Source organism: Benincasa hispida, chromosome 9 (genome assembly GCF_009727055.1).
Source record: "Benincasa hispida cultivar B227 chromosome 9, ASM972705v1, whole genome shotgun sequence".
Taxonomy (NCBI): Eukaryota; Viridiplantae; Streptophyta; class Magnoliopsida; order Cucurbitales; family Cucurbitaceae; genus Benincasa; species Benincasa hispida.
Genome location: NC_052357.1, coordinates 13,613,406 through 13,671,822, shown reverse-complemented (window position 1 = coordinate 13,671,822; position 58,417 = coordinate 13,613,406). Strand labels below are relative to the sequence as shown.

The 58,417-nt window shown below is 35.4% G+C and overlaps 2 protein-coding genes across 2 annotated transcripts; both read right to left on the bottom strand.

Moving 5' to 3' along the window:
* Positions 1-32,288: 32,288 nt before the first annotated feature.
* LOC120084550 (transcription factor MYB83) lies at positions 32,289-36,077 on the bottom strand (the record flags this gene model as incomplete). Its single annotated transcript, XM_039040348.1, has 2 exons — positions 32,289-33,366; positions 35,806-36,077. Coding segments are annotated over 2 exons (819 nt in total), but the record flags the coding sequence as incomplete, so codon positions are not given.
* Positions 36,078-46,598: 10,521 nt separating this feature from the next.
* LOC120084579 (ATP synthase subunit O, mitochondrial-like) lies at positions 46,599-51,026 on the bottom strand. The gene is made up of 7 exons (XM_039040381.1): positions 51,009-51,026; positions 50,633-50,926; positions 48,467-48,517; positions 48,036-48,279; positions 47,808-47,920; positions 47,083-47,169; positions 46,599-47,004 (listed from the first exon to the last, which is right to left on the bottom strand). The coding sequence occupies exons 1-7, from the start codon at positions 51,009-51,011 to the stop codon at positions 46,876-46,878; spliced, it is 921 nt and encodes a 306-aa protein (XP_038896309.1). The 5' UTR covers positions 51,012-51,026; the 3' UTR covers positions 46,599-46,875.
* Between the last annotated feature and the right edge of the window lie 7,391 nt (positions 51,027-58,417).

The following is a 58,417-nucleotide window of genomic DNA, read 5'->3' as shown; positions in this document are numbered from 1 at the left end:
GCATATATATCATTAAACAAAAATCTAAATAAAAAATTCTCCTTATTTGTATAAGAAACACACACACACATATCACAGTATATATATGTACATTTATTAATTGGTTCGTGTGTGCAAAACACTCCTCATTTTCATCTTTTATTATTTGCCCTAGATCTGCCACCACTATTGTCCACCGCCACCTTGCTTGTCACTGTCACCTTATCTATCATTGTTGACGGTCACGTCGTGCACTACAGTCGACGGAATCCTAGCCATTTTTCAGAACCCCGTGCCACTCAAATCCACTGCGGCTCGCGCCGTCAATTGCCCTACAACCGATCTATTCGCCCCACACCAGATTTGTTTGCCCCATGCTGGATCTATTCAATGATTGTCCAATCATCGTCCGACGTCCATTTCTCGTCGCCAGCCGCCTGCAACTCACATCGTCAAAAAGTAGAAAAAGAGAGGAAGGAGGAAGAAATGATTCAATTAGAAGAAAGAAGGAGAACAAATATAGGATTCCAATGTTTTTTTTTTCTTTTTTAAAAAGGAACATCAATGGACATATAACCCTAAGCTATGCATAGGGAGAGATACACAAAATTCTTATTTTTTTTCCAATTTTTTATTTAATAAAAATCATGGATGAGGCCTTAATGGTAAATACACACCAACGATATTGAAAATTGGGAAAAAAAAAAAAAACCTTTTTGGTCCCTGAGTTTTGAGGAATAAGTGCATTTAGTCCCTTATGTTTTAAATTGGTCAATTTAGTCCCTAAGTTTTTAAGAATGAGTTTAAAAGATCCATCTATTAAAAAAAATCATTAAATTTAAACAAAAATTCGACTAAATGTGAAGTGGCAAGCCAAGTTGGAAAAAAAAGGAGTTTTTAATGTTTCTCCCATGAATATCTCTTCTTTCTCTCTCAACCTCTTTGTCCTCCATTTTCTCTCTCTCATTATCTCCTGACTTATTCTCTCGTCTCTCTCCATTGCTAAATGTCTAGAAAAATTGAAGCAAAAAAGAAGGAAAAAAAAAGAAAAAAAATCAGAAATGTGTTCAATAATATAAATTCACTAAATATATACTATAAGGAGATGTTTAATATAAACAAAATATATACATACTCCAATAGAAACAAACTACAAAACAAATGATCATCCCCAAATTTCTTTATCTACGATTTTTCTAGTAATGGCAGTGGTAAGGGCTCTAGTGAAATTGTAGTCTCTGATAAAAGGAGTGACCATTTGTTAAACTGAAGCTTATAGGTTGAAGAAGCTGAAGCTGAGGGTGTGTAAGTTAGTGCTTGGTTGGGAATTGGTTAAAGTAATCAAAGGTGTTGGTGAAAATTGAGTTTTTAAGGAAAATGACTTTAAAGAATCCCACATTGGTTAAGTTGAGGAATTAACTCTATTTCTTATACTCCCATGTTGGACCTTGGATTTGGGCCCCATGGGGTACCCATGTTTTGGCAGGAGTGAGAAGATAGACCAATGTGGGTACGGTGGAAATCCTATGTGCTGCTGTCCGTCCGATCGGACGTAACGAGGCGCGTGTGTGACTATTTTTTTTAATAATTATTATTTTATTTTATTTTTTTTGTTATAATAATTATTTTTATTATTAAAAAATCCTTAAATGGAGTTGGTCTTCAGCCATTGCCACATCGCCCGCGTAGTTTTGCGTCGCCCGCATCATTTCACGTGCACGTTCGGTGGCTGGTCGCACTCCCCTCTCGGACAGTTGGGTTTTGAGCCTTATAAAAGGTGCAACCCTTTAAGTGTTCCAGACACATTTTTTTTTTTCATTCTTCCAATGCTCTCAATCACTCACTCTTTTCTATTTTTTCGAGCAATCCAGTCTAAAGGTGTGAGTTTTCGATCGGTGATGGTGCATTTTTGACCGAGACCATTTTTTTGGGGCTATTTTATCTTTGGGACAACGTGGCAGTATTAGTGACTTACTTACGCACTTAGGCAGAGTCGCGAAATGTCTTAAAGAGAGCAAGATCCACGACTCAGCTTGTAATGAGCTTATGTTTTTACAGGTTTCTTTCCTTACCCGACCACTGTTTCTTGATCGGTCGCCTGTTCGTTGCTATCCTGTTCATCGTCTGAGGGTTCCTGTTTCCAACAATTTTAAGACGACTTCCATCTGCCAATTCTGTAATGGCCCTCATAAGCAACAACGAAATTATGACATCAGACTTCAATCGTCCATTTCGGTTTGAAAAAGCGAACTTCAAATGGTGGAAGCAGATGATGTTATTTTTTCTTACCGTAAAAAAGGTTGCCAACGCTTGTACCACAAATAAGCCAACCGTCCCGATAGAAGATTTAACTGAACAACAGATAAAAGAAGCTACTGACTGGGAGGAGAAAGATTTTTTACGTAAGATTTTTATATTAAATGGTTTGACTGATGATCTGTATGACTAATATAGCACAATGAAGACCGTAAAGGAAGTCTGGGATGCCGTGCAAAAGAAGTATGACACCGAGAAGGCTAGGTCGAAGAAATATGCTGTCAGCCATTACCTCATGTTCTAGATGATGGATGATAAATCTGTGGAGGCCTAGTCCCATGAACTGCAGAAGATAGCCCATGAGATAATTACTGAAGGTATGCCTCTAGACAAATAATTTCAAGTTGCTGTTATTATTGATAAACTTCCCCCTTTTTGGAAGGATTTTAAGAATACATTGAGGCATAAAACCAAGGAGTTTTCTTTAGAGAGTCTTATCACTTGGTTAAGGATTGTCGAGGAAGCTCGAAAGCAGGACAAAAGGAAGGAGGTGAATGTCGTACCTGGGAGATCCGCCTCTGTCGTGGTAAAACCTGACAAAAAAATAAAAGATGACAAAGAGGAAAGGTCAAAACCGTGGTTCTAGCACTAGAACCCAGGAGAAACATATAGTTCATTTGCTTTAATTGTAATAAACCTAGATACATGGCTAGGAACTCTAGGAATTGGCATCGTCCTGCTGGTCAGGTGAACCTGACAGAAGAACTGTTAGTTGCCATGATCACAGAAGTAATTGTGATCAGTGGTTATAAGGGGTGGTAGATAGATACTGGCGCTATGCGCCATGTCTGTCACGACCTTAATCTCTTTAAAACCTGTACTAAAACTAAGGATAAGAATATTCTGTTGGGGGATCACCACTCTACGAAAGTTGCTGGAATCGGCGAGGTGGAGCTGAAGTTTACCTTCGGGAAGACCCTCACGTTGAAGGATGCCCTGCACATTTGAGAGATAAGAAAGAACTTAGTCTCGGGCTATCTTCTCAATAAGGCCAGATTTACTCAAATCATAAGTGCAGACTTATATACCTTCACTAAGAATAATGTATTCATAGGGAAGAGTTATGCAACCGAGAGAATGTTCAAATTAAATTTAGACCTTAATAAAATGAAATCTTCTGTGTATATGCCGTGTTCTTTGAATGTTTGGCATGCTAGACTCTATCATGTTAATAAGAAACTAATTAGTAACATGATTAGGCTAGAAATGATACCTAAGTTATCCTTAAATGAATTTGATAAATGCGAGTACTGTAGTCAGGCTAAAATTACTAAAACTCTGCATAAATATGTGATAACTTGTAGAAATACAAGTTATTTATGCCACCTTATCTTGATATTGCGGCCAAAATTTAGTAAATATGCACCTATTGTATGAAAATTAGGCTAGTATTACAATAATTATAAATGTTTGCAATTACGCCCACTAACACCATAAAGATGGAAGACAAGCTGAATTTTACTTTATTTTGCAGGAGACCAAGTCACCGCTTGCGCTAAAGGCTCACGGGGAACTGATCAACGCATCTCTGTCAAAATGCACCCGTCAATCAACAATGAAGAGACGATTACCGTAATGATGGCGCAATGTGACAGTCGATCCAAAGCTGTGCAACCGCATGCGGTAATAAAAACAACACCGCATGCGAATCCATGATCGAAAGATGCAGTTGAGCAACGCAAAAGCGGAGGATTGAGACACATGTACAACTAACGGTTGTGCAGAATTGACGATCTGATTGCATAACAGAAGGAATAATATCCCTCCATCTTCGTAATTTTCATAACAATCAGTGGGGACCACAAGGCTGGAGTCAGAGATCTGTACCTATAAATACCCCATTGATTTCAGAAAAAAGGTATGCTACTTGATATGGGGCTAAGTGCTGCTAGATTATAGAGAAAAGGCTGAGCTGAGTGCTTAAGAGAAGAAATCCGGGAAGAAGACGAGATAAGGCCGAGAGGCGAATCTCAGATCTAATCTGCCAAACACCCAATTGGAAGCTCTGTGCAAAGATCCCTGCTATCGGTGGAGCAAGCCTGAGAGTGAAGCTCTTCCTACCATCAAATCCATCTTATCCGGCAAACAGATCTCCATCGAATCAGTGCCAAGACATTGGCACTTGTTTGTATCTGTTCTATCTCTTTCATCATTGTATTTTGCTGTTTCTTTACCTCTGCATTCACACCATATATCAAACACTTAATAGAGATGTTAAATGTTTCGATAGATTCCATTTACCATTTTCCGTCTATTTCTATTCACCTGTCAATCACTTTCTTCATGATATCTTCTTAATTCCTTGATAAGCAATGTGAATTAACCAAGTACTTAATCTGTGTTAATGCTAGACGACATCTTCACCTGTGAGAGCAGAAGTGAAAATGCCATTCTGATCTATCGAGAGAGGGTTAGAAGAATGCGTTAACTAAAGCGAGTAGTACTTCTAGACATGGAAGCAACCTTGCGTTCATTACGTTAGTCTTTGTTTCACCACAGACATGTGGGAGCGCGGCCGATCACTGAGAGATGTACGCCAAGAGAAGAGCGGAACAGTATTTGTAGCTTCAATGCAATTAAGAACTTACGTTGTTTATATTATTTGTCTTTCTCTTTCTATTCTATTCATAAGACTTGCCGCTGCATCCCACGTCTTTGCACAACTTTCATAGCCAGCCTTGACCCCAGCATCTTGTACATGAAGCTTGTATCTTGTATCATCTAGCTTAGGTTTACTGTATTTTTTATGTTATTATCGCATCTTTACTGTTTTCCTTTATTTTATTGCAATTTATATAACTGCACAAACACACACTTTTAAAGATTGACAACCTGGTCGCATATATCATAAACGTACCACAATAACCTAAACCAGTCCCCATGTTCGACCTCGGATCACACCGAGAAAATTGCGGTGGAATTACACTTGGTTCCATCGTAAGGAAACTTGTGACAGCACATGACATACTACATGAACATCTATAATTAACGCATATTTAGAAGTTGTATCGCATCATCATGAGCATAGAACATCATACATCTTTAACATCCAAAGAAAAGAAAGTCAACAAGTTTATGGCGCCGTTGCCGGGGAACTGGTAACGGGGACATAGACTTGAACCTTGCGTGCATCATTGTTATAGTTTCTGAATACAATATGTACTTAGTGTTGGTTTTATATCCTAAAACTCGCAGTTTGTAAAAATTAAACATATTCTATTATCAATAAAAGATGTTATTCAACATTTCTTCAATAAAGGTATTGAGTCTATTAATTGCATTCATAGAGACTAAATCCAATAAACTAAGATCCATTGCTATTACATGAATACTTGAACTTTATGAAGAGACATAAATATGGATCATGTTCAAGTAAATAGCCAAAACGGTCTATAGTACATGATTAAGGTTGGGTACCTTATTCTGGTAACACTATTAGATGCGGCCTAATCTGTAGCTGTTACAAGTTGTTGTAAAGATACTACAAACGAAGTGATCCAGATTCGTTCATGTAATGACATGAGGAGAGGGGGTGTCCTATGTAATGAGTTTGCATAAGATTGGACCAAGAAATAAGTCACTCTTACTTTATAACGCCGTTTATCGTTTAAGACTGACTATTTCACTTAGATGATCTAGGTGACTCGATCTTAATCCTGAGCTAACTATGAAATCCTATTTATTTGAAATTATCCTTAGATTTGCATAGATGAGGGTTGACTCAACAGCGTTGGCTCAATAAACCTCCCATTTCAGGGGTAAGACTGAAGGATCTCTTACCAAAGAGTTTCATGAGCGCGTTCGGATCACTCCAATTTCATAGTGACCGAAATACAACAATATACATTCAAACGTACAATTATACAAATTAATAGTCAATTAAAGGCATGCTTTGAACAAGAAATAAACGAGGGAGAGAGTTGCCATACCATTGAAGACGTTATTCAAACTTCGGAACTCAATGCAGCGGAAACCTCTACCCGATCAACCAACGGCCGAATAGATGCATCGATTGCAGCAGCACGAACAACCGTGAACTCACGAATGCAACAGGGATGACACCACCAGAAAAGAGCCCCAGATATTCTCGGAGTGAGAACCTAAAGTGTGGTCTTTGGTGAATTTGGTAGAGGAAAGAGGAAGACCAGATCGTGTAGGCGATATGCAAGTGGGAGGGAAAAAGGCGCTATCGTATAACACGATGCTTATCGTTAGGAGAAACTACACGATCGTGTAGGTTTTACAGAACGATCGTTTAGGAAACTACACTAGCAAATTTACGATTATCTAGGGAAGTTATCCGATTGTGTAAGAACTAGCATGCGATCGTTTAGGCGCGAGGTGGACGATCGTTTAGGCAGAGAGTGATTATCGTATAGGCTCTCGAAATACTTAAGCGATCGATTACTTTTCACCAGAGCGATCTTTTTTTCTTTTTGGACGAGCGATTCAAAATGAAAACCATTTTCACTTTAATTCATCGGTTACAATAACCGACGCTGCCCCGCTAAACCACGTCCGAACGTGAAAAATTGGCTTAATTATCATATAATTAATCAATTAATTAATAATAAATATAATCATATTTATATTTTATCCTATAGTTTGATATCACATATCTACTATAGTATTTTCTCCTCTACTTGATATAAATCATATTGATATCTAATTTCTTCCAAAATAATTTATCTCATATATTTAGCCAATTATATCATATATAATTAACCAATCCAATTATATTATATATAATCGAACTTCCTCTTTGTCAATTTTAACATTTCAAATTAACCTAAACATTGGTTCTCGACTTTATCCAAGCTACCCAGAGGACCTAATGGACTTGTGGCTTTAAGCTCCAAACGGTCGTGAATAGCTGACTAAACTCTTTAGCCACGAGAATCCACCAATTCCATTAACTGTCAGACATTCCACTAAAGACCAACAGCTGAACTCTTCTTACCATATATATATTTCTATGTTCATCGGATATAAACCAATCATGAGTACGATGACCCTTCACAGATGCTCGTAAGTACAGTTGGCCAAATTACCATTTTGCCCCTATAGTTACATCTCACTTCTTATAGTAACACTGATTTCTGTATGAATAATACAACATAGTCCAACTATGTGTGAACATTAAGGGTGTGTGGCGCCACATCATTCAAGCCCTGGAATCAGCCCTTAAGGGAACTATCTATTTACTTATCCCTGCCTCGGGGAAGAAGTGAATTCCATCTTGTGTAGCGAGTTCCAACTCACCCAAAATCAGAAACGAATCCCTAAAAAATGGGTTAGGTTTTGAATCGGCGATCTGACGTAGCACTTTCGAACACTAACCATAACAAATTCAAAAGAACCGCCTCAATGGCAGAGTGTCCCAAACTTATTTCAGGATTTGAGGTAACGTCTACACTTATATGGTTCATCCTAGGAAGGTGAAGTCTCTATCATGAACGATGTTAATATAACGAAGAAGTTAATACTTCATGGTCAGGTCTTATACAAACTCTTTGTATAGGATGCCCCCGCTCGCATGTCCCCTACATGAATAATCAGGATCAGACCATCTGTGACAAATCACAACACTTGTGATCATTCAACAAAGTGGACTGCAACTGTAGCATTACCAGGATAAGGTTTTCCTCCTATATCCATATACTATAGATCATTTTGGTTATCACTCAAGACATGATCCACTTGTATGTCACCACATACATGCTTGAGTCACATACAAATAACCAGGGATTTTATGTTTATTGATTTGTGGTAAAGCAAATAAAACAAGCAACTGAGTAAAATACTATATGTGAAGTAAATATCATATATTATACAACACAAGCGTTTGTACAAACTATTTACAAACTACAAAACACGAGACTTTAGGGCATCAACCCCAACAAAGACCGAATAGATAGTTGCAGACATAGGGTGCAAGACGGAATTCATGCCTACCCGATTTAGGGATAGGAGAAAGGTTGTTCTCTTAAGTACTGTATCTAGGTCTTGAACTTTGGCTCCACCCTCTCACTGGCTCGAGTTATGATCAAACCAACATGTCCAATATTTTTTAAAAAGACTAAACCAGATCATTAAACAAGCCCACTTTCTTATATATATCGGAAAATGAAATTATAGGTGGAGATAAAAAAAAGTCAATAAAGTTGGGGAAAAATGAAATAACACCAGCATATTTGGGTCGTAATAGAGATGTCCACGAGGTGGGGCGGGATCGGGGATGCCATTCCCCATCCCCGTCCCCGCTCCTCATTTCATTCCCCATCCTCGTGAAAATTCCCCATGGGGATCAGGTTTCCCGTGGAAAATTTTTCCCCATTACTTTTTTTTTGGTGTAAAAATTCAATTAATTTAAATCACTAATGTGAGCAAATTTTAATTAAATAATTAATTTTATCACTAATTTTTTTTTATTATGGTTAGTTTTACATGAAAATTTGAATTTAAAGATAAATTACTCAAATTTTGACATAAAAAAGCTAATTAATTTTTTTAGTAGAAATAAATAAATATAAATCAACTTATTCACATATATAATCTAAATTTAAATATTCTATTTAAACATATTTATTATCTTTTGCAATTACTAATCAAATTTGAAATTTAAATGTAATAATAATAATAATAATAATAATAATAATAATAATATATGAGATAATTATACTAAATAAATATGTAAAAACTAATCGAGACGGAGAAGGAGACAGGATAAAGGCGGGGCCTGCGGGACTCGTTCCTGTTAGGAAATTGAACATCTCTAGGTAGTAATACTATGTCTTAATACCAACTTTAGTTATTTCTTTTAAAGAAAAAAACAAAACCAACTTTAGAATTAGACGTGATGTGGCAAGTGCACTTTCATGTGGAGGACACGAGGTTGCCACAAAAACACTTTTTTTTTTTATTAATAAAATAAATAAATAAATTATAAAAAAATAAAAGGAAAACACGTGGATTGCATTTTCGTGTGGACGCCACGATGCTTTTCGGGTCCAAATTGGGTTTGAAAATTAAAAACGAGAATTAACCTTCCACTCATCTCATTTCTTTTTTTCTTTTTTTTTTTTATTAATTAATTGGTTGTTTTTCAATTCTTTTCATTTTTCTAATTGCCAAGTGCTTTTATGGAAAAAAAATATTGCAACTTAAAATTTCAATTAACATTTTTTAAATATAAATGTTAAAGTTTACTCCCACTTAATTTCAAATTAAAAACTACGTAAAATGATAAACTTTTATTATGGAATGATTGATTTAGTAGTTGTATATGTATAACACTCTTGATATACATGCTTTTCCCCCTTTCATGTAACTACTTTTATAAAAATAATAATAAATAAAAAATAGAAAGAGTTTTTAAATTCTCTTTAAATATAAATTTAAAGTATTAAAGTTCTTTAGTATTTTATTTTTAAGACTATTTTCAAATATAAGAAAATGAGTCAACTTATTTATAAATATAGAAAAATATCATTGGTAGACATCGATAGATATCTATCACTGTCTATTAATGTTACCATTGATAGATATTGACATTCTACCACATTTAAAAATATTTCAAACATTTTTACTATTTAAAAAGATTACCCTTATTTTTAACCCTCCAACTTTTATCTTGCCTTTTATGCTCAACTATTTTAATTCATCCAAACATACAAGAATAACAATTTAATTGACAAAATTTAGAGTACAACATACTTTTTGGCCTTAAACTTTGAATTTAATATGATTAAAAAAACATTTTAAACAATAAACTTCACAAAAAAGTTCTAAAATGGTTTTCTAGTGATAGTCGACCTAAATTTTAAATTCCTTAAGGTATATTATTTTTGTGTCCAAATAAAGTTTTCACTTTAAATTTTAGTCTAAATAATATATTTATATTTAATAAATAATTAAAATTAACAATGATGAGTTTTAAAGTCTCATAGATCTAAAAAATGAAATCATATAAAACAAATAAAGATATTAAATGTCGGATAGAAAATGGATGACAGAACCTAAACTATAAAATATCGGATGAAAAACGAATTGACATAACCTAAGAACAAGTCTTAGAGTGCCGAAATTCCTTATAGCAATTAGCAAGCCATAATTTCTCCATAAGTTCTTTGAAGCATATGGACTCATTTTATGCATATTAAGAACACACATGATTGAATTGACATTCTTTTCAATCTTGCTTAGCAAAAGTATATTCATTTCTTCTTGTCCAATATGCCAATAAGCCCATCACGATCACATTTAACAACTCTTCATTGCATTCTTATTATAATCTTATACCATAAATCAATGGAGAAAATTTAGAGTATATAGCTGAATTTGGATTGTAGTTTTAAAAAATATAGCAAATCGCGATCTCATTTAATGAAAAATTGTCACTCACGATTTTGTAGGACCTTTCAAAGCATCTTTTATTTCGTTTACATCTTTAACGCATCATCCACATAAACTATTTGATTTTCTCTTAATTTTCTCATTTGGAGCATTTGGTTGATTAGTTAGGTTCTAGCTTTGAACTTTGAAGCCCTAATAATTTTTAACCATTTTAAAACGACCATAATGTTAGGGTTAATGCCCTAAAGTCTCGTGTCCTGTAGTTTGTAAACAGTATATACGAACACTTGCGATTGTTAATATATGATATTTACTTCACATCTTGTTGTTTTGCTCATTTACTTGTTTTATTTGCTTTACCACAAACCAATAAACATAAAATCCCTGGTTATCTGTATGTGACTCAAACATGTATGTGGTGACATATAAGTGGATCATGTCTTGAGTGATAACCAAAATGGTCTGTGGTATATGGATATAGGAGGGAAACCTTATCCTGGAAATGCTCTATGGACGCGGCTCACTTTGTGGAATGGTTACAAGTGTTGTGACTTGCCACAGATGATCTGATCCTAATCATTCGTGCTGGGGACATGCTAGCGGGGGCGTTCTATACAAAGAGTATGTATAAAACCTGACCACAAAGTGTTAATGTCTCGTTATATAATACTGTTCATGACAGAGACTTCACTTCACTAGGATGACCATAGGTAACATGACCTCAATCCTGCGTGAGTTGAGAACTCCTGCCATTGAGGGCGGTCCTTTGATTTGTATGGGTGCGAGTGGCCAAGTCGACGATTCAAACCTACTATTTTGGGGATTCATCTGATTTGAGAGCTGGGAACTCAACTATACAAGATGGAATTCACTCCTTCCCTAAGGCAAGGGTAAGTAGATAGATGGCTCCCTTAAGGGCTGAGTCCGGGGCTTGAACGATGTGACGCCACACATTTTCTTTTGGCCCGAGAGGTGTTCACACATAGTTGGACTATGTTGTATTGTTCATTAGAGGAATCAATGGTACTTAAGGAGTGAGATGTAAATACAGGGGCAAAACGGTAAATTGGCCCAGCTGTACTTACGAGCATCTGTGAAGGGTCATCGTACTCATGATTCGTTATATCCAATGGACACAGAAATATATCTGTGGTAAGAAGAGTTCAGCTGTTGGTCTTTAGTGGAATCACTGACAGTTAATGGATGGTGAATCTCGTGGCTAAAGAGTTTAGTCAACTATTCACGTATCGTTGGAGCTTCGAGCCACAGGTCCATTAGGTCACCTAGGTAACTTGGATAAAGTCGAGAACCAGTGTTTGGGTTAATTTGAAAATATTCAAATTGACAAGAGGAAGGTTACAATCTATATATGTATAATTGGACTTGTCGCTAATTATATATGAATATAATTGGCTAAATGTATGAGATACATTATTTTGGAGGAAATTAGATATAGAATATGATTTTATATCAAGTAGAGGAAAATTTACTATAGTAGAATATATTGATATCAAATCTTAGGATATAAAATATAATTATAATATATTTATAATTATAAATTAATATTATTAATTAATGAATCAATAACCATTAATTCACGTTTGAACGTGGAGAAGGGGCCACGAAGTTAATGGTAAACCGCGGAGTTAAAGTTTGAAACATTTTCATTTGTAGATATAATTCAGTCGTGCATATTTGATCACCTGCGCCAAAAAGAACCGTGGAAAGAGCGATCGCGAGAGCCATACGATAGAATTCTCATTCGTCTAAAATGTCGTTAATACCTCTTCTCTAATACGATCGCCCATTTTTTCCTAATGATCGTTGTAGCTCTAAATATACGATAAGCGTCTTCCGCTATACGATAGCAAAGTTCTTCTCGCCTGCGCTTATCATCTACACGAGTCTTCTACTGCTCGTTCCTCCTACCAATTCACCATGAGCCCACTGATGACATGCAGAAATAATGTCATCTTAGTCTTTTTCTTAGATTATGAAAAAGTTGTTAGCAAGAATTGCATTGGATCTACTAGGAATTTCATGAGAAAAATAGTTTGCGTCGATCAAGCATGATCGAATCTTAGCTAACCATTACTTTGCATTAATTATGCGTTCAAGTGTTCTATTTTTGTAGCCAATGCAGGAATGGAACGCAAAAGCAGAATCGGACCATGCAATAGATTGAACCGCATGTGTGAGAAACTTCCATCGCAAGAAAACGCATTGATCAACACGCTGGATGTTGCAATAATTAAGCCGTATACGTCCAATTCACAATGGAATTGCAGCTCGTCAAGTTGATTGCGGTCAATCAATGTAGAGTTGGCGTGTTTAAGTGAATGCGGCCATTGAATGACTGCGGCTACGTGACAACGCATTCTAATGGATCAACCGCAAAGTTGTGGAATGAACGCATCATGCATCTACCTCGAGAAAATCCAAAGCTGATGCTGACATTTCACCTACCACGCTGTTGGTGGCAGAGGTTTAGAAAGGACTAACGCGCCGAACGCCAGACTCAGAGCAGTCCAATTAATGCTGTCGGCGATCCAAACTCTATAAATAGAAGCCAATGAGCTCAAATTCATTTTATCCAAGGTTTTCACCTGAGGTTCGCCTATGACGGATCCTTGTGATCTAGACAAATTGCGTGAGAAGACGTTGAAAGTTCTTCATCTCTTTCATCCATTCTGAGTGACGACCGGAGCTAGATCTCAGGAGAGTCAACTCTTCCACCTATCCATGGAATCACCGACAGCCTTGACGCACATTCGCTGGAAGCAAATCTTTGCTTCCAGCCGGTCATTTCTTTTTCCTTTCTTTTCCTATATTGTATTGTATGACATTTTGAATAAAGTAATTAATACAATGTGTTTTCAATGCATTTCTCTTTTCCTTCGACTTCATCTCCATCTTTTTACTTAGCATCTTTACTTTCAATGCAATACTTAGTGTTATCGCTTAGGTATTGCATACTTAGTCATGTGGATTGAGGATATGAAGCATGTAGCAACCCATCGAGAGGTGTGCGTTGTGCGAGTATGTGAGTAATCTTATTTGCTTAAAGTGAAGCTGTTGCAATGCTTGTCTATGGGCTAATGCATTGCTTGTCTATGAGTGAAGTCAGCAACAATCAACTGCCCGAGAGGGTAAGTGGTTGGACGCATTAAGCAATGTATGTGTTGTTCACTAGGGATAGTAACAACCTTGCGTCAACCCAACTCATGCATTTGTCTTGTCTTATGTTGTGCCCAACACCCCTTTAGAGCTACTCGAGAGAGAGTCTAAAGAAAGAACCTAATGACTCGAGAGAGCTAGGTTAGAATCTAGACTCGAGAGAGTGAGATTAGATCGACATAAATGAGAGATAGGGACTTAGGGATAAGCTCTGTTTGTCAACACTGCATCGCATGCACCCTAGAAATAGGAATGGTGATATGTGGTCACCTTGTTTGTGTATCATCGCATAGACAAGAATTGGAGGCTTATGTGTAGGCCCTGTAAACACCTCTGCACATACATCGCATGCGTTTTAGCATTAGAAGCCATAGCATTCGCACCGAGAGGTGGTTTACTATTGTATAAGTGTTGCATGGTCGCATTAGTTTGCGGTGACTAAGGTTCCCTTGCAGTCACTCTTAAGGGTTGCAATGAAAACATCTCTGCATTTTATCCATTTTCCCATTCATTTATTTCATGTCAAGGTTTGTCGCATCTCTACCTTTCATGCATATTCTCATTGCGTCGTCTGTTAGATAGGAGTAGAAGTAGGATTAATGTAGCATTACCCCTCCCTTCTTTTATTTAACCACTGCATGCAAAATCCCTGCAAACATATAATTACAAGTCCCTGTGTTCGACCTCAGATTACCCGAGAAACTTGCGTTCATGTTATACTTGGCGTGAACGCAAGAAAAATTGTGGTAGGACGCATGGTCATCGCATACATTGTTGGCGCATTTTCATTCCAATGAATGACCATTGGCGCATGGCTATCAACGCATATTTTATGAACATGCATCACATAATGCATCTAAGGGAAGTTGGTTGTCGAGTAAAATTGACTTCTAATTTCCGCCCATCACCCCCAAACTTAAAATGATGCTTGTCCTCAAGCATGCGTTATACTCAAGAAATTCTAACTCACCTTCATGCTTTCTTTTGTGATGACCAGCTTCTCAGACTATAATTTACACGCACCTTTGATCATCATTGTAATGCTCTCCTCCACTTTGGCCGCTTCTTCAAAAAGATCTTGTCTAAGTTAAATTCGACAAGCCTTTGCTAAAAAAAAATTTATTCATTCACCGCAATTTTGTGTTTACTGTAACAGTAAAAATTGCTTATTTATTAATGATGCATGCGTTAATGGACTCAATTCACGCAATACTACTTCTAGATATGCGTTATTAATGGATGCTGTTGTAGTATGCTGTGCGTTGTCACAAGTTTCCTTGCGTTGGAACCAAGTATAATTCCACCGCAAGTTTCTCGGTGTGATCCGAGGTCGAACACAGGGACTATTTGAGGTTATTGCGTTATGTTTATGATACATGCGACCAGGTTTTTTCAATTTAATAAAAGTATTTGTGTACAAGTATATAAAGTTGTGATGAAGTAAAGGAAAGCAGTAAAAATACGATAATAAAATAAAATGCAGTAACCTAAGCTAAGATGGCACAAGATACAGGCGACATGATCTAAAATATTTAGGGCAAGGCTGGCTGTGAAGATTATACACAGATCATGTGATGCGATGTCAAGTCTTATGTATGAAGCAGGAAGAGGAAGATAACTAATATAAACATCGCAAGTTCCTTAATTGCATTAAAGTTATAAGTACAGTTCCGTTTTTCCCTTAGCATACACCTTTCAGTGATCAACCGCGTTCCCACATGTCTGTGGTGAAACAGAGACGAACGTAATGAACGCAAGGTTGCTTCCATTCCTGAAAGTACTGATCGCTCTAATTAACGCATTCTTCTGACCTTTTCTCGATAGATCAGAATGACATCCTCACTTTTGCTCTTACAGGTGAAAATGCTGTCTAGCATGCCTTAGCTAAATGCATTTATCTCTCTAACACAGATGAAGTACTCGTTTAATTCATATTGACTACTCGGGGATTAAGAACACTTCATAAAGAAAATGATAAACGGAGGAACGAAAATAGACAGAGAAGTGGTAATGAAAATGATCGAGACATTCAATATATCTATTTAGTGTCTGATACATGGGGTGTGAATGAAGAGATAAAGAAGATGAGATACAATGGTTAAAAGAGATAGAAACAAATACAAACAACTGCCAACGTCTCGGCACCGATTTGGATGGAGATTTGCTTGCCAGAATGGATGGATCGTGTGGAAGGATGAGCTTCCCTCTCAGGCTTGCTCAACTGGTAGCAGGGATCTATGCATAGAGCTTCGTGGCGGGGATATGGTAGATTAACACTGAGACTCACCTCTTGGCCTTGTTTATTCTTCTTCCCGGATTTCTTTAGTTTAACACTCAACTCAACCTTTTTCTCAATATAATAGTAGGAATTAGCCCCATATCGAGTAACCTCCTTTTCTGTGAATTATATGGGGTATTTATAGGTGAAGATCTTTGACTCTGGCCTTGTGGCTGTCTCTTATACACATCTAGATGTGTATAAGAGACAGGGTATTTATAGGTGAAGATCTTTGACTCTGGCCTTGTGGTCCCCACTTGTTGTTATGGAAATTTCGAAGATGGAGGGATATTATTCCTTCTGTTATGCAATCAGACCGTCAAATCTACACAACCGTTAGGCGTACATGTTGCACAATCCTCCCATTTGCGTTGCTCAGCTGCATCCTTCGATCGAGTGTTCGTATGCGGTGTTGTTTTTATTATCGCATGTGGTTGAAAGTCAGCTCTGGATCGACTGTCGTATTGCGCCGTCATTGCGTTAATCGTCTTTTCATTGTTGATTGATGGGCGCAATGTGTCAAAGATGTGTTGGTCAGTTTGTCTTGAGCTTTAATCATAAGCGGTGACTTGGTTTCCTGCAAAACAGAGTAGAAATCTCCTCTTCTTCCATCTTAATGATGTTAGTGGGTGTAATTGTGATAATTCAGAATTATTGTATTTCTAAGCCAATTTTCATACAATTGGCGCATATCTATTCTCTTTTGGCCATAATATCTAGATAAGGCAGTATAAATAACTTATATTTCTACAAGTTATCACACCCCCAAATTTAGATATATGCTTGTCGTTAAGCATATCTTTTACTAAGGCAATAAAGCTCAATTCCTATCCTATATTTCTGCATCAATTGGTTGCTCCGAATGTTATACTTAGGCACATTCCTTGACATCGCAATTTCTTCCTATCCTTGCTAATTCTTAATAAGCCCTACTTTATTCTTCTATATAACAAAATTCTGCTCAAAGATGCTTTTCTAGTTTTTTTTTTTTTTTTTCAAAATAGAATGTTTATCTCTTCTTGTCAAAACACTTGATATATTTACATACAGGGGTCAAAACTTTTGCGTCATTTACTAGAGAAAGTTGGTATGGTTACACTCTTTGTTTTGGCCTGTCCCCACGGGTGTCATGCGAACATCCAACTGCGGATGTGTGCCAATCTCAACTTTAACTCATGATATTCAGAGAAGTTGTCTCTTGCATTTATATGTTTTTTTTTATACTGCGTTGATCTTGGAAACCCACATTCGTTTTGGCTTACTCCTACGAGTGTCATACGAACATCCAACTACGAGCAGGCTCCTTTCACAACTAGACTCTTATCAGGTTGGGAACATTTTTTCCCTAGCGCTGACATTGGAGTTTTGCATAAAAAGTTTTTTTTTTCAAAATAGAAAATGAACGCGTTTTCTTAAATACTACATATTCTTGATCTTATCTGCTCAGATCTTCCCTACCCCAAAATTTAAAGATGAACAAGGTCCTCATTGCGTTGTTTGGATAGACTAGACAAACACTTAGAAGAAAAATTCCAAAAAGAAGGTTTGAGCAGAACTTTGAAAGATAAAGAGGTAAAGTACTGCTAAACTAAGAATTAACTAAGTGTTAGTCAGAATTTACAAAATATGGGAAATGTTTCTAAGTATAAATATATATTACATCATAGCAACGCAATGAAGAACACAAAAGTAAAAGATTTAGAACATTGCAAATATTGACAAAGGATGATAAGGAGAAAGGCACAGGCAAAAAGTGGAGTGAATATGTACTCATTGTATTGAATATTAACAAAGTATACAAATAATTACAAATTAACGCAATATAAAATTGTGTGCCTGTACAAGAATCAAAGAATTGATTAACTCATAAAAGAATAAATGAATTGAAAAGAATACATAATGGTTGCATAGATGAAAGAAAAAATTATGGGAGGATTATTGCTGAGGGGCTGACGGGTCTGGAGGAGGATTTTGAGGTGGTGCTGGAGGAGCTTCTTCAAAATTTAAGTGCTGCCGGAGATGTGGAAGTACCATTGGACCATGAAGATATACGGTGAGAAAGTTGAAGTACTCTTGATTACGCTCCGCAATCAGTCTCTGGTGCATATGAACCTTATAAATGTTGTGCTGCATGTTGATCAGCTCCTCTCTTGATGTGGTAGCATTGCGTTGAATATCATTAATATGCTCCATTACCACTTCAAATCTTTGGTTGAAGAAGTGTTGTTGTTGAGAGAAAAGTTGTTGTTGTTGAGAGAAAAGGGATCTCATTTTTGGTAACTCAACAGCCATGGAGGTGATGGAGGGTTATACCTTCGATGTCTCGCTAGCATCATTTTGGGGTTGGGCAGAGGTGCCTTCACCCAAATCGTGTGGGTCATAAAATTGAGGCGGTGGAATGGGGGGTTGCAGTGATGATGCTATTGGTGAAGGTGAGGCTGTTGGGTAAACAGTTGAAGAGGTTAGGATAAGGAGGAGATTGGTAAAATGTTTGTGTAGTGGAGAAAAAGGTTATGTGGGTGAGCTAGGAGGACTTGGAGGGCGAATGACTAAGGGAAGAGGGTCCGCAGGTTCTGGATCTTGTGTTGGCGACTCTTGAACCCTTTCTTTTCCCTTATCTTCTCTGCGTCGTCTTTTTAGCCAGGGTTCTTGCGGCGCATTCAAATCGATCACGGGCCTCTTTACTGGCATCTCGAGGCAGTGTAGGGAGTCTTTGAGGAGCAGACTCAAGATTTTGATGTTGATGAGGCCGTGGACTTCTGGCATGGGCTCCTCATCAATGCCTATGCCCATAGATAGACACAGACTTGAAACGATCCACGAGAAGAAGTACGGCCCTAGGATATGCCTCACCAATGATCTAATCTGCCTTGCGATCAACTGCCCTACGTCGATAGGAATACTGCGTGCAATGCAGTATGTGACCATGATCCGATCCCTTGATATAGTTCTGTCATGCGTTGTTGGGATCAGCCGATTTTTGACCAGGTAAACCCTAAGAGCCTTCCCTCTAGAAGCAAGGACTTGGACTCCAGGGTTGCGGATGCTTTTGAGCGAAACCGACCACTTCGTGCCCGGTAATGTTATCCCGCTGCACATCTTCCATCTGTTGCTCCGTGGGATCATCAATAATCTTGTTCCTAGTGCATCAGGGTTTCCTTCATCTGATATATTTTCGTTGATGTCCTTGCGTGAAGGATACTGTTTCTCTTTTAAAGGTCATCGCATCCCTATTTCCATGTAGACGCCTGGGATAGAAATCCCACACCACCTGAGGCACAATGATGAATGGGCACTAGCAGAATGTGTCCCACCCATGTTCCATAATTACACTCGTGATGAGGCCAGGTAGTGTCGGTGCAGGATAGAAGCCTATCTCAAATCAAATGTCATCATTCTCCTCTCTAGCTAGTTTAATTCGATTAATTAACATTTTATTATATCATATATAATATTTTTAATCTTTAATTCGAATTTGAACGTTTCAAATTTTCTCAACATACTATTCCAAGATTTAGTCTGATATGAGCTAGCAGGGGACCTAATCGACCTACACATCATGAGCTCCAACAATTCGAGATTAATCGATTAAATTCTTTAAACCAAATTAACCAATATTCGTTAACTACGGGGACACTGCACTAAAGCCCAGTAGCTGCACTCTTCTCACTTTAGATATATTTTTGTCCACTTGATTTAACCATGATTAATAAGTCAATCCTTCATCAATTGTTCGTATTTACAATCGGGTCAAAATTACCGTTTTACCCCTATAATACATCTTCCTCCTTAAGTCTTGACTGATATACTAATGAACAATTGGTTTATGGTCCTACCAATAAACCAAGTCCCTCTCAATCATAGAAAAGGCGGAGCCCCCTTGTTCAAGACTTGGAGTTAGTACTTAAGGGAACAACCTATCTACTAACCTTGAGATCAGATAGGGGTGAATTCCATATTGCTAGACTATGTCCCAAGTTATCTACTCGATCTTACCCCTAAATAGTAGGTTTCGAGCAGCGATGTTAAGCACCTCCCACCTATTCAGATTAAAGGACAATTCCGAATAAACAGGAGTTCATAGTTAGCTCAGGTTTGAGATTTGTTGGGTTGAATGTCCTAAAACTAGCAGTTTGCAATGATAAACGTATTCTATTATCAATAAAGATGTTATTGATGTTTATTCAATAAAACTATTATTGAATATGTGAATTGCACTTGTAAATCTAAATCCAATAAACTAAAAGATCCATCGCTATTATATCAATACATGAACTTTATGTGGAGACATAAGAGTAGATCAAGTTTAGTAAATAGCCAAAATGGTCTATAGTATACAAATAAGATTGGGTGCTTTATTCTGGTAACACTATCAGATGCGGCCCACTCTGTAGTTGTTACAATTTATTGTAAAGTGCTACAAACGAAGTGATTCTGATTCGTTCAGTCATTAGTATGAGGAGTGAGAGCGTCCTATGTAATTAGTTTGTATAAGATCAAACCAAGAATTAAGTCACTTTTACTTTATAACATTATTTACTGTTTAAGACTGACTATTTCAAAGCGATGACCTACGTAACTTTACCTTAATCCTGAGCTAACTCAATAAGCTGACTCAATGACCTAGGTAACATGTAGAAAGGTTGTTTCCTTAAGTGCTGACTTCAAGTCTTGAACAAGGAGCCCCACCCTCTCATTGGCTCGAGAGGGACTCGGTTTAGTGATTGGATTGCAAACCAATTGTTTATTAGAGGATCAGTGGGACTTAAGGAGCTAGATGTAATCTTGGGGGTAAAACAACTTTTGACCCAGCCGTTATTACAAACAACTTGCGAAGGGTTAACTTACTAATTATGGTTATATCGAGTGGACATAACATATCTACAGTGAGGGGAGTGTAACTATTGGGCTTTAGTGGAGTGACTCGGTAATTAACGAATAGTGGCTAATTAGGTTAAAGAGTTTAGTCGGTTAATCGCAGATCGTTGGAGCCCATGATCTATAGGCCCATGAGGTCTTCCTACTAGCTCATATCAGACTAAACCTTAGAATAGTATGACGAATGAATTTGAAATGTTCAAATTTAGCTTTTTGAGCAAAGCGTTAAATATATACGATATATTTAATCTATTGTTTAACTGTGAATTAAACATAGAGAGAGAGAAAATAAGAGATATTCTTTAAATATCAAGATTATGAATAGAGATTCATAAAAATTGGGATTAGTGTTGGATTTAATATTAAATTAAATTAATTAAATTGTTTAATTAATTATTTAATATTACTTTAATTTGCTGACTAGGTAAAAAAATGCAATGGAAATCAAATTGTTGACTTTTGATTTTTGAAAGTCAAAAAGTCAAATTTGTTGACTTTGGACTTTGGGAGTCAAACGTTGACCAAGTTAGTGGAAAGATCCAACATTTGTGAGTGAGAAATGCAAACTTTTGTATGGCTAAGTGTTGTCTTCATTTGAAGACACTTGTCCCACTAAATCCCACTTTTTAGTGGATCTTTTAGTGTCAAATTTTCATCTAATTCAAAGTTGCATGTTTGCATGTAATGGTCTTTAAAAGGAAGTGTTTAATGCTTTTGACTCTTGGCCATAGTGGGTTTTGATGAGATTAGGTGATAATCTCATCCATTTTTTCTCTCAAAGCTTTAGTTTTTTTTCTCTCAAAATTAGTCACTCACCGGATTCCATCATCCTATTCTTAGGTCAGATAATAGTCGGAAAGACTCTCATGGTGGACTACGAACCATTCGTGAGGAGATTGGAGCTGATTTGGAGAAGATTCAAAGACTACAAAGGTCGTATTATTTTCCCCTTTTTTCTTGTTTTATTGCATGCATGTTTATCTCTGTAATTAATCTAATTAGAGTACTTTAAATCCGTTTTTCTTCCGTTGTGCATGTGTTCGCTCCATCAAGATCGAGTTACCTTAGGTTATCGAGTTGAAACAATTAGTTTTAACAATGAACGGCGTTATAAAGAAAAGTGACTATTACGTGGTTCGGTCTTATGTAAACATCTTTTCCATGGGATGCCCCCACTCGCATGTCTCCACATGAACGATTTTGGGATCACTTCGTTTATATCAATATAGAAAGTAGCATCTATAGTGACCCTAGGATAAGGTACCCAATCTTATCCTTATACTTATAGACCATTTATGCTATATATTCAAATCTGATAATTTTTTATGTCTTTACATAAAGTTCAAGTATTCAAACTATACTGTTACACTCCCTCTCGAGTTCACCTCTTGAACCCAAAAGGAGGCATGAGGATTAAGGGTGTGCAGAAACCAACCAAAACTGAGGAACTGGACCGAATTGACTTGTTTGGTCTGATTTTTTTTTTTTTAAATAACTATTGGTTCACTTAGTAGCTGAACTGACTGGTTCGGTTCGGTAAACGATTCTCTATCCTGAAATATCGAAGAACTGGATCGAGTCGAACCGACCCTATATATTAATATTTATTAATATAAATAATATTTATTAAATACTATATTAAGTAAAAGTATTATTAAATATTAACTAATACTGATCAGTTCATAAGCCCAGCCCATAACATAAGCCCATAAGCCCACAAGCCCAATTTTTTTGTCTAATTAAAAAAAAACCAATTCAGGTTGGTTTGGTTTAGGAACCGAAACCGATGAAAATCGGTTTCCACGGTTCTGTTTACTTGAGAATCGTGGACCTTGGTTTGGCCCATAACCGGATCGAACCGAACCGTTCACACCCCTAATGAGGACAATAGATACCACCCTTGTGTGATATCTACTGCCCAACTCTCTAGGTTTTCTTAAAACAATAAACTCACAGTGGTATTTAAGAAAACAACTGAAAGCATAACTCATTTGAAAATCAGTTTATACAAGTTTGACAAGTTTTTACAACATTAGCTCCGTCCTGCTATAAATATACTAATGACATTCTAGCTTGTGGTAGACCTCGATTTCTCATAGCAACCTGGACTCTTCTGCTACCTGCAAGGAAAACATAAAAGAAAAGCATGAGCTTAAAGCTTAGTGAGTGGCAACAACTTAAAGAGTCTCTTTTAACTCAAACAAATAAAACCATATCATATTGATAACGGGTAGAAATGCACGTTATTATATGCCAAAGTTATAAAACAATGAAGGATTGCGATGGTAAAAATATATAAAATTGCGTCCAAAAGCATTAAGTTTATAACATTGTGATTGCATGCGTCCATTGCATTAAAAATAGCTAACTTATATATTTTGTGCAGAAAATGCGTTGGCGCAAGGTGGAAATGTGATCCAAAGAAATTAGCATCCGAGCGCATTAAGAGATTGCGGCTACAAGGCTATGCGATGGTTTGCATTCGCAAAAATTTGCTCAAGAAAGTGGCCGCATAGAGCTGGCGCATAAAGGTGAAACCTTAATAAATCACGATGGGACATAAAGTTGATGACAGACGATTCTGAATTAAGTTGACAAGCCGTTAATGACATACTATAGCAAGTACACTCAACTTTTCAGTGAGAAATATTCGGCGCATCAGACAGAGAATTAATGACATCCCATCAGTGCAATCATTCGAGAGAAAAAGCTCTTCACCCTGAAGCTCTATAAATACTGAAGGTCACCTTCGTTGAAGGAGTTCGCTCAGTTCGGAGAGTTCACCGTATAGAAGATAGTTAGCCTTGTTCATAGTTTTCTCATACTTAGAAGGCGGAAGTGAGAGAAGGGAAAAGACGCTGAAAGATTGTCCTGGTCAACTCGAGAGAGTGCCAGGGAGCGTGGAAAACAAAGAGAGGGCTGACTCTTGCGAGAGTAAGAATATCTTTTGAGTAGAGTAGAGAAGAAGAGTGTAAAAGTCTTGAGAAGTAAGAAATTGCTACCAGACTCTTTATCTTTATTTCACATTGTCATCCACATTTCGATTTCATATATAGAATGAAACTTGCATTTCTACATCTGTTCACTCTCTTTACAATACGCATGAGTAATAAACTTTCGAATGGGTTGAGAAGTACTTAGCAAGCATGACCTAGGATCTTTATTGCATGCGATCATCTTGTCTTATGTTGCATCCATCACCCCTTTAGAGCTACTCGAGAAAGAGTCTAAAGAAAGAACCTAAGACTTGAGAGAGCTAGGTTAGAATCTAGACTTGAGAAAGCAAGATTAGATCTGCATAAGCAAGAGATAGAGACTTAAAGATAATCTCTGTTTGCAAACATGCATTGCATGCACCCTAGAGATAGGTTATGGTAGTATGCGGTCGCCTTGTGTATGTGTGTGCCATTCGTCATCGCATAGACAAGAATAGAGGCTTAGATGTAAGTCTTATAGACATCATCACATACATCGCATGCATTCTAAAACTAGAAGCCGTAGGATTTGCATTGAGAGATGACTTGCTGTTGTATGTATGTAGCATGATTGCATACTCATCGCATCTTTCGTATTATTAACTCTTTCCTCAACTCTGCCGCATAAACTTTATACTTCAAACAACATACCAACCAACGCATTATTTTATTTGTTACCGCAAAGTAATAAAAAATTACCATCGCATACTATTTCCTTAGTCCCTGTGTTCAACCCTGGGCTTACCAGGCAACTCAGTAGGATTTATACTTGGATCTTGCTGAGAAAACTTGCATGCACAATGCATATTCTACCATCGTATTCTACAGTAGTATTTCATCACGTTAACAACATGTATCACATATTACAAGGTTAATACTCAAACCTCAACCCTCGAATAAGTCCTTTCTTTGCCCTACCTACACACACGGTAGATAGTTAAAGCTAGCACTTATCATATTCACTCTATCTCCTATGTGCACATAGATTCTCCTCTTATGGGCTCAGAAGCTAGGCTCGTCAGCCCTCTGACCATCTCATACGAGGTTTCTCTCACAGGCTCAGGAACTAGGCTTCATGGTCCCCTGACCATCTTGTGAGTTTCTGCTGTAGCTCAGGAACTAGGTCCGTTGACCCCCTGACCATCCTGATCACATATTCTCATTCTCATTATGAGTACTCATTCACAATATTAGCATATAATATAAAATATATACTTAAGACCTTAAAAAAATACCACTCATAGTTTGTTTGTAGGAATCCTCATTTCCTCACGAGTTCCCTGGTTCCTCCTGGCTCCCTCTTCGAACTCTAATTTCCAAATTCAAATTTAAGCTTAGGTTACTTATTTTTCCAGTCATTATTTTGGGAAATTTTCTCTTACGAACTTATTTAGAAATTCCTTAACTTTCTTACCCTAAAATTTGAGCTTCAAATTTCAATTTAAGAGCTCAGAATCTCAAGATTACTCCATCTTGCTCGACTGTCATAGATTCTATGAACACTTCTTAGTTTCCTTCAATTTTGCCAACTCTTGTCTTAGAATTTTATCACAGCAACCGTCATACATAAACTAAACTGAATTTATGAGAGTTTGGCTTAATGATCACCTTATTTGCATGAGTAGTTTGAGAGAACTCCTCGTTTGAAATTGGTGCAACCGTACTGGATGATCTCAATGCCCAGACAGCTTCCTCGACACAAGGTTGCACCTTCTAGACCCCTGGAACACCTAATTAATGCATCATTATGCGGATTAATGCATGCTCTCCTTAATCAATGTAACCCCCTTATGGTTAACGTAAGGCCTTCCCCCAAAACCCTAAATCTTGCCTTCAATCACTCCTTTTAAGTCTTCTTTGAAGGAAGATCGTGTTGTGAGCTCAAATGAGCCTCGTTGGGGGTATTTATAAGCCTTAGGAGGGAGCTTAGTCATTGACCACAAGCCTTCAACGCATGCCACATAGAGCGCATGGAAATCCTAAGTGTCAGTTATTGTACTGGGCGCGTGTTATGCCCTAGTTGATTATATGTGTACTTTGTATTTTGATTATATTGTACACCCCACTATCTTTAGGTCAAGTGGGATATTGTTGGGGTTGATACCCTAGATCTCGTAGGGTCCTATAGTTTGTAAATATTGTTGAAAAAATTTATTATGTATTTAATAAAATATATGATATTTTATTCATTGTCTATAAAATATTTGATATATTAGTTGCATTAATAACAAACCAATAAACTAACATTCGAGGTTATCTTTATAACTTAAACATGTATGTAGAGACATACGGGTGGATCATGTTTAAGTGATAACTTAAATGGTCTGTAGTAGATGGATAAGGCTAGGTACATTATCCTTGTGATATTACGAGTATGGCCCGCTTTGTAGATGTTACAATTTTTGTAAAGTGGTACAAATGAACTGATCCTGATCATTCATGTATGGACATATGAGCAGGGATATTCTATACAAAGGAGTTTGTATAAGACCAGACCACAAAATGTTTAGTCTCATTATATAACGTCGTTCATAATAGAGACTTACATTTCACTAGGATGACCATAGGTAATATGACTTGAATCCTGAGTGAGTTGTGAACTCCTGTCTATAAGGGTGGTCATTTGATTTGTATGGGTGAGAGTTGCCAGGTCACCGACTCAACAAGCCTACCATTTTGAGGATTTTTCTGATTGGGGAGCTGGGAACACAACTACACAAAATGAATTTCACTCCTTCCCCAAGGCAGGAGTAAGTAGATAAATTGCTCCCTTAATGGTTGATTTCGAGTCTTGAACAATGTGGCACCAGATCCTTTCTTGGCCTGAGAGAATTTTAGTCATAGTTAGACTATGATCTATTGTTCATTAGGGGATCAGTGGTACTTAAGGAGTTAGATGTAACTATAGGGGGAAAACGATATTTTAGCCTAGCTGTACTTACGAGCAATTTATGAAGGGTCATCGTACTGTTGATTGGTTATATCAAATGGATACATAAATATATCTACAGTGCAAAGAGTATAGTTGTTGGTCTTTAGTAGAATATCGGACAGTTAACGGATGGTGAATAATGTAATTAAAGAGTTTAATTAATTATTCATATACCGTTGGAGCTTCGAGCTACAGGTCCATGAGGTCCCCTTGGTAGCTCACTAGGATTTAGTTAAGAATCAGTTTTTGGATTAATCTGAATTTTTCAAATTAATAGAGGAATTTAATTATATATGATATAATTAAGTTGTTTCAATTATATGTGATATAATTGTCACAATGTTTTTGATACATTATAGCTTAATGGGAGGAAATAAATATTTGAATGAGATTTAAATACATTTTCTATGAATGGGATTCATAGTTGTTAAATTTAATATAAATATGATTTATATTAAATGCCATATAAAAAAGAGAAGAAACTATAATTTATATTGTATGTGATACAATATTAAGACTACAGGTTATATGTTATATTTGATATAACATATAATTTAATATATATATAATATGATAAGTTAGTTATCATATTCATATTTATATTACTATTATTATTTTAATAATAAGGAAGGGAGTTACAACTCTCTTCCCATTCTTTTCTCTCCACCCATGTAAGTGGGTGATGGTTAATTTTGGCAAGGAGAATAAAAGAAAATATTTTCTTCTTCTTCTTCTAAGAGTGTTTGACGATTGAGATAGTGGAAAAAAAATACAAAAGAGTGTTGTGTTTTGTCTTGAGTTTTGAGAGTTCTCAATCTTTCCTCTTACACATTAAGTTTTCCCTCTTAACCAAAATAGTCAGAGCCCACCACTCATGGGTTCTCACCCTGAGAATACCAAGGTAATTTTTGTGGTAGTATCCGGTTTTGTTCGAGGCTAATCTTGAAAAAGGTCTTCAAGGAGTTCATGATTTGTTCGAGAGAAATGTGAAGAAAAGTTCTTCAAAGGTGAGGTTTCTTGAAACCCTTAATTATTTCTAAAGCATATTGTAATTTAGAAACAAATGCATATCTTGTTTAATTGTTTACTATAAACTTTGTATTCAATGAAAATGGAATTTGGTCAATTCGCTTCTGCTCAAGGTTCTCTCCCTGTTAGAGTTCCTTCAATAGCACCATGCAATGTCCAACACAAGGGTCCATGACACCTCCTACTTGCATGAACTTGAGGTGTCTTCTTCATACATTGTCCAATGCATGGACCTCTCTTGCATGCCCTAATATGTGTCCACCTTCTCCTAGGGTCATCCCATGCTTCATTTGGTTGACCCACATACTCTATTTTTCTGTCAACTCATCCTTGTCCTCCAAGATAACTTCTATTGGCACATTTAACTTAGGTTGGGCACATGGTTGCTCAAACAACCAACCTCATGCGTCTATTCTTGCCTTCAATGCACCCATGATGGAGTTCTTCAACACATGCCCTCTTAGTTTGGTGATTTGGCTCTTCAACTTGACCTAAGCTCTCCTCAAATCTTCCCTTTGAGTTCAACCTTCAAACTTGCGGCCATCAAGGACCTAGCATGCGCCATGCTTCATTTCATGCACTAATCTTGTCCCCTATGCGCCCATCTTGGGTTTTAGGCTCTCCTTGGTGTGACTTCCTTCTCAAGGTTCATTTTATGCTTCCATCTTGCTCCTCCACGAGTCCTGATAGAAATCTTGGATCCTCCATGCGCCAACCATAGCTTCCTATGTGCCAATCATGCTTCTATGCGCCAATCCCTTGTTTCTCCCTTGGTCTTTGTTTCCTCTTTCCATGCATAGTCTATCTTCTACACTCATGGACTTAGCCATAAGCTCTCCTTTCCCTACTTTCCTTCATGGCATGCACCCATGTATGTGCCCATGAGAGGGTGGGGGCCCTTGTTCAAGTCCCGAAGTCAGTATTTAAGGGAACAACCTCTCTACTATCCCTAAAAATAGGTAGGAGCGAATTCCATCTTGCACCCTATGTCTCCAACTATCTACTGGTCTTGAAATTGGAGGTTTATTGAGCTAGCACTGTTGAGTCAACCCTCACCCATGCAAATCTAAGGATAATGTCGAATAAATAAGAGTTCATCGTTAGCTCAGGATTAATGTCAAGTTACTTAGGTCATCGCTTTGAAATAGTCAGTCTTAAACAATAAACAACGTTATAAAGTAAAAGTGACTTATTTGTTGGTCTGATCTTATGTAAACTCAATGCATAGGATGCCCTCACTCCTCATATCAATACATAAACGAATCAAGATCACTTCGTTTGTAGTATTTTACAACAAATTGTAATAACTACAGAGTGGGTCGCATCTAATAGTGTTACCAGAATAAGGTACTCAGCCTTATTCGTATACTATAGACCATTTTGGCTATTTACTGAACTTGATCCACTCTTATGTCTCCACATAAAGTTCATGTATTCATATAATAGCCATGGATCTTTAGTTCATTGGATTTAGTCTTTACAAGTGCAATTCACATATTCAACAACAATTTTATTGAATAAATGTCAATAACATCTTTATTGATAATAGAATATATTTAACATTACAAACTACGAGTTTTAGGACATACAACCCAACAGGATGACCCTCCACTTTGTCAGTCCACTCGTGTTTGTAAGTCTACTAAACTACAGACTTTGTTTATTCTTCTTATTCTGGTTCCTTTACCTCATTTTTTTTCTATTCATCATCTCTATGAACCTTTATCCTTTAGAGAAGTTGTATGTGATCCTTTGTGCCAGGATGCTACGGCTGAGGAACTTGCTGCTCTACATTAGACTCATACATGGGATTTAGTATCATTACCATCTGGGAAACGCCCCATTGGCTCTCGTTTGGTTTACAAGATTAAAACTAAATTAGATGGATCCGTTGAACGATACTCGACTCGAATGTTGCTAAAGGTTACTCCCAAAAGTATGGTATGGGTTACGAAGAAACCTTTGCCCTTGTTGCAAAAATGACAACTGTCCACACTATTATTACAGTGGCTTCAGTTTGTTGATGGAAAATATCTCAAATGGATGTCAAGAACGCCTTCTTGAATGGTGATCTACATGAACAAGTTTATATGATTCCTCCTACTGGTATTGTTGACCAACCTGGTGAAGTTTGTAGGTTTCGCAAAGCACTTTATGGTATTAAACAGGCACCTCATGCTTGGTTTGAAACACTTTGCTTGGTTTTCTTCCTAGTAATCACTGTACTATTTGTGAAACATACAAGTGCAGGCCATATTTTACTATAGTTATATGTTGATGACATGTTTATTATTGGTGATGATTGTGTTGGAATATAATATTTGAAATCAGAGTTTTCTCGTTGTTTTGCAATGAAAGACTAGGGGCACTATGTTACTTTCTGGGCATTGAGGTCACATGTTTTTCAAAAGGTTATCTCTTATCTCAGTCAAAGTATATAGTTGATCTATTTGACTGTGCATGTCTCACTGACAAAAAGATTGTGGATACTCTTCTTGAGACCAATGCTCGATATTCTCCATCAGATGAGCTTCCTTTACCTGATCCTAGTTTATATTGTACTATTGTTGGAAGCTTGGTTTATCTCACAATGACTTGTTCAGATACTGTGCATGTTGTTCATGTTGTTAGTTCAGTTTGTCACTGCATCTACCTTAGTTCATTGGGTTGTTGTTCTTTATATTCTCAGGTATCTTCGAGGCACTCAGTTTTAGAGTCTTTTGTTTCCTTCCACATCATCTTTAGAATTGCGTTCTTACTTTGATGCTGATTGGGCTAGTGATCCTATCGATCGCAAGTCAACACTGGATTCTACATTTTTCTTAGTGATTCTTTTATTTCGTGGAAGAGTAAGAAATAAAGTGTTATTTCTCGATCTTTTACAGAAGTCAAGTATCGTGCTATGGCCTTGACTACATGTGAGATTGTTTGATTACGTTGGTTGCTAGCAGATATGGATGTTTATCTTTGTCGTCCTACTCCATTATATTGTGATAGCCAGAGTGCCATGTAGATAAGCATGTAATTCGATTTTTCATGAGAGAACGAAACATAGAGATTGATTGTCATGTCACTCGTCATCGTCTTCAAGTTGGTGTCATTTCATTGTCGTTTGTTCCCTTCTCTTTGCAGATTGCTGATATGTTTACTAAAGCACACTCCACTTCGCACTTCTGTTTTTTTACTGACAAAATCTCAATGCTTATCATTGTAGCATCGTGAGTTTGCGGGGATGTTAACGTATATTATTATTTATTTACTTATTATGGTAGATTAGTCTTTTACTTTTTATTTTTTTTTATTTTCCCTACCTATATAAACCTCATTAGTGTGTATGTCTTTGTTAACTTTTGGTAAAATAAGAAACCCTACATTTTTTTTCTATTTTCATAGCATTTATCTACTTTTAATTACGTTAAAATATAGACTAAATTGAGAAGGGACAATATAAAAAGAATACCACAAAATTAGCATTAAAGTTGAAAATTAAACAAGAAATCATAGTAATCAAGTAAAATCAAGTTGTCTAACAATGTTGTGAGATAGTTGATTTATGCATGGCAGGTTAACTAAAGACATTATTTAAATGAAAAAGAAAAAAAACTTTATTCCCTTGAAAAAGCACATCTAGTCATACTTTCGAAATCTAATATACGTTTAGCTACTTTTCGAGTTAAACTACTTTAGTCATTTATCTTGTTGACTCTTAAAAATAACTGTGATTGGACGACTTATTGAGGTTGAATTACTATACATATTGAAATAATAATTCATAAATGATACAAAAGTTTTAGATAATGAAAAACTTTATTTGTTTTCTATAGAAGACACATATGCTAAAAAAAAATCTGTCTGTCTCACTCCTTAAGGTTGTGGATTTTTTTTTTTTTTTTTTAAATACTGTGGTTTAAAATTTCCAATTTAATTTTTTGGGTATTGACATTTTTTTAATTTAGCTTTTTATTGTTAGTAAATGTTCATCGAGATTGGTAGTTGCGATAAACTTACATGCATGAGGTGAATTTACGTAAATTTGAGAAGGTAAAAAATAGTCTTCTAAAATAAGAAAACTCAGAACTTCTATCAATTTGTTATTAATTCTCTTTTAGATGAACTATTTTTCTCCTTCAAATTTGTGTTAATTTATTTACGTCATATAAATTTATCGTAAACCAATTTCAATATTTATCAATGATGAGAGACTAAATTAAATGTTACAACTTTTTTGAATAATGTGGAACTATTTTGTTTATTATACCTTTGGGACCTAATATTGGAAATAAAATGAGGAAAATACATCAACTATTCACATTTAATTTCAAGCAAATAACAATTATAAAATTTTGCTTCTCATTTCCTTAAAAAAAAATACAACTCTAACAATAATCCATTTCTTTTGAAATTTTTCACAAGATCTGTAACTAATTTTAACATGAATTTATAGTACAAAGTAAACCGTCATTATTCTCACATATCTCTTTTGAGGAAAATTATCAATTCCTTGACGATCATCAAGACGGTGCCGTTTTAGAGGAGGAAACGGGCAAAAATGATCAAATTATTCTTTTTCTTTTTTCTTTTTGGACAAAAGTAAGTTTGATTATTAAAACTAATTTAAATCTTTTTTTCTTAATTTTTGAAACTTTTTATTTAGATTTCTAAAGTATTCTTACAAGGATAGAAAAAAAAAATTATTGGTGACAATTTTTTGAATTTTTTTTTAAAAATAAACTATAAACAAAACATTTATCAAACAAGATCAAAACATAATTTTTCTTAAGTATTAGGACATATACATTCTTTCTCTTTATATAGATAGAAAGAATTTATGCATCTCTAAAAATAAACAATAGTATTAAAATTCAGTACAAAAACTTTATTTTTTAAAAAAAAAAGTTAATTAATCAATTTGGAAATCAAGGATGAAAGGGTCAAAATCCCAAGCTCCAATTTTAAAATTATCTTGAAGTTGGTTTTGACAATTATTTCCAAACATATCCTCAACCTTAAAACTCATTTCATTATTAAATTGATGGTTGTTTTCTTGTATGTTTATGGATGATACCTTAATCTCTTCAATAATAATGTCTGCATTTCCAAGTGGAGGAAGGTGTGAAAAGTCATAAAAGTCCCTCACAAATTCCGCAGGCTCTAATATTGTTGTGGTGAAATCCCCAGAATAACCCTCTTCCATTGCACCACCACCACCAAACGTGTTGTATAGTGATTGGTTGTTGTCCAATAATGTTGGAAATAATGATGGTTCGGATGAACTTAGCTGCTCTCCGAAGCTGCTACTAGTTCTAGGTTCGGATGATTGGCTTAGGTTTGGAGAAGGGTTAATATTGTAATTACGATTCTTCATTCTCTTTTTCAACGTGGAGTTCCAGAAATTCTTTATTTCATTATCCGTACGTCCCGGAAGACGAGCTGCTATTTGAGACCACCTGATAAAATATCAAATTTTAATTTCATTAAAATATTGATTAAATTAAATTTTAAAATACCATTAAATTTTGTCCAAGAATACTCCAGTTTTTAAACTTCCAATAATACTTTTAAATATTTAGGTTTGGGGATTTGATTTTTGAAAATTGTGTTTATATTTTTAACCGTTTTTTAATCAAGATTTCTTATTTTCTATTTAAATATTCGAATTCTTAGCCAAATTTTAAAACAAAAATAAGTTCTTAAAATCTACTTTTTAGGTTTTTTTGATAACGTACTATATTCGATTTTTTATTTTTGAAAATTATGTTTGTTTTCTTACCATTACTTTATCATGTTTCTCATCTTTCCTAATTAAATATTTCAATTCTAAACCAAATTTCAAAATTCAAAAGCAAGCTTTTGAAAACTACATTTTTTAGTTTTTTAAATTTTGGATTGATTATTTTAAACACTATCAAAGGCAAAAAGTAAATATTAAAACAAACAAATCAAAAGATAGAAGTAATATTTATAAGTTTAATTTTTAAAAACCAAAAATCAAATAATTGAATCGTGTTTGATAACAATTTTGTTTGATTTTTGGTTTTTGAAAATTAAGCATGTTTCCTTCTCATTTCTTACAAGGATTTGCATCTTTCTTAAATATAATGGTTGAATTCTTAGTCACATTCCAAAAACAAAAGTAAGTTCTTAAAATCTACTTCTTTTTTTTTCAAATTTCGGCTTGGTTTTTTAAACTATTGGAAAAAAGTAGATAACAAAGGAAGAAATTTGTAAATGGAGATAGTGTCTATAGGTTTAATTTCTAAAAAGAAAAATAAAAAACCAAATAGTTACTAAATGGGCCCTTCAATAAGACCTTAGTTTTCACAATTTAGCTTGGATTTTAAATGCACTCTTAAAATGCAGACTACAAAACATAACAACAAATAGATGAAAGTGTTGTTGATAGATTCAATTTTTAAAAAAATTAATTAATTAATTAATTAAAAACCAAATGAGTTACACCAAACAAGAACTTTGTTATTTATTTTCAATTTTTGAACATTATGTTTGTTTTCTTTCTACTTCTCTTTATCACAATTTTCATTTTTTCTAACTAAAGACATGAATTCTTTAACCAAATTTCAAAATAAATACCAATTTTCAAAACTTAACTTCATTTTTTAAAACACTCCTCGAAAATAGGTAACAAAACAAAAACATTAATAGGTAAAAAAAAAATAGTAGTATTTATAAGTTTACCCTTTTAAAAACTAAAAATTCAAGTAAAGAAAACCATTTACTACCTCAATTCGTAAATTCTAATCAATAGAAAATAATGTATCCAACAACTAAATGATTAATTGACTTCAATGAAATGAATTTTTCTTTTTTCTTTTTTCTTTTTTTTTTTCCATCTAATGATGGAGTGATGTGGATTCATTGTATTAATTATTTTGCACTCAATGATATACTAAAACCTATTAACCACAAATATGGCCTACATTTTGACTTTGATCATAATCAATATCTTCTCTATAGACCTACACAAGCTTTTGTAATATTTGGCCCGTTTTATATTAAAGCTGAAATAGAAGCATAACACTATATGCAATTTCTCCTTATTGTTACCTTGATTCATAAGATGCATATGAAATAACATGCAAAAATGTTGTATGATATTCATTATATATAGTGGAAGAAGATATATTAAACAGAATGAAACAAAGTAGAGGAAGATAATTTTATTTATATTATGAGAAAATAGAAAATGGTAGAGAGAATAGCTCTATTTGTATATATTTTGTGAGGTTGTAGAAAAATACCTACAATTTTCTTTAGATAAAAAGAAATTGAAGACCACACCAACAACCAAACTCATGATAACTTAACCAAAATTCAAGGACTCTAATGAAGTAAATTAATATGTCATAGATAAAAAAAAAAATATAGGAACCAAAAATAGAAGTATATATAAGAATTAGATTAAAAAACTATTTTGGTGTCTCTTACTTTGAATAAGAGCAACGATTAATCATAGTCTAATTTATGTTTCCTTTAATTTTACACACAAAAAAGAAAATTCAAAAAAATATTTGTCACGTGACAATTTTTTATTAGATAATTGTCAAAATTGTATAAAGATAGGTGTGGTTCAGACAAGACTTAAAATTTTCTCATTCAATAAATTTTAAATTTAAATTTTCTTTAAATGAAAATTGGTTAAATAATAGTTATAATTTTCATGTAAAAAAATACCATAGGTAAACATATTTCTGAAATATATAATGAAAGCTTTTTTTTCCTTAAAAAAACAACCAACAATAGATTAATTACATATGAGAAAAATTTAAGAAATAACACATATTGTAGTAGAGGTGAAAATGGTATATTTTAGTTTAAGATTTAAGAGTAATAGATGGTGTGAATGAGGGTTAGAATTAATCTGTTACCTATTGCCAAGAAGAGAATGCAAATGTAGAATGAGTTGCTCCTCTTGAGGAGAGAAAGCTCCACGTTTAAGGTCAGGGCGGAGATAGTTAATCCAGCGGAGGCGGCAGCTCTTGCCGCAGCGGAGGAGGCCGGCGTTTCGGGCAATGTCGGTCCAGCAGCCTTGGCCGTTGGAGATCATATATCTCATCAACTTCTCGTCCTCCTCCGGCGACCAAAGGCCTTTCCTCAGCCGGATGTTGGCGGCGGTGGAATCACCTGGCTTCCTCGATATATATATAATTATATATATTATATATATATATTAATTTATACTATAATATATAATATATATCTTTTCTATATATATGTTGTTGGAAGAGAAATAACAGTAATGTTTGATATTCAGGTGGGTGTGTGTGATAATAATAATGTGTATGATCTCTCTTAGACTATATATATGTTATATGGTGTGTTTGATTTTGTAGTTGAAGTGAAATAATATTGTTTATAAATAATATATATATATATATATATAGAGAGAGAGAGAGAGAGAGAGAGAGGAAGGGAAGGGAAGGGAAGGGGGAAGGCTTGATGTTGTGGTAACGGTGATGATGATGGCGATGTGGTTGTGGGGTTGCTTAGAATGTCAATCTATGACTAAATGTCTATGGGGGAGAGAGAGAGAGAATATTTTGTTGGTTGGTTTTTGATATAGGCTAGGGTGGAGTGGACAAAACGGATTGGAGGGGGACCTAGAGAGAGAAAGAGAAAATATCCTATATATGTGACATCGAGAGAGTAAAAATATCGGTTGATATGTCGATATATCTATAAATCAGAAGATTCAACACTGGGAGAGACTTGAAATATCTGTTGATCTATTGATATATATATATGAATCAAAAAGATTTGATATCAAGAGAGAGTTTTGAAATACCATTGATACGTCGGTATATCGTAGATTAGAAGATTCGACATCAAGAGAGAGTTATAATATTTGTTGATATATTGATATATATCTGTAGATCAGAAGATTCAACATCGAGAGAGAGTTGAAATATTTGTTTATACGTTGATATATCTATAAATCAGAAGATTTGCATTGATATTAAGGATTGATTGTTATCTCTATAAATACACATAGAAATAACAAATTATATATCATTGATTTATTATATCAATCTGAATATGAATACTAATAATAAGATTGTATAAGTTTAGAAGTAAAAAAAATTTGATTATCAATTTAAATAACTTTTATAAATTTCTATATTTATCCAAATATTCATTGAATGTTGATATTTTAATCATTGAGAGGAGAGCTCATTACAATCAACATTCAAAACCCTCCTGAAAATGTATGGAGGAGCCATAATAATAATAATAATAATAATAATAATAATAATAATAATAATAATCTAAGTTTGATATTGAGCCGAGATCCAATTGAGCTATGCTCACTTTGGTGAATCGTGATTAGTTGGTTAAATTACAAATAAGAAAGTTTGAATTTAGTCCCTATGATTTATAATTAAAAATGTAGTCTCTATAGTTTGATAAATTTCTCATAAAAATTACTACGATAAGGACTATTTATGAGGTTTTATTGAATTATAAGAACTAAATCTTGACTTTTAATTAGATCATAGAAACTAAATTTTAATATTTTCCAAATTACTATAGAAACCAAAATTGTAATTTAATCTATCTATATCTAATAATATAAAACCGCCAGTCACATTATTTTACCCAACAATAAACAATTTCGAGAGGGCTCTAATTAAGTAACTCTTTTTATGCATTGTTAATTGTTAGATGATATATAATTAAATTCATCTTCAACCATCAGCTTAAGCTTTTGGATCAATCGGTAATTTAAGATTATATTAGTGCAGATGGTCAAAGGAGGTTCTGTGTTCAAGAGGATCCATGGAAGAGCCTAAGAGAGCTTGGAGAGAGCTCAAGGGATCCATGAGGTAAGCTTAGTGGAGCTCAAATGAACTCATGGGAGAGCCTAAGAGAGCTTTTAGAGAGCTCAGTAGGACCCATGAGGTGAGCTTAGAGGAGTCTAAGAAAGTTTAAGGAAGCTCAAGCATGAGAAACCGAAGCCTAGAGCAGCCTAGAAGAGCTCAGTTGAGCGATTGAAGTCGAAGTCATCCATATTCATAACGAACAAGCATTTAATAAGGCGTTGAGAATTTGACTGGTACATTAGTTGCAGTAATAATGGTGTAACCGATCAAATAGTTAACTTGACGGTTTCAAGGATTAAAGAGAAGCATTATGACCCTTAACATGGTTACATTTTACTACCTTATAAAATCGATCAAGACCATTGGTTGAAAGTATGTCAAAATATCCTACAATTTTTCTATTGTCTTGTTACTCAGAAACACTAGACTATCTTGAGCGTCGAAGTGTGTGTAGCTAGACACCACATCAATATTCATTTACTTCTGTCTTGCAGGCACTCGAATGAATCTCTCCAAAAAAAAAAAAAAAAAAAAAATCACGGTCGATCCATTTTTTAGCATCAGCAGGTTAAAAAAGATATTCTTAATGGCTTAACATATTTTTGGGTCCACGAAATGAATGTTTAATTTGTTTACACACTACTCATATTAGGACTCTCACAAACTTCTTAATCGTGCATAGTGTTATTTTTTTGTGGCTAAAACTTGTTTGTAAAATCTAAAGTTCTGTTTGGTAACCATTTGGTTTTTGTTTTTTAAAAATTAAGTCTATATTATCCACATTTTTTACAATGATTGCATCTTTCTTATGCACAATGGTTAAATTTTTAGCTAAACTCACAAAAAAAAAAAAAAAAAAAAAAAAAAAAAAAAAAAAAAAACTACTTTTTGAAAGCAACTTTTTTAGTTCTCAAAATTTGGCTTAGTTTTTTAAACCATTAGTGAAAAGTAGAGAAGAAAGGAAGAAATTTGGTGGTGGAAGTAGTGTCCATAGGCTTTGTAAACTTTTACTATATTTTTATATTTCTCTTCACATAATGGGAAAGTATAGGGGTAAATATACATGTGTGAGTACCTAAAAATAGGCACTAATTCCTAACCAAATACATAAAAAAACAAATATAAATTTACACAAATAATATAACGTTAACATCCCTCTTCAAACTCAAGGTGGTGGTAGAGTAGAAACCAACTTAAGTTTGCCATGTAACTGGCTAAAGCGTGTAGAAGAGAGTGCCTTGGTAAAAATATCGGTTGGTTGCTCGACTGTAGAGATGGCTTGAAGGTGCAGGGTGGAACTTTGAAGATGTGGCGGATAAAATAACAATCATTCTCAATGTGCTTTGTCCATTCATGGAAAACATCATTATGCGTAATCTGAATAGCACTACGGTTGTCATAATGGAGAATAGTGGCAAAGTCTTAGGGTGCCCCCATGTTTGCGAGGAGCCAATGAAGTCATGACTCCTTTGAAGTAGCATCGACAAGCGCACCATATTTAGATTTTGTGCTGTAACGAGAAACAACTGTTTGTTTCTTAATATACCAGGAAATGAGGGAATCACCCAAATAAAAATAGTAACCCGTGGTGGATTGTCTATCATTAGGATCGTCAGCCCAATCAGCATTAGAATATCCTGAGAGAATCGGGGAAGACTTAGAGGAGAACTGAAGACCCTGCCCTAGTGTGACTTTTACATAGCGCAGAATACAAATCACGACAATGAAATGAATAGTACGAGGAGCTGACATAAATTGACTGACAACATGGATCGCATAGGCAATGTATGGACGTATCACTATTAAGTAGATAAGGCTGCTAACCAATTTCCTATACAGGGTTGGATCCTCGAGGAGAACACTATCAAAAGATGTCAAGGCGACATTTGAATCTAATGGTATCCGCGAAGTGACAAAATCAGTGATACCCGAGCGAGCCAAAAGATTAGACACATATTTAGCTTGGGATAGGTAGTAATCATCAGGACAAGATGAGACCTGAAGACCAAGAAAATAATTGAGTGGTTCTAGGTCTTTCGTCTCAAAATGTTCACCTAGGCAGCGTTATAGATATGATATGGCCTGAGAATCATCACCAGTAGTAATCATGTCATCCACATACAAAAGAAAGAGAACAATGCCATGAGAAGTCTTATGAGTAAAGAGAGTTGAGTCATGAGAGCTAGAGGTAGACCCAAGTTGAGTGATAGTAGAACTGAAAGTTGCAAACCAAGCATGGGGAGCTTGTTTTAACCCATATAGTGCATGATGAAGAAGGAAGACTGCCTGAGGTGGAGGAAAGATACAAGGTCGTTGCTTTATATACTTCATCTGAAGAAGAGGCCAATGGCAGCTGCTACCACCAAAAGAATCCGAATAGATATCATTTGGGCAACTGGAGCAAAAGTTTCCTCATGATCAATACCATACTCCCAAGAATACCCTTTGGCCATCAAACTAACTTTATAGCGCTCAACTGATCCATAAGAGCGGGTCTTGATTTTATAGATCCACTTGCACCCGATAAATTTCTTGCCATGAAGTAACTCAACATAATCCCAGGTATGAATCTTTTCAAAGGCCTAAAGTTTCATATTCATTACTTGCTACTAGAGAGGGTTAGTATAGGCCTCATGATAAGATGAAGATTCAACCAAAGACGTGACAGTGGAATATAGTGATAGTCTCGGAGATGGTGAGGAGTTTCTCTTACCCAAGAGGATCGGCGAACGGGTGTAGGGTCAAGTTCTGCATCGAGAGCAGACGGTAGATCCGAGAGTGCAATGGTAAGCGAAGACTGAACAAGCTCTGAGATAGGTAGCGTGGAAGATTTAGAGTCAGACAGAGGACAGGCAGGAAATAGATCAGCAGAGGGATCAGTGAAAAATGGGTGGGGACTAGTTAGGGGAGCATGAAACAAAGAAAGACTAGAAAATAGACAATGTTCCCAAAAAGTGACATGATGAGAGATACGTAACTGGTTAGAAATGGGATCCCAACATCAAAATCCTTTTGTTCAGTTCCATAACTAAGAAAACAACATAAACGAGCCCGGGATTCAAGTTTGGTATGTTCATGAGGATGCAACAGAACAAAACATGCACACCCAAAGATTTTAAGATGAGAATAAGAGGGCAAAGTATCATACAACCATTCAAAAGGAGACAAGTTGTGGACAACAGCAGAAGAAAGACAATTGATAGTTCGAGAAAATTGAGTATGCACCATTTTAGGAAACTAAATGTAGATATGAGGTAAGGAAGAACGACTTCGAAGAAAATATATCCATGTGAAATAAGAGTAATCATCAGCAAATAACACAAAATATCGATAACCATTTACTGTAGAAGTAGGAGCAGGACCCCAAATATCAGAATGGATCAAAATAAATGGTATATCACATAATGACTCTGAAGTAGAAAAAGATGAAGTAGGCTGCTTTGCAAGTTTGCAATGTAAACAGTCAAAAGAACTAAATTGAGAAACATTATTCAAAGTACCAACAAAAATTAAATTAAGAAGTTTGTCGGAAAATAAATGACCAAGACGAAGCTGCCATTAATATATATTAGTGGTATTAATAATGGCAGTAAAGATAGATGGAAGAACGGATGGCTGAAAGAACATGAGCTCAAATAATCTTCCCACCTTGTAACCCGTACCAACCATCTGACTCGTCCATGGATCCTAAACCTAGAAACCCTGAGGAGAAAACGAAACAGAAATCCGAGGTCACAAATGACCAACAGAGGCAAGGTTAAAGGTCAATTTAGGGACATGATAAGTATCAGAAAGATTTATGGTCGACATATTAACAATGTCAATATGAGAAATAGTCAAGGGGCTACCATCAACTGGGGGAAGAGATTTGACAGGGGTGGAAAAAGACAACAATGATATACTCAAGGTCATATGCTTGCAACATGCTGAATCAAAGAGCCAAAAAGTACCTGATGTGATAGCCAAAGCAGGAGAATTGGAAGAGAGCGCCTGTTTGAGTAAATCCTAAAGGTCACTCATATAGAGACTCAGAGGAATAAAGGACATTGTATCAGATGAGGTGGTAGCAGCAACAATAGATGAAATACCAATTTTAAAAGAACTCTTGGATTTAGTAGTCTATCCTGGGGGATAAGATGGTCGAGTAGGACAATTGTCCAAAATATGATCATGTTTGTGGCAATACTTGCACTCAATGGTAGGGCAATTAGCAAACTTATAACCATGCAGTTTACAATTTTTTTAGGAAAAGGACTCAGTTGGAGAGCGTGAATGAGGAGTAGCGAAAGCAACATCAGGCGACAGAGAGAAGACCAGTCTAAGATTTTCTCTTTAAAGAGAATTTTCTGGATTATAGCATCGAGAAATGGCAAATGATTGCGATGTAATAAAGTAGCACGAACATATTCATATTCTGGATGGAAACCCATAAGAACCTTGATGAAATGCAAATGATCTAGATTGATCCTAACTGAGTCAAAATGGGCTGGAGAATAGCAAGATACTCGTTCACAGATTGTCCGGCTTCTTGATTGGTGCTAACCAGATAGTAGTGTGCGAGCCCAATAGTTAGGAATCGTGTATATAGAAAGTCCCAAATTTTTTTAGCAGTATTGAATGCATCAAACTGGGAATGTATAACACGAATGGAAGTGTTATCCAAACAAGTGACTATCTGATGATTTTTTCTATCCCAATCCTCTGGTCTCTCAACAAATTTACTATCTTCTTCAGCAGCTCCTTTTGACAGGTTGGGCAATATCTCCTGTAACAATGCTCCATATTTGCGATCAATCAAAAAACTTTTCATTTAATATGTCCAAGTGATGTAATTGGAGCCATCGAGCATAGTGCTAATAGGAGAAATACATCAATTTTTTTCCATTGATGGATACTCGGAACAGAAGGCGGTGCGATCATCGACTGACTAGTAGATGATGGCGAACAGATGATTACCACAGGTTGGATCCTGATTTGACCAGACGGAAGCATACTGGAGAGATGGTTAGGACCAACAACACTGCATCGAGCGAATGAGTGGACTGTGGAGTGGACACCATTAACGGAGCAAACCAAAGCTTGAGACCTGAAGACAAAACGGTGATCTATGAGAAGACGAACACGGAGTGAAAATCAAAGAACTGAGACTTGAAGAGACGTATACGAATGGGCGATTGGATTTGAAGATGCACGAACGCGAATGGAGCGATTGGATTTGAAGATGGGGGCCACTGATAGAGGATCGGATGACCATATCTAAAGAATCTAAATCTGAAGATGGCCATTGATGGAACAGATGTGCGGCACAAGGAGATGCGCATGGATGATCAGATCTGAAGATGCACGGATGGAGCTGTGGACTAACGGAACGAGCGTGCAAAGTTGCTGACTGACAAAACGGAGATACGCACAAACGGAGTTGCTAACTAACGAAAAGAACGTGTGACCTTGCTGATTGACAAAATAGACCTGATGAGAAGAACGAGACGGAATGGGACGGGACCAACCTTGCTAACAGAACGGAACGAACTGACAGAAAGCTTCTAATGGGAAGTTGTTGATGTCCGAGACGGGACCAACCTTGCTAACAGAACGGAACGAACTGACGGAAAGCTTCTGATGGGAAGTTGTTGATGTCCGACCTTGGTGAACAGACTTGCGGCCACTGATGAGAAGCACGACACGATTCTCAAAGTTTACTGACGGCGCATGAATCACGATGTAAAACCCTAATTCTAGGCTCTGATACCATGTAAACTTTTACTATATTTTTATATTTCTCTCCACATAATGGAAAAGTAGAGGGTAAATATACATGTGTGAGTACCTAAAAATAGGCATTAAATCCTAACCAAATACATAAAAAAACGAATATAAATTTACATAAATAATATAATATTAACAGGCTTAATATTCAAAAACAAAAACAAAAAACAAAATGGTTATTAAACGGATCTAAGTAAATCAATAATTATATATATATATATATATATATTATATATATATTATATATATATATATAACGTAACTATATTTATACGATCTTAACATATATCACAACAATGAGGCTACCTTTGAATTATTATTGAATTCATATTAAAATTTGAATGAATATCTATTATTAAAAGACCATTCATTATGATTTTCTCTATACCTTATGCATATTTTATATATAATACAGTAGATATTGCATATAAAGTTTATGTTATCTAATGCAATATTTATCTTTCCTACACACAACAAGATATCTAATTTATTCAAAAACAAGTTCAAAATATAGTTTTTTTGAACTCAATAATATATATAACAATGTAAAATCCTAAGTCACATTATTCCAACTCTCTCTCGAATAATTTTTCTTTCTACAATATGGCAACCTCTCAAATAATTCTAAAATCTTTATATGTTTCCTAATAATTACTATATATGTTAATTAACTGTTAGTTATATTGGGGCAACCTCCTCAAATAATTTTTAAAAAAAGAAGAGAGAGAAAGAGGGAGAGAGATAGTGTTGTCTTCTTGTCTTTGACTCAATTTGTTGTCTTTTTGAATGCAATATTTTTCTTCACTCACAAGGTAATCATCATTCTTTTATTTGCAAAACATTTTTGCTTCCAATTCACATAATCAATCATCTCTCTCTAAAGTTACACGTGAATTTTAAGTATTAAACCTAGAGAGAGAAAAAGAGAACAAAATTAAAAAGAAAAAAAAAAAAGAGTTTTGAGTTTGGTATGACGGTGGGAAATAGTATAGAGAGAGAACTATAGCTTTTTATTTCCATATATTTAATTTTCTATATTCAATATTGTTTGGTTTTGAAAATATGTTTCATTAGACATAACTTTAATTATTTAAACCAACCACCCTATTTTAACATACTCTTCAACCAAATTATATGCCCAACTTCTAAAGCAAATCAGACCCCCTCTATCATTATTCACTCAAAAATATATAGTTTTTATATTATTTTCCCTTTATTTTTATAATTAATTAATAAACATATTGTTTTTCCATCAATATAATAATTGAAGAAAAAATTTTGTTACAAAATTTCTACCTTTAATGATTACTAGGTGAAGAATCTCAAATTACTTGATATTGGATAAGGAAAATTTCTAGTACTACGAGAGTGTATATTCTATTTATGTCTATAAATATTAGTGAATCTCACATTAATATTAGTAGATTTCATTCTATTTTTAAAAGGAGACTGATGAAACAAATAATAAATGAAGGTAATATGAAATAATTTTCGTACTATTGTAGATCTGAGTATTTGGATGTGTTTCTTGGAGAAGTAATTTCATAGGTACTTAAATTTATTAAGTGCTTTTAACTTCAAACTAGTTTTAGAGTATGTTTACTTTTATCGTTGTTAAAATAACTTTTTTGATGTTTGACAAATGTTAAAATTGATTTTTTTTAAAAAATTAAAATAATTTAAAATCAATTTTTGAGATAGGTGATTCTTGGTGGGGTAATTGACCTAGAATCCCTCTAAAATTTTACCCACATTTCATTTATTTATTAAAAAACTAAATTCATTTTTTAAACCAAACATAATAATTCAAAATCATTTTAAAAATATATATATATGAGGATCACTTTATATGAATATTAGTTGATGGTTGGCACATTTAACTTAAATCTATAAACTAGGTTTTCCTCGTTTTTTTTTTAGGAACTAGAGAGATACCATATAAATATTCTCGTGAGATATTCAAAAGAATTTGTATGCAGAAACTTTCCAATAACTGATGAAATAATTTCTGGAATTCTTTTTTCTCGAAATTTCCAGAGGCTTTAAAAGCAATGACAGACCAATCATAAGGTGAAAAAAGTTCAAAGTACCCAAAAATAAATCGTACGATGGAAATAAAATTAAACAAATCAACAAATGGCTCAAATAAAAAGTGGATGCATTATCGGGAAAAAAAAAAAAAAAAAGTGAAAGAATTTAAGTGATGGAAAGCAACTTGCCTCAATTTGGCTAAAAGTATTTTCATCTGTGGATTTCACCAAGAAGATGTTCATGTTCTTTTTCTTCAAGTTAAAAATATTTATTTAATCATTTATTTGTTTTTATTTGTATTTTTTTTCAAATACATCAAAGATAAATTTAAAAATTAGAAAGATAGTTTCTAAACGGTGGAAAAACTCCAGACCTCTTGATCACTAACACGTTTATATGTCAATTAAGTTACGACCACTTTGGTAAATCTCAACTTTTATCATTACTATGAAAAATGACTATATATATATGATATATAAGGTATATATATTATATTACAATATAGATTTAACTCAATTAATCTTCGATGAGACAATTTTGTTTGGCTAAAACATGTATAAGTGACTAAGAAAAATTGGTCAGACATTGATTCAATCTAAGTAGTGTAGTCAACATGGATTAAACTCATTCTCTCTAAATCATTTTATTAATCTATATTTCTTTTTTAACCACTAGACTAACCTCATGATGATTCAAATACAAGTTTTACCGGCCTATATTTGTCCTCTAATTTTACATGGATTGAAATTAACCATGTTTGAAATAAATTAAGTTGTGATGTGCATAAAACTTGACCTTTTAACCTCAAATTGTGGCACCATTAATATCCTTGCAATAACTTCAATCTTATTTTGTCTAGCAAATATGATTGATTATGTCATTTAATTTGTCTGACGTCTAAAAATTGTCCTTTGTGATTCAAAATAGATCTTTATTATTATTTTTTTTTTTAATTTTCGAACTCATCAATTAAAATTTGAGGATGAGAAACAAGATTAATGTAATAACAAAATATATAATCAATGATTTAATTGCAAGCTATGTAACAATCCCAAAAAAAATAAAAAGAGAGACGTTTATCCATAGTCAAATCCTCCAATATGACTGCACATGTTACATCAAATTTAAAATTGTCTCACATGGATATAGTTATGAAGAAAAATCAACTTCTTATTTGCATATATAAGGGCATTGCCGCCCGTAATGTAAGATGAGAATCAGGCCAAAAAGGAAGGAAAATACCAAAGTTCTCTTTCATGGAGGAAAAATGGTAGCTGAAACCAGGAAGATGGTGTCCCCAGAAGATAAAAATCACTCTTTTCAGAACTTGTCAAGGTTCGCAGGTTCTCGCAAGAACCGCTCCATCTGTCGTGCTCTGGTCTTAATCGACATGTCAAATACTTTCTCACTAAATTCTACAACCAGTCCACCGAGAATACTTGGATCGATCTGGAATATACAAAGGATTAGATGTGCCTGATAAAAGGGTTAAAACAGTCGAAGGAAACAGACCCTGTGTTCAACTACCTTTTGTTCAAGCTTGACCTTTTTCCCTTGTCCAATAATATCCTGTAGAGTCTCCTTCAGTTCTTTCTCTTCTTCAGGAGGGAGGGGCTGTGGCAAGAATGAAAAAGTCAAACCAGACTATAATCATATAATACAAAACAGAAGGATTTTTTTTTTTAATTAGAAAAATCAGGAGGGTTTCAAGTGGTAATTCTAGACTTCCGGTGGTTGATAGGGGAAAAAATCCAAATGTGTAGTTATAATGGGGTATTATGTATCATCATCCTGGGTTTTTTAAGCTGAATATCTCTACACTTGGACAAACTAAAGCACATTATGCAACTTTTAACATTAAATAGCTTTTTCAACACTCTAATTACGAGATATAAAAAGGTGTAAGGCAATATATTCATCTCCCAAGTAAATACCCGCCAAGTCCCACATCTATGCATTGCATATTAACTTATTCTTAAATGTCGAATCGGGTTAATATGAAACCATGCAATAGCAGAATAGAGCTGGATGTATAGCAAAAGAATTAAAAGCTTAAGGTATATGTTCCCAGTAAAGAAGCAAAAAATAACTGAATTAATTGCAAGCTGAAAAATGATATATTATGGGTAGTGAATGGCATCCCTATGCAGTGGGGAGCGGCAAGAGGAGAAAAAGCAAAGACAGCATATGCCATATTATAACTTATAACCATGGTAGATTATGAATTTCATTATAGGAGTTCGGGAACTTACAATAACTGTAGTCACAATGGCTTTCACCTCTCCTCTATGAGCCATTGTCAACTCTAGAAACCTCTTTGCAATGCTGTCTATGTATTTCAGCCTTCCATTCTCAGCCAATACAACTGGATAGGAGCGTGATTACAAAATGGTGTATCAAATTGCTTGCTTAACCATAGCATTTTTTTCAATTAAAGAAAGAAAACATCAAGATTCAAAGGCAAGGAGTAGTAGTAATACCCAAAAAATTCTTTACAACATCTGAAAATTTAGCTGCAGCACAAACATCGTTAATAGCCTTGATCCTAGTATCTTTAGGCACTGAGAGATCTCTTGTGAACTGAGAGAAGGTGGCACTTCTTTTTGAAGCCTCGACAAGGTCGAGAAGCTCTGTCTCAACCTTATCCAAGGAATTAGCTTTTACTGCTGCAAGGTACAAAGCAGAGGCATAGTTTCCAGTCCCCCCAAACAAAACCAGAGGAACCTACAATGCCGTAAATTGAAGAAAGCGAAATGAAATTAACCAAATTACGTGTCAATATATCAGAAAAAATATAATAGTCACATGTATATCTGAATTTCAGTAAACCAAAACTGAAGATGACTGATTGACTGATACATAAAACTAGTGAAACTTTCAAGTCCTGGTAAAGGCAAGCCAGTTCTATTACTTTAACTTTTTCCTCGCTTTTCTTGGAAGCAGTTGCATAGTTCCTCGAGACCTGCATTTGAAGGAAAACAAGCATTCACTTTAATTCAATGAAAGGTTAAAGTTGATTTGATAATCTAGATCTGAGAGACGAATGGTCACAATACAACAATCGATTATAAACAACTACGAACTCTGAACACATGAACTAACAGAAACTTCACATCCATAAAGATTGAAGCAGGCTATAATTTGTGCCTACCAAAGTGAAACATTCAAGATAGACTCTGGAGACCAAACAACAAATTATGATGATTTATGATGGAAATGAATACGGAGAACTTGGAATTTCTTTCAGTTGCAAGCAGAAGTTTGACAATCAACTTCCAAAACTATTTGATCGCTGGGATAAAATAGGAGGCGAGGAAACATAGAAATTGGTAGTTTCTTTCAGAAGCTAAGAGGAGTTTTTGCCACTCTTATTTGGGATTGGCTCCCAGAGGAATCCAAAAACCAACTCAACTTGGCCATTTTAGGAGTGTCCATGCTTCTTAGTTCAGAACTAGTTTGTGCTAAACTAAGAGGAGAAACTTCCATTTACACGGAAATGGAAGATTGACTAGCTCTCCTAGATCAATCAAACCTCTCACCTTATTCTTTTCCCCTATTCGAAATTCCAGCAAAGTACCGTAAAAGGTTGAACAAAATATTAAGAGCTTCTACTGTTTAACTTGAATGAGCAAGACGCTAGCTCAGCTGAAAATGGTGTCGGTCTCATCAGGTTTGGCCGATCTTGTTCTTTAAACTGAAAGTGTAAATATCGAAATCAAAGAGATTAGAATGTTCATGAGAAGACACATTATGGAGGAGAATTGTTTTTTGATGAATAAACAACCTTTCATTGAGGAAAAATGAAAGAATACATGGTGAGAGATACTATGGAGAAGAATTGTTAGAAGCAAAAAGGGAATTGACAAATGACAACCAGCACTTTATTGTCTACTAAAAATTATTCCATTAAAACTACTATTTTCCCAAGGCCACAATTTTGGCAAGTCACATGACCCAGCAACAACCATTTGGGTGAGTCTTTTCCTAATGCCAAAAGAAGGTGAAGGAGAGATGGTTGGAATGAAAATATTATAGCCTCCCCTGTAATGGAAACTCCAAGGCATAGATCAGAGAAACAAATGAACGAAATCAAATTATGTTCATACCTATCAGTAGTGCTTTCCCTCAATGCTTCAAATTCTAAGGCGTAACTTTCTTATAGGTTTAATTTGGAGAGAAAACGTTCAAAAAAGCAGCAATTTTCACTTTGGACACTGATTTATAGAAGCTGAAGTATTTAAGGAAAATTGTAAAGGAAAAGACCTCCTCTGATTATTTTGCCCAAAAATTCGTGTGAACTGCAAAGGAAAAAAAACGACGACGAAACAATTGACCACTTGTTTTGTCATCATGCGACTGAATTCCATAAGTTGGGTTTTCCTCTTTCAAAAGTTAGGTTCAACATGGTACACGCCGAAAGATACCAGTGTTTTGCTTCCAAAGATTCTTTTTGGTCGCAAAGGATTTAGGAGAAAGGTTGCAAGGTTATTCTTCTGAGCGACTTAAATCCGACCTCCAAAGGAATCATTCTCCATAATATATATAAGGACTCCTGTGATTTTGGAACTAGTTTAGTACAGAACCTTAAATTGGAGTGCTTTACAAAAAGATGATCATGCACCCCAAGTCCCGACTTAATTAACCAAGATTGAAGCCATTTGTTTAAAACCCTTTTCTAGCAGGGGGAAAGCCTCATCTCCATGGTATTTCCAATATACGATGCCTTCCCTTTTAATGCAAGTCCAATCCGATCGTCTTTGTTTTTCAAGCTTGTATTCAAATGTCAAATCATATCTTCAACGGCAATGATGGATTCGCAAAATCATAATCGATCGAGAGAAAAAAAATAAAAACCATCCGCATCATTTAGACCCGCTAATCATTCCTCATTCAACATCACTAACGATTTGACGCCACTACAGCCCATCACCACCTCTCATCTCGGCATTTTCCCGCAAATCAAACGGATATTAGGAAAATCAAAGCCCATATCCAGGAAAGCACACTAGGAAGACGGGGGGAGATAGATACTCAGAACAGAACAATAAAAATAGATTCAGAAATCATTGATTCTAACCTCGGAGTTGGCAGTCGTGGGGCAAAGTAGGGCTCTTAGAAGAGCAGGACTCTGAGTCTGTGATTCCGATTTCAGAAGATGATTGAATTGAGGAATGATCGATCTCATACGCCCAGCCATAGCCATTTCACGAAAAGGAAAAATAAACCCTAATTTTCCAATTGACGGAGGACTGAAGCGAAAGGGGACAATACTACAAAGCGGAGATTTTTTGCAAATTGAATACTCGAGGATGATGGAGCTGGTAGGAGGACGGGCACGTGCATTGCACATGTTGTGTGGTGGGTCCTGGTCCTGGAAAGCCACGTAGGACGCTATAGCCAATATAATAATTACCACGTGGCAAAGGCACAGTATTTATTTACTAGAAAGTTACCATTACTCTAATTGTAGGGATGACTTCGATTTTTTTTTTCCTGGAATCGAAAATTCAGCAACCATTTGTTTGCCATGGCATGTAAGGAAGACCAGCCTTTTTGGTGTCTATATTTGTTTGAGATTTATTGAGAGTTGTCCAAAGCCCAAGCCCAAAGGTGCTCAAAAACAAAGGAAACGTCAAATTTTTGGGTCTTGGCTCGACCAATTTCACCAAAAGAGAAATAGTCAAACAGAACTTGCCTTTTCGCACCTTGCAATCTCAAGGATCACACCAATCTTGAAACTATCAATATTGTATATATCTCAAATGAACGTAAGAAAACGGGCCTTATAAATAGCCCCATACGACCAAACTCAAGAAGTAAACAATTCTCTCTGTGCTTAGACGAACTAAACACTTTGTGTACTTAGAAATCGGAGTGCTTTCGACTTGACACCACACTGGTGCGAGTGCTCACTATTGAAATAAATGGTAGTGACCATTCATGTGTAGGTGTATCGTTTTATAAGAACATTCTCTTGTCAATATCCCCTACAAAGTCTGAGTTAATATTGTACGATTGTATCAGCAAGTGAGTTTCAAGACATACCTTTTGTAGAACTTCTTCAAAGCTCCTTCTCCAGTTGCTATCTTTTCTAAATCTTATTGCAGACCTCCTCAAGATCTTCCCACTATTCTCTTGGTACTCTAGATTGAGTTGTGGGACTCTAAACAAGCTTGAATCAAGGGATGAAGGAGAAATGCTCACTGCAGTAATCTTGTTGAAGAATTCTTTCTTCAACCCGAATAAAGGAGAGACTTGCATGAGTTGCAGCTCATGCTTGGAGAAGACAAGGCCAAGAAGATGCATTATGTGTGAGCTACTTCAAAGATAGATAATGGAAAAACCAATTTTTCCATTTGTGTGTTTTGTTTTTTCCTTTTCAATTTTATCTCAAAAATCAAATTTTGATTTTATAAAATCTATTTTGATTTTAAAAATGAAAATTGTAATTAATTTCATAAATTAATTATTAAATAAAACTTAATTAATTTAATATCAAATATTAAATTAATTTTAACACATATCCATCTTTATATATTTAAATCATATTTAAATATATAAATTCTCCTATTCCGTTTAATTTTAAACATGTAATTATATCTCATATAATTACTAATTCCCTTAATTCTAATTTGAACGTTTTAAATAACTTATCACGCTACTCTAGAGCTAGTTCGTTACGAGCTAGTAGGGGGACCTTGCAGACCTACAGATCATGGGCTCCAACGATCCGAGATTAATTGGCTAAACTCATTAGACCAGATTAGTCTCCATTCGTTAACTAATGGGTCACTCCACTAAAGCCCATAGTTGCATTCCCCTCACTATAGATATATTATGTCCACATGATTTAACCATAATCAGCAAGTCGACTCTTCACAGGTTATTCGTAATAACAGCTGGGTCAAATATCTATTTTACCCCCAAGATTACGTCTTATTCCTCAATTCCCTAGGAGTTTTAGTCCAAGTGGGAGTTTTAGTCCTTCATAGCTAGATCAAATTGTTTATTGTACTCATATGTTTATCACTTAAATTCAACATTGTGATACTCCACTAGGAGTTTTTGTCCAAATGGGAGTTTGTTGGATTTTATGTCCTAAAACTCGTAGTTTGTAAATTAATAAACATATTCTGTTTTGTTTTTCGATAAAGTTGTTATTGAAATTGTAATCTTGAATCCAATAACCTAAGGTCCTGAGGCTATTTAATGTAGTTTGAACTTTATGTAGTGACATAAATGTGGATCAAGTTCAAATATATAGCCAAAATGGTCTATAGTATATGAATAAGGTTGGGCGCCTTATTTTGAGGACACTATGGATGCGGCCCACTTTGTAGTTAGTACAAACGATGTGATTCTGAACTGTTCATATAGAGATATGTGAGTGGAGGCATCCTATGAAATGAGTTTGCATAAGACCGAACCATGAAATAGTCACTTTTTACGTTTTAAATGTCGTTTTATGTATAAAACTGATTATTTCGTTAATTGATGACCTAGGTAACTTAATCTTAATCCTGAGCTAACTATGAACTCATGTTCACTCGGAATTATCCTTTGATCTGCATAGGTGAGGGCAGCTCATCATCGCTGACCCAATAAACCTCCTATTTTAAGGGTAAGATCAGGTGGATAGCTGGGAACATAGGGTGCAAGATGGAATTCACTCCTATCTGTTATAGGGATAGTAGATAGGTTGTTCCCTTTAGTACTGAATCCAGGTCTTGAACAAGGGGCCCCACCCTCTCCTTGGCTCGAAAGGGGTTCGATTTATAGGTTGGACCTTAAACCAATTGTTCATTAGAGGATCAGTGGAACTTAAGGAACAAGATGTAGTCTTGGGGGTAAAACAGTTTTTATGACCCAGCCGAGATTACGAACAACTTGTGAAGGATTAGCTTACTGATTATGGTTATATCAGATAGACAGAAATATATCTACAGTGGGGGGAGTGTAACTACGAGACTTTAGTGGAATGACCCGTTAGTTAACAAATGTTGATTAATTAGGTTAAAGAGTTTTACCGATTAATCTCAAATTGTTGGAGCCCATAATCTGCAGGTCCATTAGGTTCCCCTACTAGCTCATATGGAATAAACTTATAACAGTATGATAGAATAATTCGAATTGTTCGAATTAGGTGAAGAGGGAGAAACTGACAAGTATATGTGATATGGTGGTTGGGTTTTCAGTTTAGAGATACAGCTTTAATATTTAAATGTGATTTAAATATCAAGAATATGAATAAGTTCATATTCGAAAGCTCGAAAATAATGGAAATGGTCAAAGATGTAAAAAGTCAAAGAGTTGACTTTTTGACTTTGAAAAGTCAAACTTTGACCGAACTTATATTCAAATGTGATCTGAATTTTGAGAAAATGAATGCGGATTCATGCTCAGGAGGTCAAAATTAGTCAACACGGAAAAAATCATAAAAAGTCAAAATGTTAACTTTTTGGTCAAAGTTTGACTTTGACCAAATGACTATTTTGCCCTTTGACTAAAGTTAGTGGGAAAATCCAAACTTTTGTTGGATAATTCCACTAACAAAATGTAGGCTAGGTGTTGGGTTTTTATGGATTTAGTTCATGCAATTATTGCATGGTTTTTTTTCTATAAATTGGGCTTTTCAATTTGGTTGAAAAACTTTTGCCCATTTTTGCCAAAATTGTTTTTCAAATTTAGGCTGAAAAAAAAATATTTTCTTTGAGGAAAATTCATAACCCAAAACCCAACCCAAAGATCCATCTTATTTTTCATCTCTTTTCTCTCTCTTAGGTTTCTTGATCCATCGGGTCCCACAATCCGGTTCTGAGTCCAAAGGATAGTAGGTCAACTCTAGTGATGGTCCGAAAGAGTTCAGGTTGAGATTTAGTGAGGAAAAGCAGTTTTCGGGAGCTTCAAAGGTAAGTTAATTTACTGTTTTTTTCCTTCAAATTTCATGCTAATTTCCTTTAAATTAAAAGCAATTAGAGTGCGATTAGGTCCTTTTTCCACTGCGTATGTCTCATGTTCCATCATATGGGTCTTAGTTTATTGGATTTAGACTTTCATACAATTTATGAGATCAATAACAAGTATATTGATTATAGAAATTTTTTATCATTTTACAAACTGTGAGTTTTTTAGGACATAAAACCCAACAATACTCCCACTTGGACTAAAACTCCAGTGGATCAATATATACAAATATATACAATGTTGAGTTTATATGGAGAGAATAAAATGTAAAAATATAATAAACTAGGGCATTAAAATACCCACAAATTCTCCCACTTGCCCTAGTGATACAAAACTCGTAGACCTAGTCCTACTAGGTGACCCTCGAACACTTTAGTCGAGAAGGCCTTCGTAAATGGATCAGCTAAGTTGTCTTGGGAAGAAATCTGGGTAACGTTGACATCTCCTTGGTGTACAATCTCCCTAATGAGATGGTACTTCCATTTGATATGCTTTCCCCTTTTATGCCTTCGTGGTTCCTTTGAATTTTCAACTGCTCCACTGTTGTCATAATAGAGAGTGACAGGCAGGAGCATATTAGGAACTACTTCTAGATCTGTCAGGAATTTTCTGAGCCATACTGCTTCTTTTGCTGCTTCACTTACAGCTACATACTCAGTTTCCATTGTGGAGTCCGCAATACAACTCTGCTTGATGCTTCTCCACGCAACTGCTCCTTCATTTAGAGTGAATACTGACCCCGAAGTCGATTTCCTTGAATCAATATCAGTCTGAAAGTCAGAATCAGTGTATCCAGTAAGGATCAGATCCTTAGCATCATACTTACCTTAAAGTTGGGGAGGAGTTAAATCCATCTTGTATTATTATGTTCCCAACTCTCCACTCAGTCTTATCCCCAAAATGGTAAGCTTATTAAGTCGGGGAATTGGCCACTCTCACCCATACAAATCAAAGGAAAATCCTTCTTGGACAGGAGTCCATAACTCACTCAGGATTAAGACTAAGTTGCCTAGATCATCCTAGTGAAATAGAAACCTGACTAGTCAGTGGAATTAATTTAGTGGTTACTTTTCGGGGTCCGGTCTTATGCAAACTTATTGCATAAGATACCTCACTCCCATGTCCCTTACAGAATGCGTTGGATCATTGCATTTGTATCAAATACAAAGTGGGACGTATCCATAGTGTCACCAGGATAAGATACTCAATCTTATCCCTATACTATAAACTCTTTAGGTTGTATCTTGAACTGTAACATCCTGATTTTTATTTTGTAATTAAGTTTTTTTGTTATTGTTGGCTACTTGGATATATGAGATTTATATTTTTTTGGCCAAGCTAAAATATGATTTAATTGTTTGGAATTAATTGAGTTTTATTTTGGCTTGTATTTTGGGAGATTTTGTTATCTATGGAGATAATTAAATGTGTATATTATATTTTTTTTTTTTTAGGAAAAGGAAAATATTTATATATAAGTGTATATATATTTTGGGAGATAATTAAGGAATTTGTTTTTTTAAGGGAAAAGGAAGAGTTTAATTTGGGGTTATATATATATATTATATATAGTGTGGAAAGGGTTAAAGGAATGAAAAAAAAAAAAAAAGTAAATTAAATTTACATTTCTCTCCTCTCCTCAACCCGCACGCACTGTTTTTTTTCCCTCCTTTTCTTCTTCTTTTCCTTCCTGCCCTAGCAACCAACACCTTCCAACCGTCCGCCGTCCGCCATCCGCCTTCTAACCGTCACCTTGTTGTTCTGTCGACGCCGTGAGCAACGCCGCCAGCCTCACCTGTCCGTTCCATCGATGCACGAGCAGCACGCCAGCCCTCCCGCCTTGTCGTATCCGTCAACCGCGCGAGCCACCGAGAGCTCCACCCTTTGCTCGCTTCACGCTCGCACGCCCGCCGCCCCTCATCTCGCATTCCGCTAACGTCCGTGAGCAGCATCAGACGCACCTACTGCGTCGACCGTACTCCCCGCCTTCGCCTTGCCTTCCACGTCAACGTCGCAGCAGGCTCCGCCTCGCCCGCATTCCCACTGTTGCCGTAACGCCGACCTCTCCCTCGCCGCTTGCTCAGCCACGCGTGCCACTCTCCTCTGTCGTGTCACCCCGGCGCACAGTTTTCCCGCTTCGCTACCTTCGTCCGCCACTGCCTTTTTTTTATAGATTGGGTAAGTTTTGGATTGTTTTGAGGCAAGCGTTGGTGTTGAGGTTCTTTTTAAAGTGCTCTTAGTGTTTGAAAACGATTTTAGTGTTACCATATGTGTCGGACTTTCCAGGATTTGGATTTCGAGGCGTTGCTAACAAAGAAATGACCATTCTCTCATACGAAGAGTTTCAGTTTTGGTAAGTTTTTGTGTAAACTGGTTGGTTATTCCTTTTTGGATTGAGAGTAATAGTGGAAAAAAAATATTTATTGATTTTAGAATTAATTCTTGATCAGATTGGTTACTTGAATCAAGTTTTTGGAATTTGTCTTAAATAAAGCCACAAACTTTGGGTTGATTCAAGTTTTCCAAAGGTTTTAAAGAAATTATTTGCATGGACTTTTGTGACCAAGTTGAGGTAAGTGATACTATTACTGGTGCCTTCGTACCAAGAATCTAGATTAGACCTATCCAAATTACTTGGTTGACTCTAGAGTATGAATTTTGTTTTATATTATGGATTTTGCTAGTTGCATGAGTAAGTTGCAAGTATTATGAGTATGTTAAAATTATGATCAGTACTGATATTATGTATGTGATGCATGAATAGACCAGTGAGCGATTTATTGTCTTGCCTTGACGCGTGTTATTACTATGTTTGACGGTGTGCCTATGGGCCGCTAGACATGCGTGAACCGACAGGTTAACGTTCATGTTATTATCATGTTTGACGGTGTGCCTACGGGTCGCTAGACATACGTGAGCTGATAGGTTTACGTTCATGTTACTTTTATTTTCATGTTTCATGTTTTGACAGTTTGCCTACGGGCCGCTAGACATGCGTGAACCAACAGGTTAACGTTCATGTTATTATTATGTTTGACGGTGTGCCTACGGGCCGCTAGACATGTGTGGGTCGTCGGGGTTTCACATTCATGTTATTATCATGTTTGACGGTGTGCCTACGGGCCACTAGACATGCATTTCAAGGTAAGATAGTACGTCTTTTGATTTTCCTTTCATCATCAAAAACCGATGTAATTGTATAAGCCACGGGCTAATTTTTTTTCTTTGCTCACGAATGCATAGTATGATCCCGGTAATGGGATCACTTACTGAGTATTTTATACTCAACTTTTATCCTTAATTTTTCAGGTAAAGGCAAGGACACTCGGGCGACTAACAAGAGGAATCTGTGACAATGCCAAAGGAACTAGAATTCGCTTCCGCATTTGACTGTTTATATTTTCGCATGCTTTGTTTTTATCCATTCATGGATTTATCATAAATTAATTAATTAATTTATCTATTTATTTATTCATTTTTTTTTATAATTGTTTCTTGTTAAAAAGGATGCCCGGGTTGAACAATTTAAGATTTTGAGATATGTTAGAACATATTTTTTTATATATACTTAATGCAGTTTAAGATTATGATTATTTTCTTTAATTTACTTTATTTTCTTCAATGAAAATATTTATGCATGCATGCAGTAGCGATTCTCTTTTTAGTAGTCTTAGAAAGTGGGGTTGTTACATGAACATTGATCCATGTATGTCTCCACATATAGTTCAAGACTTACAAGACTGCATATGATGTTAGTTTATTGGATTTAGGGTTATTAAGACAAAAAGAATATAACATAATCAATAACACTTATTGAAATAATATTGATAACTCTTTATTGATAACGGTCAATTATTTAAATTTACTATCTACGAGTTTCAGGACATAAAACCCAACA

Bases quoted from the DNA above. Each gene is read 5' to 3' on its own strand.
- LOC120084579 (XM_039040381.1), bottom strand. The intron at 48,518-50,632 runs GTTAGAATCAAT...CTTCAAATGCAG, and splicing joins CCACGACTGCCAACTCCGAG to GTCTCGAGGAACTATGCAAC. The intron at 48,280-48,466 runs GTAATAGAACTG...ACGGCATTGTAG, and splicing joins AAAGCGAGGAAAAAGTTAAA to GTTCCTCTGGTTTTGTTTGG.